This window comes from Hyla sarda, chromosome 2 (assembly GCF_029499605.1).
Source record: "Hyla sarda isolate aHylSar1 chromosome 2, aHylSar1.hap1, whole genome shotgun sequence".
In the NCBI taxonomy this organism is placed as follows: Eukaryota; Metazoa; Chordata; class Amphibia; order Anura; family Hylidae; genus Hyla; species Hyla sarda.
The window spans coordinates 44,088,282-44,160,370 of NC_079190.1; the positions used below are offsets into that span (position 1 = coordinate 44,088,282).

A 72,089-nucleotide genomic window follows, 5' to 3' on the forward strand; every position below is an offset into this window, starting at 1 on the left:
ACCGGGACACCACAAATTGATACTGAACAAGGAGCAAATATTACCTTACATTATTGTAACCTGACCAGATTGGGCATACTGAGACCAACAATACCAATAATACCAGTATACCAAGATAAATATTAACAATAATACACCTATATAAGGGACACATACCGCCACATGAGGACCATTACACCACAGAGCGACTAGTGACTGGATAATTCCCCTATACTGTTATTAAATAAAATCCACTATATACAAACCAAGATTCCCCAACTACCTCACTCCCCCCCCAATACAGTGACCATATAGTTGTATATACAGGATCTGTATACCATATAAGTTATTATATACAGGACCATATATTGGTATATAACAGCTGTACACAGGTTCTGTATACCATATAAGTGATTATACACAGGACCATATAGAGGTATATACCAGCTGTATACAGATCTGTATACAATATAAGTGATTACAATTACATTTAGGGACTCACAATTACATGTTTTCTGATCAGCGATGTACTCTTTCCTTTTCTTCTCCATCCGGCTCAAACCACCATGATGTCTTCTTACAGCCAAAACTTCATTTCTTCAGCATCTGCGGGACAAATATGTTAGACACTGCATTTTTCCAGTGCTCTCCATTGCTGATCCCCCTTTGCCGTTTCAATTCCCAATCCCCCCCCTTCTGTACCATTTCAATCCCCCCTCTGTGCCATTTCAATCCCCTCTTCTGAAAGGGGAGGTGATGAAATAGCATAGGGAATCGGAGGGGAGGGGGGACTGGGAATTGAAATGGAACAAGGGGATCAGAGGGGGGATTGGGAATTGTGGTGGCCCCTCTGATCCCCCTGTGCAATTTTAATTACCCCCCCCCATGATCCCCCTGTGCTGTGTAATTTTAATTACCCCCTCTCAATCCCCCTGTGCCATTTCATTAAACCCCCCCCTCAGCTATTTCATTAACCTCCCTTCCCCCTTTGCCATTTCATTAACCCCACCATCCCCTCCTTCCCCCTATGCCATTTCATTAACCCCCCTCTCCGCCCTGTGCCAATTAATTAACCACCCCCCTCCCCTCCTCGCCCCTGTGCCAATTAACCCCCCTCTGTGCCAATTCATTAACCCCCCCCGCTTACCCCCTTCTGTGCCAATTCTTTAGCCCCCTCTCCCCCCTTCTGTGCCAATTCATTAACCCCATACCTCCCCGTGCCAATTCATTAACCCCCCACCTCCCCCCGTGCCAATTTATTAAGCCACAATCTCCCCCCCCCCCGTGCCAATTCATTAACCATGGTCCCACCAGGTCCCATAGTAGGGGTATATATTAGACTGCAACATCACTCACACCACCAGTGACATAACCATCAGTGACATCCCTTAGTAGTACTATACAGTAAGTTCCAACAACTTTCCCATGACGCGCCACACATGCTTGAATGAGAACGTTTTTTTTTGTACATTTGTGGTGTCACACAGTGATGGCGGGACCACGGGGTGTAGCGGTGTAGGTGGAGGGGGCTCCTTGCTATACCCGGCTCTGTTGTCATGGAAGGGGCAGGTTGGGGCTGATAATTAATGAAGCAAATTGCGCTGGAGCGCTATAGCAAGGAGCTTCTAACAGGTAGAACTTCATACATACATTACACTTCTTTTTACAGCTATTCACCCGCACTTCAACCCAAATAGCAGTCAGATTCTCTTTTAAGCAGGCTTAAGCTAGTGGACTTGCACTTCATGATCATAATGTACACTAAAGACCAGTTAGTTTTATAAAGTTTGCTGAGAAGCCTTAGATCACTGTGCATGTTGTAGATGTGCGAACATGTCTGTTTTTTTCTCTATTTGACTTCACAGACTCAGGTCTTAGCTGAGAACTTCTACCTGTTCACTGTAATGATCAGTGGGGGTCTCAGCACCCGGAACCCCAGCGATCAAGGCTTTTGTCCTGTAACTATGACATATCAGAAGTTGTTTAAATTGAGTTCCCTTTAAGCATGAGCTATCTTCTTTGCAGTTATCCCCTTTAAATCACAGACAGGGCTGATTAGGTTCATTCTTGTATAATGAATTGATTGCCTTCCCCAGGTGGTAACAATCAAGTATGGGGAATTAAAGCACATAATACGGTATTATGGGGTATCGCTACACTTTATCCCATTATGTCTTATCTTTTACGGCCTCTCAGCTGTCTTCTTCTATCTCTAGCTCAGACAATAGCAATCTGTGAAAAGAAGAAAGGAAAGATAATAGCAATCTGAGGAAACCCAGCTGCCCTAGAGTTTAGAAATAATGAAGAATGTCTCAACCATTGATTGTGATAAACACTTCTAACCTAAAACTTGTATCTAGTGCAGGTATTGGGCCCATACAAAACTTTTTCTAGCTTTTTGGTACTTTAATCTTATGTGCCCCGATGCCCAGTTGTGTATGTTGTACATGTAGTACCTCTCAGGGGTGGATCATCCCTTTTTTTTGTATTTTAATGTCCCACCCGAATTAGCATTTATTTTTTGGCTACAAATTACTGTTTTTGTCTCAAGCGTTTCCCATCTTCCTATGCTGCTCAAGACAAGAGCTGATCACAGGGGACTTGATTTATTTTCGCCTTCCTTGACAAGTAAGCCCCTTATGACGTCTGTGGCTCATCTGTAGGTGCCACAGTACCTGTGTTGAATGCATGCCCGCTATCTTCAGACTTCGCGATCACATGACAGTGGGCGACCCATTCATTGCAGGCACGAAGGGTGAAGGCACGTACAGATTGGCCGCACACATGGCTGTGAAAATTGATGAGGTTTCACAGTCCCCCTCTTAGAACCAGGTCCCAAAAGACTGTTTCTTCCTTCTGCCATGAATGAGTGGAATAAATGTTGCACTTATCATTGTTTATGTAGGTGATGAAGTTCAGTATGGCCATCACATCGGATGTCCATACAATGATGTCCCCATAATCCATAAATGGATTGTCTGTAGAAAAAATCACCACTGATCGGGAGACCATTGAAACTCCTAGAATTTGCAAACAAATTGACATCAGGACAGTGTTCTAGCATGTATTCTTACATTCAATGTGTGCTCAGCCACCACATGATAACTATGAGGGGGTAAGTGAATAATACCAGCGTCATTTCTAAACAATATCAGGATATGAACCACATATCAAATTCTTGTACCTCTTCACCTCATCCTCCGACGTGCTTCACCCACCTTCCTCGTCTCTCTCCTTTAAAGTAAGCTTTAACCCTGGAACAACTGAAGCATAAATGTCCCTACAGAGGAAAGCACATAATCCCAGTGGAAACTCCACAACCCATCTGAGGTGAGGAAAAGAGGAACATAGAGAGATATTGGGTGAAGAATGAATAAGTGCCCTGTTGCTCCACTAGGAGACTTCATGGCTTCAGGATAGGCCTAGGACCCTGGTGGCTGCTGACACACCAGCTACATTCATAAAAGCTACGTGGATATTGCAGTTCCTTATCCCTATCTGTGAGTACAGCTATATCTAGGAAACTGCTTGGAGCAAACTAGTGCGTAATCTCTCAGTAAAGAGGTATTTTGGCTATGGAAATACCTCAAGAAACTAGCGTAGAGAATATGAGTTTTCTCAGGGTTCCCCATTGCTCCAGCTGATTATTGCCAATGGACTATGTTATTCCACCTGCATCCAGTGTATTTACTGCACCCTACTATGGTATCCTAGCACCAATAGCTGTTCTGTGGCTTTGGACTGTCTTGGGCAGCTTGGCAGCACAAGGTGTTAGGCCCACTAGATTTCTACAGTTAAATTAATTATGTGTGTATTATAATGTCAGATATATGATTTTCTTAAATTAATTCTATTATTGTTATAGGTATATGTGGTAGCCCTTGGGGGGTGTATGGTAGTTGGGGGTATTGTTTCGGTAGATGAGGGGTTAATGTTAACCCAATAGTTTGTGACACCAGGCTGGGGCTAGTATGCTGAGGTAATTCTCCGGCCTATCGCCGCCCTTCCCAGTAACGATAGGTGCATGTATAAAATAACTGAAGGTCCACAAGGTACTTGAACTTGAACATGGGTAACTTTACTGAATGGCTTGCGATACATCCAATGCACAATAACAGTGTCAAGAATACAGACTCTATATAGTGCAATGACTGACAGTTGCTGCGGACCCTGACTTTAGATACAGTCTCTGAATTTAGGGTAATTTTGCAGATCTGTCCGGATTTAGGGGATACTGGATAGATAAGGTCCGGTGATCTTGCAGAGTGCTTAGGGATTGATACACTCTTCAATTTAGAATCGATCAGCCGTTGCCGCAAGGCTCGGGCCTAACTCACTGCGGGAGATAGTTGTATAGGTCCTTCCTGCGCAGGAGCAAAGAGAGAGAGCAATGGCCGCCGCTCCCTTATATGGGCAGGGCCGTTTTCACTGGTCAAATTAACTGTCACTCACCGCTACAAGGAGTGATGGGAGATATACGTCATAGGGGCCCCCAAAGGTCCTGAAGCACAAAACCATAGAGTTCAACTGATCACGTGACCAGCAGGTCCTGCTACGCTATGGACAGGTAATTAACTATTTTTGTTTTTAAACTTATTTTATTGTGATGTAAGTGCATACAAGGAAACAAGACAATAAAGGACATTGAAAAGCCATGGTACATATGTCCCAATATGTTCAGCCACACATCAGGATATATCGAAACACATCAGCGGCAAAGTTTGCAGATACACCAGCAATGTAACAACCATTACAAACAGTAATACAAATAAAACCAACCACCAGAGGTGGGAACCTGACAACGGGAAAGATAACATTACAAGGGGAGACAAGACAAACGTAAACACTAGACGAACGAGCAACAACCACTTATCCACAGACGGAAAAGTTAAGGGGCAGAGAAAAATAAAAAGAGAGGAGGGGAGGAAAAAGGGAAGAAAGAGAAGGAAGAGAACATAGGAGGAAATAAATTGTGAAGAGTGAAGGGGAAAAGAGGAATAAGAAGGAGGTGGGAAAGGAGGAAAAGACAAGAGAGGAAAAGGAAGAAGAAAGAAAGAAGAAGAAGAGGCAAGGAACAAGAGAAGAAAAGGAAGGGAAGGAACGTCTAAGAGTGCGAGGTAAGTTGATCTCTGGTAGCCAAGAAGCGTGATATGGTGTATTGTGTATGTGGATGTTAGGATTCGGCTAGCTGGATGTGGATCCTCTGTGTCAGCGAGGGATTGGCGTGGACCGTGTCGGTGGACCGGTTCTAGGGATGCTACTGGTTTTCACCAGAGCCCGCCGCAAAGCGGGATGGTCTTGCTGTGGCGGTAGCTTCCAGGTCGTATCCACCGGCAAAAGCTCAACCTCGCTGACTGCTGAGAAGGCGTGGGACAGAAGGACTAGGCAGAGGCAAGGTCAGACGTAGCAGAAGGTTGGGGCAGGCGGCAAGGTTCGTAGTCAATGAGGATAGCAGGAGATCTGGAACACAGGCTTTGGACAACACTAAACGCTTTCACTGGCACAAGGCAACAAGATCCGGCAAGGAAGTGCAGGGGAAGTGAGGTAATATGGACAGGGAGCAGGTGGAAGCTAATTAGACTGATTGGGCCAGGCACCAATCACTGGTGCACTGGCCCTTTAAATCTTAGAGAGCTGGCGTGCGCGCGCCATAGAGAGCGGAGCCGCGCGTGCCAGAACATGACAGCCAGGGACCGGGACGGGTAAGTGATTTGGGATGCGATTCGCGAGCGGGCGCGTCCCGCTATGCGAATCGCATCTCCGCCGGCAATGTCAGTGCAGCGCTCCCGGTCAGCGGGTCTGACCGGGACGCTGCAGAGAGAGAGACGCCGCGAGCGCTCCGGGGAGGAGCAGGGACCCGGAGTGCTCGGCGTAACAGTGGAGAGGCACACCAGGTGGACCAAATTCTATGGAATTTGGCAGGATTCTGCTTTTTTTTGTATACTATATATTCATAGTTCACAGTAGTGTTTACAAGAGCCTTCCAGCTCGCCAAAGTAGGTACTCTAGGATCCATCCACCGCAAGGCTATAGCCTTACGGCCAAGAAATAGGACCTCCGTAAGGAAGATCATTTCGGCAGGGGCCCACTGTTCTTCATCGAAAAGTCCGAGAAGGCAGTATTTGGGAGCCAGGGAAATCGGACGTGACATCAATAAATTAATGAATTGAACAACCTCAGTCCAGAAGGAGTTAATGAATCTACAGGACCACATCATGTGCATAAAGTCACAGTAGTGTTTACAAGAGCCTTCCAGCTCACCAAAGTAGGTACTCTAGGATCCATCCACCGCAAGGCTATAGCCTTACGGCCAAGGAATAGGACCTCCCTAAGGAAGATCATTTCGGCAGGGGCCCACTGTTCTTCATCGAAAAGTCCGAGAAGGCAGTATTTGGGAGCCAGGGAAATCGGACGTGACATCAATAAATTAATGAATTGAACAACCTCAGTCCAGAAGGAGTTAATGAGTCTACAGGACCACATCATGTGCATAAAGTCACAGTAGTGTTTACAAGAGCCTTCCAGCTCGCCAAAGTAGGTACTCTAGGATCCATCCACTGCAAGGCTATAGCCTTACGGCCAAGGAATAGGACCTCCCTAAGGAAGATCATTTCGGCAGGGGCCCACTGTTCTTCATCGAAAAGTCAGAGAAGGCAGTATTTGGGAGCCAGGGAAATCGGACGGGACATTAATAAATTAATGAATTGAACAACCTCAGTCCAGAAGGAGTTAATGAGTCTACAGGACCACATCATGTGCATAAAGTCGGAGTCCGGTTCACCACACCTATGACAAGACGAATCGGGGCGTCTACCCATCCTAGCCAGTCGAATGGGCGTGAGATATGACTGGTGGAACATGTATAGTTGGATGAGGCGGTTATTTATAGAAGGAGAAACATATAAGTGAGAAGAGAGGACATCATCCCACTCTTCATCAGTCAGATCAGTGATGTATGTTTTCCACCTCACCTCAACAGGCAGTGGCTCCTTGTTCATTCTGGCATTAAGTAGTGTAGTGTAGAGCGCTGAGATAAGGCCCCTAGGGCCCTGTGTGGTAAACACCCCTATAATCGGGAAGCGAGAGAACAGCGGAGAGGGTCTCGGGAATTGTAGGGAGAAGGCATGTCTGAGCTGGAGATAACGATAAAAGGAGTGTCTGGGCACGAACTTCTCATCCAAGAAATACTGAAAATCCCTAAAGTCAGTGCCATCATGACCATCCCCAATACTAGAAACTCCATGCGTCGTCCAGAAGTGAGGGTCCAGTTGGGCAGAAAAATGCGGCAACAAAGGGTCATGCCACAATTGACTGTCAGTGTATAAGAATAGTCATTTGGCAACAGACCAGACCTGATGTGCTAGCTTATGCAAGGGGAGCCACCGACCACCCAGACCCGATCTGCCCTTCAGTATTGGCCATAAGTGTGTTAATTGTAGGCAATGTGCCAAGTGATGTTCACTATTAGGTAGAGAAGAGGCAGACACCCAACTTCCCAGGTACCTAAGTTGTCCCGTCAAGTAATACAACTGTATATCAGGTAACGACATTCCCCCCTGTCCCCTAGATCTCTGTAATGTGGACAATCTGAGTTTGGAACAGTTGGACCCCCAAATAAAGGGAGAGAACAGAGAGTGCAGTTGCTTAAAATAAGACAGGGGAACAGGTGAGGAGGCGTGTTCCAGTAAATAAAGGCACATGGGGAGGACCACCATCTTAATAAGGTTAATACGTCCTGCCACAGAAAGTGGCAACGACTCCCACACTCTGAACTTATCCCTAATATAAGGGAGCAGAGGAGAGATGTTCAAGTGGAAATCATCCCCAAAGCGTCTGTTTACTATGATCCCTAAGTACTTAAATGAGGAAACAACTTTAAGGCCAAGAATAGTGGATCCCCCGATACATTGCGAAGGGGCATGTAAACAGATTTACCCCAATTGATCTTAAGACCAGAATATATCCCAAATTGGTCTATAAGGGCTATGCTCAATTCCAGGGTCGTCTCAGGAGATGACATGAAGAGGATCATATCATCCGCGTACAGGCCCACCCTATCCTTCCTAGAGCCAACATTGATACCAGCATAGTCCAGGTGTTGCCGGATCTGCAGAGCCAGTGGCTCGATGGCGATGGCAAATAATAGGGGAGAGATATGGCAGCCCTGCTGTGTGCCCCTACCAAGGGAGAAATAAGGGGACAACACTCCATTTATAGACATACGAGCCCTAGGGGATTTATAAAGGAGGGAGATCCATCTAATAAAGTTGGGCTTAAACCCAAATCTCCTGAGAACCTCCAAAAGATACGGCCATTCAACGGAGTTGAAGGCTTTAGCTGTATCCAAAGAGACCAATGCCCAATCCCTATTTTCCGTGACTCCGATCTGGGTGAGCACTTGGACCCTGCGGATATTGTCTGAGGTAAAACGACCCGGCATGAATCCGGATTGATCCACATGAATGATGTCTAGGATAACACGGTTGAGTCGTATAGCGAGCATTTTAGTTAGAAGCTTATAATCTAAGTTTAGTAAGGATATGGGACGGTATGAGGTACACTCGAGGGGGTCTTTATCCGGTTTTAATATAACTACAATGGAGGCATCATAGAAGGAATCAGGCAATTCATGTGCCTCAAAGGCTGCATTATACATAGACAGCAGTGCCGGAGCCAGCTGTTCCTTGTACTGTTGGTACACTTCCAGTGGAATGCCATCGGGGCCCGGCGACTTGCCTCTCGCTAGGGCGCCCAAAGCTTCTTCTAGTTCCTCCATTGTAAAACCGTGTTCCAGAGAGTCAGCGCTTTCAGGGGTGAGTCGGGGAAAGACAATCGTATTCAGGTAGTCGGAGAGATGTTGGGGGGAGTAAGTGGCCTGTGAAGTGTACAAATCAGAATAGAAGGAGAAAAATCTGTCGGAGATCTGGGAAGTGGTAGAGAGAACAGAACCCGTCACCGAACGGATCTGTAAGACCGTCGGCGATTTGGAGTTCTGATGTATAAGATGGGCTAGAAGTTTACTAGACTGATTACCCAGTTCAAAGGCCACTTGTTGAATAAAGAATAACTTACGGGCAGCCTTCTCCTGTAAACAGTGTAGATACTGCCTACCAGCGTGTAGCCACATCTCTTTGTTGAAGTCAGAAGGGTCTCGTATATAATTAGACTCCAGCTCAGCACAGAAGCTCCCGCAACCAGCGCTCCACAAACGGCCCAGGATCCTGACCCTCCGAGCGCTCTGGTAAGCCCACAATGCGGAGGTTGTTTCTCCTCAGACGGTTCTCTAGATCGTCAGCTTTTTCTCTTCATTGAGTCGCAGATCTCTCGAGGTCCGCAATAGCTGCAGGCAAGGGCGTCACAGAGTCCTCCACAGTGGAGACACGATCCTCCACGTGCCTCACCCGGTCTCAGTGATTCTGCATGTCATATCTTAGGAGACCGATATCAATCTTCACCTCTTCAAGCATGTTGGTGAGCGAGGTTTTACAAGCTGTGATTGCCATTAGAAGTTACGTGAAGACTTCGCCCAGGGATAACTTCCCTAGCTTCTTTAGACGGCGGAGTGGAAGCAGAACGGCGGAGCCAGCAAAAGGCCGCAGATACAGATCCAGCGCCATCTTGGGCCTGTGTGCACGCGAAGTTCTGTAACTTTGCAGCTGCCGCTGCCGCTCTCTTGTTGGCCGGCATAAGTGAACCCAGAGATTTATTTCGGTTCCGGAGCCTCTGAGGTAGAATCAGGGAGTCCAGGATGATGGCAGGATAAAGATAATCACGGATTCAGTGCGGAGCTACAGCAGCATGCGTCCGCTTCGCTCAGCGTCCAGGCCACGCCCCCGGTAATTAACTATTTATTTACATTTATACAATCCTATAGATATAAATCCCAAATGGTTACTGTATAATTACTATCTGGATGAGAGGTGACTAGGGGTGAACCAAACAATAAGGACGCCGACGTCCTAGGGACTCTGGCTAAGGGGACCTATATACACAGGTATCGGATAGGATACGGTAACGGGACACCACAAACCCCCTTACTTAAGATAACTCGACCTCAACGCCTGTCCCCTAAGACAGAGGGACTAGGACTAGAACAGGATGATCTATAAATTTGACATACATCCTAAGTAAACATGGAACACATTTACATTCTCTGATACTCTTACTAGTATCTGAACTAGACAATTAGAAATCTATGTAGACATTGGTACTATCTAGACATAAATGCTATCTAGACATAAATGCTATCTAGACATTAGTGCTATCTAGACATTAACAAAGCTATCTATCCTTTAGTTTCTAGCGTCTTCTTCTAGACATTCTATGTTTCAAGTTTCAAGCTGATTAGACATTTTTTTTATTATCTCACACATTTTATTCGTTTTGTCAACAATCAGTTACCTGTTAGTACACGAAAGGTATACTGGCTAGCCGGAAGCTAGGTCACAGTAAGGTTGGCTGCTAGGGTCTATCGGCTACTACTTACCCCTAGAGCACTTTCAAAACAACCTAACTAGGTTATTCTAGGAATTACGGGTTTAATTCTATATTCGCAAGAGCATCTACTGGCCAGGCAGAGCATCTCACACACGCAATGAAGGAGAAGAAGAAGTGTACCTAACAGTGGCAGGAATTGGGTATCGATATGCTACAATTCCTAAGCGTTACTTGAATGTGAGAAATACTTTGTTTTTGTGTATGTACTAGAGAAACTTGAGGTAGTACATTTAAGTAATCTAGAGTACTGAAAAGTGATTGGCAGAGCATTGAAGTGGGTTATCAAAGGTACTATGTGTGCAGGGACTAAATGTGAGTCCTGGTACCTTATGGGTAATTTGCCCTGTGTTTGAGACCGCCGCAACACCACACCTCCGAGTCATCAGGAGTTCCTTCACTTAGGGATTCTTCAAGAACTTCAGTCCCCGAGGGACCAGCTGGAGGGCTGGAAACAAGCAATATCTTCGGTTGGACTGGGGGGTTCTCTGAAGACAGGTGGAGTAGTGCCATCAATATCTGGAGCAGTCACTGGAGCAGGACTGATGTTGGGTGTAGCAACCAATGGTGGTTGACAGGGAGGAACAGCTACTGGCAACTGACTAGGCAGAACGGCTACCGGTAACTGTTTGGGTAGAGCAACCAGTGGCAGCTGGCTGGATGGAGATGGGAACGGTATACCCCAATACATGGTAGGCTGCTGAGATGGGAACAAATGAACGTCCATAGTGGGATGAATTCCTTCTCCCGGCACATATTCTCTCACTGGCCTTGTTGGAGGTGGAGTAGAAGTAGCAGGAGGAGCGGAAGGAGGAGGAGGAGATGGGCCAAGCACATCTTCTTTCAGGCACACTTTTATCCTATTCCTGTGGACCACCTGTGACTCGAACCCATCTTTCTGTATCTCGTACACGGCCGTCTCAGGATAAGGGACTGCAGTAATGGTATATGGCTCCGTTTCCCACAAGGAGTCCAATTTATGGGTTCAAGGAAATTTTCTGAGCCCCACTTTATCTCCAAGCTGTAAGGGCTGAGCCGAAGCATGTCGATTGTAATCTTTCTGCTGGCGTTCGTGAACTTCACCCATTTTCTTCTCAACAATGTCTTTGGCTTCCTCAATTCTTCGTTGATGCTCTGACACCCAACCTTGGGAAACCTGAGGAGATTTGTTGAAGGGTGCCTGTAGCCTGAAGGTTCAGTCCTTTGGCAGTTGGCCGTGCCGACCCATCATCAGGACAAAAGGCGTGTACCCTGTAGAGCAGTGGACAGTGTTGTTGTAAATCTCTAGGAGTTCAGGCAACAACTGGGGCCACTCTTCGTGCTTTGAAACAGAGGCAGCGCTAAGCATTTGGATGAGCACTTGATTGATCCTCTCGCAGAGCCCATTCCCTTGGGGATGGTAGGCCGTAGAGCTTCTTACAATCATGCTACCGGCAAAGTTCCTAAAACAACTGGGCTTCAAAGGCGGTTCCCCAATCCGTGAGGACCGATTCGGGACACCTCAGAGGTTGGATCCAGTGTCGATAGAAGAGCTGAGCAGCAGTCTTGGCGGTAAGATCCTTGACAGCGACCACGACCACCCACTTAGAATAATGATCCACCATGGTTAGAGCATGACAATAGCCAGATCGAGTGGGGGCCAGCTTCACATGATCCAAGGCAACAATTTGATTCGGCCTTTCTGTACAGATGGGATGTAAAGGGGCCCTTGCGTCCCTCCGGGGGTTCTTTATCACGTTGCAGACGGAGCACTCAGCACACCATTTCTCGATGTCTCCCCGCATCCCAATCCAGTAGAATCGCCTTCTGATGGTGATCTCTGTCTTATGGATCCCAAAGTGTCCGGATTGATCATGATAGGCATTCAGGACCATGGCTGCATCTCTTCTGGGAACCACAATCTGGTGTATGCGGTGCGGTCGCCGGAGACTGGGTCCAGGGAATTTCGGTAGACCAGCCCCTTGGAATAGGCGATTCCTCTGCCTCCACAGCCGCTTCAAAGTCCCCATGGGCCTTGCACACCCGAGTGGGCACTTTCTTGTGGAGGCAATAGTCTAGGAGGTCCCCGATAACCTGGCTTTCATCCTGAAGTGTCTTCCAGGTGGACAGGTCTTCAGGGACTTTGGGAGATTCAGGTCCGTCACCCACCTGGGCAGTTAGAGCACTCTGGCTCACAAACCTTCAAGTAAATCCGCCTTAACATTGTTTTTTCCGCTACGATACTTGATGTTGAAATCATAGTGGACCAACCGAGAGGCCCAATGCTGTTCCAGAGCTCCCAACTTAGCAGTGTTCAAATGGGCCAAGGGGTTGTTGTCAGTGTAGACCGTGAAGGGGGTAGCAGCCAAGTAGTCCTTAAACTTCTCAGTAATGGCCCAGATCAGGGCCAGGAGTTCCAGCTTGAAGGAGCTATAGTTGGCATCATTCTTCTCAGCACCTCGGAGATGCCGGCTGGCATAGGCAATCCCCCTCTCTCTCTGCCATCTTGCACTTGAGATAAGACCGCCCCCAGACCTTCAAAGCTAGCGTCTGTGTACAAACGGAACGGCAGGCTGTAATCAGGATACGCCAAAATGGGGGGTTCTGTGAGGAGGTACTTCAGGGCTCGAAAGGCATCTTCTTCTTCCTCAGCCCACTGTATGGGGAGCCTCCCATTATAATTATCCCAGGCAGTCCCTCTCAGTAATTCGGTTAAGGGTCCAGCAATTTGAGCAAAATGAGGGATGAAGCGTCGGTAATATCCAGCAAATCCCAGGAAACTTCGGACGTCTCGCACCGTCCTGGGTTTAGGCCACTCTTTCACAGCACTCACTTTGTCTGGGTCAGGCTGGACTCCTTGAGCACTAACGACATGTCCCAGATAGTGTACTTGTGGCTTTATCAAGTGACATTTGGAAGGTTTAACCTTGAGTCTATGTTGGATAAGGACTTGGAAAACTTCTTTCAGGTGACCCAGGTGTTCCTGATATGTCCGAGAATAGACGATGACGTCATCTAAATACAACAGAACACTCTGGAAGTTAAGGTGCCCCAAGCATCGCTCCATTAAGCGTTGGAAAGTAGCCGATGCATTGCACAGTCCAAAGGGCATACTTTTGAACTCGAAGAGACCAATAGGGGTCACAACTGCGGTCTTCTCTCTATCTTTTTCTGCCATTGGCACCTGCCAGTAGCCGCTCGTCAGATCCAGTGTTGAAAAGTAGGCGGCCGACCCCAACGCAGTCAAGGATTCTTCGATGCGAGGGAGAGGATAGGCATCCTTATGCGTTATGCTGTTCAACTTCCGGTAATCCGCGCAAAAGCGGATAGTCCCATCTTTTTTTCTTCACCAGGACCAAGGGTGCAGCCCAAGGACTCTGGCTTTCCTGGATGACATCGGCCTCCTTCATCTCCACGAGCATTTTCTTCATGGTCTGATACATCCCAGGAGCCACAGGGCGATGTCTCTCTTTAATGGGTGGATTGTCCCCAGTGAGAATCCTATGTTTGATCATGGTGGTCCTGCCAAAGTCTGTGGGGAACTTGCTGATAGCTTCTTGATATTTCTTAGCCACCTGGATGACTCCTTCCACCTGTTTCTTCGGGGTATCTTCGCCTCCTATCTGTAGTTGTCTCAACCAAGGTTCCGCAGGATTCTGGTCAGTTCCTCGTTGAACCACTTGGTGACTTCGAGACCTAAATGGTGTAGAGTAGCCACTGGGGTATACTTGAGTAGTTGGACCGCAACTTGAGAGAGGTTAATAAGTCTCACTGGAACCTTCCCATTGCGAACGGTTACCAGGCTTCTAGCGGCTGGCACCAAGGGACAATCTTCTAGTACAGCGGTCTTCAAACTGTGGCCCTCCAGATGTTGCAAAACTACAACTCCCAGCATGCCCGGACAGCCAACGGCTGTCTGGGCATGCTGGGAATTGTAGTTTTGCAACATCTGGAGGGCCACAGTTTGAAGACCACTGTTCTAGTAGAAGGGGTTCCAAGAGCGCTTGGTAATCTTGATTTTTCACCCCGGGTCGGGCACAACACCAAATAACTGTCTCCGTCTTTGGCTGTAGACTAACGGCTCGGATATCTTGAATCCTTACTCAACAGATTTCTCCTTGATGATTCACGAACTTCTGTTCTGCTTGGAGGATTTTGAGGTGGTGTTGGGCAGCTCGCCGGCCTGGGGGTGACAGGTGAGGGAGAGATGCATGCAGTGCACAGACAATATCATCAAAACAGTGCCTCATAATATTCATGCCTAAAATGAAATCAGCTGCCCCCTCATCCCTAACATTTGTGACAATCACACCCTGCCTTCCCAACACGTTTTCCCACCTGCACCGTGGGCTCCCAGTAACCATGCCTGGGTACTGATTTCCCGTTCCCTGCAATTACTCTAAACTCCGCTTCCTGAGGGTCACACAACCTTTCTGGGCCCCAATACTTATAGAAAACCCCCTGCGGAATAATGGATACCTGAGACCCTGTATCTATCAGAGCTTGTAACCGGATACCTTTAATCATCACCTGTACATAAGGACAAGAAGCTACATACATAGACAGTCCTTTCTTGTCACTGGTTGACTCTGGACCTTCAGTCTCTACTCCTGGGGTGCGGTCCTCGATCCCAGGGGATGCCCGTTTAAAGCCCAGCATTGGCTCTTCCAGTGTCCATTCTTGTTACAATAACTACAGACGGGTCTCTGACCCCCAGGTGGTCTCACAGGAGGGGTGCTAGGTGGACCAACAGGGCGAGGGTCAGCCTTCTTAGGTGGTGGTGTTGCAGATCTAGGAGGAATTGGCCGTACAGCCATCTCTTTAAAGGCCTTGGCTAACTGTTCAATGTCCTGTTTGATGTCTTGTAAGTCAGCTGTCCAAGGGCTAGAAGAAGGTGTTGCCGGGGCAGATTGAGAAGGGACAGGCGGCTGGGGCGAAGGCCCCAGAGATTCAGTAGCGGGAACACTAGTCTCTTCTGTCTGAGGTCCCGACTCTATTACCTTAACCGCTAATCTCTTAAAAGCTGGGAAGGCCATGTCGGGATTTTGCACGGCCAGCATCTTACGTTGAGCCTTGTCCCATTTGTTCATTGCCCCTTCTATAAAACGGTCCATAAGTACTCGATTGCCCTGATCCTGCGTGATGCCATCCAACTTCTGTACCGCCTCTAATGCGCTTTGTAAAGCTACTGCATATGCTCTGAGGGTCTCACCCGGCTTTTGACGTCGTTCATATAGTCTGAGGCGTACCTCTGAGGGAGAATGAGATTCAAACACTTGCGAGAGTCCTTCAAAAATCTGTCCCACTGTTGCTTTATCAGCCGATGGCCAGGTACGCAATTCTTCCAAGGCGGGTCCCTGGAGCTGTCCCAGAAGCAGCTGTATCTGTTGGTGAGGGGGTAATGCATAAAATCCGAAGAAGCTGTAAAACTTTTCTTTAAAGTCTCTCAATGTAAAAGGGTCACCATTGTAGGTGGGAAGCACAGGATTCCCCAAGAAGACAGTTGCAGCAACAGGGGCTCTCAACACATAGGGCGAGACTAGAGGTGGACTTGCTGGGTCCTGCTCCGCCGGTGATGGAGGTCTTGCTGGAATCACAGGTAGAGTACGTCTTTGTGAAGTAGAAGGTGTTGATGAAGGGGGCAACACCCTTCTGACTTGGGGCATCGCCCCCTTGTTGCTCAGATGGGGGCTGTGGGGCTGCAGGTTCTGACATTTCTGTATTTGGTATGCTGGCCCTTTAAATAGATCTCGAATTCCCAGGTCTCCAGAAGATACGCAGTTGTTCTCTGATCTGGAACTTGAGAGCGTAGATTTCAAGTTTGAGAGCGGTGACTTGAAACTCAACAGCTTTTAATTGAAATTTGAGTGCGTTGATAGGCAGCTGAAGTGATTCTATATAGGACTTCAATTCAGCAATCTGGTGTCTCAAAGTCCTGTACTGTTCCGGCTCTTTGCAGCTTCCAACCCTTTGTCGCACTCTGCGCCTTTTCCCGCGCTGAACTTCCTCTCTTTGTTGGTCTCCGGCACTGGACTCCAACAAAATGGCCGCCACGGCACTGAGGGCTTAGGTGGGTGGGGTTTCTGGATCACGTGCGCAGGGAGGCCACGCGCTAACTCCAGTACTTCCTTTCACAGCTTCTAGCTCCGCTGTACTGTTCGCCTCCCCCTTACTTTACATGCACACTTCCTTCACACAGCACCGTGTGCGCAGCCCCTTACTCCAGAGTATAAGTCACAGTACATGAATAAAGTTTGTTTTCTGGGGGGGAGTACACTTTCACTAGTGGCGACTGTAGTAGGCACACACCCGAATCCTGTTCGTGCAATGCCAAAAAGGCTTTGTGGTAGCCCTTGGGGGGTGTATGGTAGTTGGGGTATTGTTTCGGTAGATGAGGGGTTAATGTTAACCCTATAGTTCTTTGACGCCAGGCTGAGGGCTAGTATGCTGAGGTAATTCTCCGGCCTATCGCCGCCCTTCCCAGTAACGATAGGTGTATGTATAAAATGACTGAAGGTCCACAAGGTACTTGAACTTGAACTTGGGTAACTGTACTGAACGGCTTGCGATACATCCAATGCACAATAACAGTCTCAAGAATACAGTCTCTATATAGTGCAATGACTGACAGTTGCTGCGGACCCTGACTTTAGATACAGTCTCTGAATTTAGGGTAATTTTGCAGATCCGTCCGGATTTAGGGGATAGATAAGGTCCGGTGATCTTGCAGAGTGCTTAGGGATTGATACACTCTCAATTTAGAATCGATCAGCCGTTGCCGCAAGGCTCGGGCCTAACTCACTGCGGGAGATAGCTGTATAGGTCCTTCCTCGTCAGGAGCGCAGGAGCAAAGAGAGAGAGGCTGCCGCTCCCTTATATGGGCAGGGGCAGGGCCGCTTTCACTGGTCCAATTAATTGTCACTCACCGCTACAAGGAGTGATGGGAGATATACGTCATAGGGACCTCCAAAGGTCCTGAAGCACAAAACCATAGAGTTCACCTGATCACGTGACCTGCAGGTCCTGCTATGCTATGGACAGGTAATTAACTATTTATTTACATTTATACAATCCTATAGATATAAATCCCAAATGGTTACTGGATAATTACTATCTGGATGAGAGGTGACTAGGGGTGAACCAAACAATAAGGAGCCCGACGTCCTAGGGGCTCTGGCTAAGGGGACCTATATACACAGGTACTGGATAGGATACGGTACCGGGACACCACATATATATGTTTATATGTGACTGTACCTTTAATTGAGAGCAGTAAACCCCATGTGACCCTGCCTGCCAATGGGAACCCCTAAATTCTCACTCTGATAGTGTAGTGGGGGGAGGAGTTGTTCAGTCTAGTGGCTCCTGAGCAACAGCTTAGCTCAGGTGGGCTCTGACGAGAGGCCTAGCTCAAAACGAATCTCTCAACTGGTCATTCTACAAGGATTACTCGCACGGTGGAAGTTCATGCCCCTACGGAGAAGGCTTCAGTAGCTTGACAGGACCCTAGCAACCAAGATTCAATCTTCCATCGCACAAATCAGTATAAATCCCAGAAAGGCAACAGGGCTCCAAAGGGGTTACGCTGCATCCTCTCATCCAAAGCCAGCTGTTTGTGTAATTCCATCTGCACCAAGCTCAGTAAAGACCGTTATCCATAACCTGACATTGGTGTGTTCATTTACTCCCCGTGTCTGACCCAGGAGAAGCTGTCTCCAACCTCGGACCGTGTATAGGATAACGGTGCCCTGGGGTCACGAAGTGATCAGGGATTTCCACTAACAACATCCCGTGTCACCACACTACCATGAAGGCATTCCACTCTAGGGTGTGCCCAAAGAGAAAATACCATCTACACTTCTACTGTGGGGTCCCTTCAGCCTTGTACCAGCCCAAAGAGCATAGGGTCAACTGGTAGAAGCCCTTAAGCCCACCAGACTGTGATGGGCAGTGGCAGCACACGGCCCACTCAGCCTGTAGGCTCTGTACCTTCACTGCTTTTCTTTGTGAGATGGGCACTACAAAAGAATTTATATTCTTTTTGTTTAAAGACCCCCTATATTATAGAAGACACACGTGGTGGGGTGACTCACCTTTTCATACATATATATATCAATAAGAAAATGACTTGTATACTTTATATATTACATTTTCTATAAAATCCCATTTCAGTGGCCGTTGGTTGACGTCAAAATACAGCACAGTCGCTATGATACAATAGGGGGCTGTAAAAGTTGCGTAAAGCGATACTAATATAATGATTTAGTTGCCTCGGGAAAGTGCTTCGGTGCATAATAATAATGCAATCCAAACAGAGGAAAAGCAGAGATACCGATGTAGTGAGCGTCGTAATAAACACCATTTAATTCAATCAGCCTATAATACAACTGCTTATGGAAAGGTTATGCTCATATTTCACAGTGACTCACATGTTTATCTGTGTATTGGGTTGTCTCTGCTTATTCTTTAAAACTGTGATAAATTTCAAGATATTCATATAAAAAGTCACAGTTATAGTGTATAATACTGGGTGGATAAGTGTGTGAGCACATGTACTTTAGGTTTTTTTTACATTTTGTTTCTATGTGTTTAGATATTGATCAGAGGAATAACTATAGGCTGCAGAGGGGATGCGGTTGCACCTGGGCCCTGTAATTTTAGGGCCACATGTGCACAAAAAAAAGATCAGAGAGAGGCGCTATTTAGTGCCAATAATCCGTTAATTATGGGCGTGTTCAGAGGAATATAGTGTGCTCACCAATATGTATATATATTTATGGATACACCAAGCCCTGCATTTTCCAAGACCGGACTCCTATGGTGAAGTGGTACTAAAACTAAAAGCCAATAGGAGGGATTCCAAAGAATCTAAGAAGTGGCAGGTGCTGTGGGGTGTGAAACCCTCTTTTTTATCAGTTCCTACTGGAGGATCTGGTGAAGAGAGGGTTTTACCTCTCAAAACTCGTAGTCTATTAAAAAAAAAAAAAAGCCTTTATTTTTTTCCAATTTGGTCCAAAAAACGGTTAATTGCTTATTCCGATTAGTGCTGTACACCACCCGCTTATTCTTAGATTCTTCATCAGCCCTGTTCCTGGCCTGCAGCTTCAGGGCCCTAATAGGTCCCTCTACCACATAAGAAGACACCAATACTATAAATGACACATGATAGTTAAGGGGTTCTGTTTTGCACTGGGGCTGAGGAGCAATTCACTTACCATTGGGATTTATTACTGTGTTTTGGGTTGTCCCATAAATAACATATTATAAGGTTTGCAATTATGAATGCATTTACAATACAGCTAAAAGAGGATCTCCTACATATCCGTATTATAGACCATCTTCTATTACCAAATTTGCAGTGGGTTGGTTTGTATTTCCTACCATTGCCTATGTATAGAGAAAGGACTTACTACATCTCCTGGTGTTTCTTGTGGAGTGCTGAGGTCCAAAGAAGAAGAAAACATGAACATGAACATGAACGAGAATGTGTTGTGGTGGTACCCGTACCATGTAGGAAGAGCCTGCTGAGTCAATCACTGGCCGATGTGGTGACCCACCTGTATGGCACTTGTTTTGACTTCGTGTGGACTTACTTCGTGAGAAATATGGTCCTTGGGCGCATGCGGCCCAGCCTCACCCAGCTGCTACCTCCAGTGGCCCCCAGATAATTTAAGTTTGAGACCCCAGATCTAGAGCCTTCAGTTCTTCATACTATACGTTGAATGACTCCAGTGTCTAGCAGGAAAATGGGAATAACGTCACGACTAACCTCAGTGACTTTATACACTACTGTATTTGCCTTTCATATCTCATTTTTTTAAGCTCCGAAGCCTTTCCCTGTAAAATAAAACCTTGTCTCTGAATGAAGCCTAGAACCAAACCCCGTAATAAACAAGGTAACTGGGGACATTAGTATTCATAAGATCTTGACATTAGCAAATCTAAAGAACGCGGACGGCAATGAGAGACGGTATGCAAATGGAAACCCAGCCTCATGTGCATAAGTCCGCAATTAAGTTGTTATTATGTTATAGTGTGGGGTTACAGCTCATACATATTTTAATATCACACATTAAATTCCTTTTTACATTTTTTGGCTCTTCTTCTTCTTGCACAGAGAGGCGTGATAATAGAACATCTTTCATAATCCGAATATCCTAAATGGCTCCTATAAAATTTTGTAGCTATTTTTCAACAATACCCTATTTTTAGACATGATGATATGCCCATTATAATCCTTATAGCTTTCAAACTGCCAAGACTTTAAACTAGGGATTCTTAAAGAACTGTTCTACCTGGAATTACTTTCTATGCTGCAGGATCTGCAAAATGTAAATGGTTGTCCACTGTACTGTTTCCTAACTGCAGGCCTGGCCCCCATTAGGGCATGGTCCTACTGGCTAAGGCCAGGGCTGCTCTGCGACTTTTTGTAGCCCGCAAGATTGATTTTCCCTATTACATAGTAACATAGTTCATAAGGTTGAAAAAAGACCAATGTCCATCAAGTCAAAAGTTTGGGCACCCCAGGTAAAAATTTGTATTAATGTGCATAAAGAAGCCAAGATAAAATGGAAAAATCTCCTAAAGGCATCAAATTACAGATTAGACATTCTTATAATATGTCAACAAATGTTAGATTTTATTTCCATCATTTACACTTTCAAAATAACAGAAACAAAAAAAATGGCATCTGCAAAAGTTTGGGCACCCTGCAGAGTTAATATCTTGTACTGCCCCCTTTGGCAAGTACCACAGCTTGTAAACGCTTTTTGTAGCCAGCCAAGAGTCTTTCAATTCTTGTTTGAGGTATCTTTTCCCATTCCTCCTTACAAAAGTCTTCCAGTTCTTTGAGATTTCTAGACTGTCTGTCACGCACTGCTCTTTTAAGGTCTGTCCATAGATTTTCAATTATGTTGAGGTCAGGAGATTGTGAAGGCCATGGCAAAACCTTCAATTTACACCTCTTGATGTAATCCGGCATGGATTTCGAGGTGTGTTTAGGATCATTATCCATTTGTAGAAGCCATCCTCTCTTTAACTTCAGCTTTTTCACAGATGGCATCAAATTAGCATCCAAAATTTGCTAAAATTTTATTGAATCAATTTTTCCTTCTACTCGTGAGATGTTCCCTGTGCCACTGGCTGCAATACAACCCCAAAGCATGATTGATCCACCCCCATGCTTAACAGTTGGACAGAGGTTCTTTAATTAAATTCTGTTCCCCTTTTTCTCCAAACGTACCTTTGCTCATTTCGGCCAAAAAGTTCAATTTTAACCTCATCGGCCCACAGAACTTGTTTCCAAAATGCATCAGGCTTGTCTATATGTTCATTTTCAAAGTTAAAACGCTGATTTTTGTAGTGAGGACGTAGAAGAGGTTTTCTTCTGATGACTCTTCCATGAAGACCATATTTGTACAAGTATCTCTTTATAGTGGAATAGTGTACCACAACTCCAGTGTCTGCCAGATCTTTCTGGAGGGATTGTGCAGTCAAACATGGGTTTTGAATTGTTTTTCTTATAATCCTGCGAGCTGTTCTGTCTGATATTTTTCTTGGTCTTCCAGATCTTGCTTTAACTTCCACTGTTCCTGATGCCATTTCTTAATTATATTCCGAACAGAGGATATTGACATCTGAAAATGTTTTGCTATCTTCTTATAGCCTTCTCCAGCTTTGTGAGCGTCAACTATTTTCAGTTTCAGATTTCTAGACAACTGCTTAGAAGAACCCATGGTGCTGATTGTTGGGGCAAGGTCAGATGAGTCTGGGCATTTAAAACTTTGAGATTGACATCACCTGGTCTTCCCAGATGATGATTGAGAACAATCAATGACACTGGCAGGTCTCAGCTTTGCAAAGGAGGAAGTGCATGCTATAAATTCTGCAGGGTGCCCAAACTTTTGCAGATGCCATTTTTCTGTTTTCTGTTATTTTGAAAGTGTAAATAATGGAAATAAAATCTAACTTTTGTTGACATATTATAAGAATGTCTAATCTGTAATTTGATGCCTTTTGGAGATTTTTACATCTTTCCTTGGCTTCTTTATGCACATTAATAAAAAATTTTACCTGGGGTGCCCAAACTTTTGATCCCCACTGTCCCTCTCCCTATACATCCAAGCATACTGCTATTGTTTCCTGCTGCTCTATTACATTGTCTTCCTACCTTTAAGTCTTCTGAAATAATTACTCCTAAATCCCTGAGGTCTGGACTGTGTCAAATATTCAATATTCTGCCCAAGGGTTTTTATGCCCCAGATGCATTATCTTGCACTTCTCCACATTAAATTTCAGTTGCCAGAGTTCTGACCATTCTTCTAATTTTCCTAAATCCTTTTTCATTTGGCGTATCCCTCAAGGAACATCAACCCTGTTACATATCTTTGTGTCATCAGAAAAAAGACGTACCTTACAATCGAGACCTTTTGCAATATCAATAATGAAGATATTAAACAAAATTGATCCGAGGACAGATCTGGGGTCCCCACTGGTAACAAGACCTTGCTCTGTATATTCTCCATTGACTACAACCCTCTGTTGTCTGTCACTCAGCCACTGCCTAATCCACTCAACAATATGGGAGTCCAAGCTCAATGACTACAGTTTAAGTCTTCTATGTGGGACAGTGTCAAAAGCCTTAGTAAAATATAGATATGCGATGTCTACTGCCCCTCCGCCATCTATTATTTTAGTCACCCAATCAAAAAAATCTAAAAGATTTATTTGACATAATCTCCCTGAATTAAACCCATGTTGTTTTTCATCTTGCAATTTGATTTTAGATGTTCCACAATCCTATCCTTTAGTAGGGTTTCTCCATTAATTTCCCCACTATTGATGTCAGACTTACTGGCCTATAGTTGCTTGATTCCTCCCTACTACCTTTCTTGTGAATGGGCACGACATTTGCTAATTTTCAATCTTCCGTGACGACTCCTGTTACCAGTGATTGGTTAAATAAATCTGTTAACGGTTTTGCTAGTTCACCACTAAGCTCTTTTAGTAATTTTGGGTGTATTCCATCAGGCCACTGTGACTTATTTGTCTTCACTTTAGACAGCAAACGTAGAACCTCTTCCTCTGTAAAGACACATGCATCAAAATATTCATTAGTCTTCCTCCCTAATTTAGGTCCTTTTCCTTCTTTTTCTTCTATAAAAACTGAACAGAAGTATTCATTAAGGCAGTCCGCTAACCCTTTATTCTCTTCTACATACCTTCCTTCCTTTGTTTTTAGATTTAGATTTTCCTTGTTTTAATTTCCTTTTTTCATTTACATATCTGAAGAATGTCTTATCCCCTTTTTTCACAGAGTTAGCTAGTTTTTCTTCTGCCTGCGCTTTAGAAGTTCTTATAACTTGCTTGGTCTCTTTCTGCCTAATCTTGTAGATTCCCTATCTTCATTGCTCTGTTTTTTTTAATTTTATAATTACTAAATGCTAACTTTGTTTCATGATTTTTGCCACTGCTGAGTACCACAGTGGTTTCTTCCTTTTTCTGCTTTTACTGACAAGTTTAATGCAATTTTCTGTTGCCTTAAATAATGCATCTTTTAAGTAGTCCCATTTCTCCTGGAGTCCATGTAATCCGTTCCAGTCAGATAGGGACTCATTTATGACAATTTTTTTTTCATAAATCTAAAACTTTTGTTTTTGTGTGGTGACTCCTTCACTGTTCTTATATTAAAACACACTGACTGGTGATCACTAGATCCCAAGCTGTTCTGAGTTTTCCAGAGCTCAAATCCATCTTTCATTCTTTTTTTCTCTAATTAAAGTGGTGAGTTAGTTTTTTTTTTTTTTGTCACAAATTCTGGCTCATGAAACATGCAACACAAAAAACTCTACCAAACCTATTCATAAAAGCCTTTGTAAATGAGGTCCAGTATTTTTATTCTGTAGGTCTATATGATTACAACGATGCTTTCTCTTTAAGCAAAATATATGTGCTTAACCCCTTAAGGACCGGGGTTTTTTCCGTTTTTGCACTTTCGTTTTTTGCTCCTTGCCTTTAAAAAATCATAACTCTTTCAATTTTGCACCAAAAAATCCATATGATTGCTTATTTTTTGCGCCACCAATTCTACTTTGTAATGATTTCAGTAATTTTTCCCAAAAATCTACGGTGAAACGGAAAAAAAAATCATTGTGAGACAAAATTGAAAAAAAAAAACGCCGTTTTGTAACTTTTGGGGACTTCCGTTTCTATGTAGTAAATTTTTCGGTAAAAATGATACCTTATCTTTATTCTGTAGGTTCATATGATTAAAATGGTACCCTACTTATATTGGTTTGATTTTGTCGTAAAATCATAACTTCATGCAGGAAAATTTATACGTTTAAAATTGTCATATTCTGACCCCTATAACTTTTTTATTTTTCCGCGTATGGGGCGGTATGAGGGCTAATTTTTTGCGCCGTGATCTGAAGTTTTTAACAATACCATTTTTGAATTGATAGGACTTATTGATCGCTTTTTATTAATTTTTTCATGATATAAAAAGTGACCAAAAATGCACAATTTTGGACTTTGGAATTTTTTTGCGCGTACGCCATTGACCGTGCAGTTTAATTAACGATATATTTTTATAATTCGGACATTTCCGCACGCGGCAATATCATATATGTTTATTTTTATTTACACTGTGTTTTTTTTTTATGGGAAAAGGGGGGTGATTCAAACTTTTAATAGGGGAGGGGTTAAATGATCTTTATTCATTTTTTTTTCACTTTTTATTTTGCAGTGTGATAGCTCCCATAGGGACCTATAACACTGCACACACTGATCTATTACATTGATCACTGGTTTCTCATAGGAAACCAGTGATTGATGATTCTGCCGCTTGACTGCTCATGCCTGGATCTCAGGCACAGAGCAGTCAATCGGCGATCGGACAGCGAGGAGGCAGGTAGGGACCCTCCGGCTGTCCTGTAAGCTGTTCGTGATGCCGCGATTTCTCAGCGGCTATCCCGAACAGCCCACTGAGCTAACTGGCACTTTTTACTTTCACTTTTAGCGGCGTGGCTCAGCTTTGAGCGCGCGGCTAAAGGGTTAATAGCACGCGGGACCGCGATCAGTTATTAGCGGCGGGTCCCGGCTTCACTATGATGCCGGACCCGCCGTGATATGATGCGGGGTCACCATGGGACCCCGCGTTATATCACTGGAGCGGGACCAAGAACGTACTCATACATCCTTGTTCCTTAAGAGGTTAAATAGGGACAGTCATTACAATTATTTTTGCATATGAGGCAGCAGGTAAAATAAATAAGATTTCTAATTTACTCCCTGTAAAATAGTATTTTTGTCACTTTCATGGCTTTATAAATCTGGCCACTAGGGATCTCCCTTCCGGTCCAGACTGCATTCTGTCTGCTCAAAAGCACAGACTTTGGTCTCCTGCTGGACTGGCTGGAGACCAAACTCCGGAAGTGCTGTCTGACCATAGGCAGTGAATAACACTCGCTGTTTGTTTTATACACAAGCAGAGTGCCGTTCACTTCCTATGGTCAGAAAGAACTTCCTGAGTTTGGTCTCCTGCCAGTCCAGCAGGAGACCAAAGTCTGTGCTTTTGACGCAATACAATCTGGACTGAAAGGGAGATCCCTAGTGGTCAGATTTATGAGGCCAAGAAAGTGACATTAAAAGACATTTTGTTTTTACAGGGAGTAAATTACAAATCTTATTTATTTTACCTGCTGTATCATATGCAAAAAAAATATTTTAATGACAGTACCCATTTAAAATTGCTTATTTTCCCATAAACAGGGCTACATGGGGCTCATATTTGGTGCCCTGATCTGTAGTTTTTATCGGTACAATTTTCGTTTTGACGAGACTTTTTAAACAATTTATATAATTTTGATGTGAACAAAAATCAGCAATTCTGGCATTTTGCATTTTTTTTTGTTTACATCGTTCACTGGGCAGGTTCATAAACATCATATTTTAATATTTGGAACAATACCTCACGTAGTGATACCAATTTTTTTAATTTTTTTTATTCACATTTTTAAAATTTGAAAAGGGGAAGGGTATGTATATATATATATATATATATATATATATATATATATATATATTGAAGAGACAGCACTGGTCTTCACAGCTGTGCAAGTAGTCATCCAGGAATGCCAGCCCGGAGAAGAATACAAACGTGTAGTGGATACAGCACCAAAAAGCCGGAGACTCAAATCTTGATGGAGTGTGACTTTATTCGCTCCCCAAAATGCAATGTTTCGGCAACAAACTGCCTTTTCAAGCATAACAAACAAAGTGGCAATGTGCACATATATAGGAACCACAACATTCAGTGATTGGTTAAACAACAGGTGTCTCACATGTGTCATTATAATCCTCTTCATCATCCATTGGCTAAAATATGTTACCATATTGATCCATGTATACAAAAATACAAATACATTAAAATATCAAAGTGACAACTATCGATTGTACATATAAGCATCTGATGAGCTCACTGGGACTTCACTTACATCCATCCATGTCTCTGATTGCAGCCTCCACTTGCAGATGATACAATTTTCACATGTCCTCATGTATGATGGCTTGTAAACAAACTATGGCTGCGTAGTTACTCAGTATGCAAGATGTAGTTCCGATCAGCTAATCAGTCATCATCTGCATGCCCGTGTCCTTACAATTCAATATGGGCATGCGCTGACTATCCGCACATGCGAATGTGAACATGAAAATCAGCACACGTGTGCGCATACGCCCGATCATCGCAATAGCATACTGCATATACGAGTCTGACTAGACTTCTTTATACATGCAGCATACATATCGCTAATATACAATAATTTTTTTTAAAGAACTGAACGAGGTGCTATATTGAGACAGGGATAAATATATCACAAAGTGCATAATGACAATCATTTCATATTTTACATATCTTTCCGTGAAGTCCTCAGTAAATTCATCGTTAGATGCATTCTTCATTTATCCTCCATTCTACACAGTGATAAAGTGGTAAAATGATAAGGCCTAAAAGAATGAAAAAAATGTTTTTTTAAAACAATATAACAGATTAAAAATCAAGAACCTTATATTGCAACCTATATATAATCTTACTCACACTAGGACCAGGTAAAGGGATAAAAAGGAATAGAAAAAAGGGAGAAAAGAAAAGTAAAAAAAAAGGGGAAAAGAAAAGAAGAGTAGAAAGGGAGTTGGGGGGAAGAGGGGGGGAGAAGGGGAAAGAAAAAAAGAAATTAGAGGGAAGGAAAGAAAAAGAAGAAAAAAAGGTGAAGAGAAAGAAAAAAGAAACAAGGGAAAAAAGGGGGTAGAAAAGGTGAAAAAAGGAAAAACGAATGATAAGAAGAAAATGGGAAAAGAGACAAGAGAAAAAGAAGAAGAAATAGAAGTCTGCACATAAGTCTACATAAATGGTTTCAAGCCAAAATCCATATTCAGCCCCTTCGGGGCTAGAAGATTCTTTAGTGGTAAATATATCTTCAGTATCTCTGTCTTTTGCAGAACTTAATATATTACAAAAAGGGGTTATCTTTTTGTCCGACAACAGGCACAGACTGGTTCGAACTCACGATTGATTTGGAGGGATTTTTCAGGTGCTTGCGCCTGAAAGGTTTCTTCCAAGAAACTTCTTTAAGTAATGCTGATGTTGAAGTTGATATACCTTGTTCTACAGAATTGACATTGAGGGATGTGAACTTGCTTAACAAAAGTCAGTTTATGTCACCTAGAACTAGCAATGGGATTGAAGCATTTGTGGAAGTGGTAACCAAACAAATTGCAACATTAAAGGAGAACAATACAAGTTCTGTTTGACATAATTTGACTCGTGAGGAACATGAAGTGTTAATTAAATTACAAAAGAATTCAGAGATTACTATAAAAGCAGCGGATAAAGGGGGTGCCCTAGTCGTTATGGACACCCCCCAATATCTGTCCGAGATCACCAGACAACTCTCTGATGCAACAGTGTATAGTAAATTGAAAAAAGATCCATTAAGTGAAATTCAGGCAGGCATCGCACCTTGATTAAAGAAGGCGGTTAAGAACAACATCATAGATGAGGAACTGGAAACATATCTGGTACAAAATCATCCCATAACTCCAGTTATATATTGTCTCCCAAAGATACATAAGAATCTCCAAAACCCTCCCGGAAGACCTATTGTCTCCGGGAGTGGTTCGGTGTTCTCACCCATTGCAATATATCTAGATAAGATCCTCAGATGCCATGCTACCTCTGCCAAATCTTTTATCCGAGATACTGGTGATTTTATTTATAAAATTCAGTACATATTTTGCCCCCCTGGATCCCTTCTGGTGTTGTTCGACATGGTTAATTTATACACGTCGATCGAACACTCCAGAGGTATCCAGGCGGTAGCCAATTGTCTCACAGACACTAATCTTTCCTCGGGTACCCGTTGCCTTGTTCGGGAGACCTTGGGGGCCATTTAACTGGATATACGAAATTGCTACATGATGATGTGTTTCCCTCTTTATGCACTGAAGCTGGCACGTTCCCTGAGTTTTTCCAGCAAGATGGTGACCACCACATTATGGGTGTCAGGTCCGAGCATTCCTAGATGAACAGTTTCCTGGAAAGTGGATTGGTCGTCGTGAGCCAGTTGAATGGCCCCCAAGGTCAAAATTGCCGACTTCAAAATGGCCGCCATGGTCACCACCGCTCTTGAAAAGTTTTCCCCCTCACATATACTAATGTGCCATTAACAGGAAGTTAACATCACCAACCATTCCCATTTTATTAAGGTGTATACATTAAATGGCCCACCCTGTACATGATATTGCGTTAACAAATTCCTGCCAATGACATAAAAATATGTCATAGGGCAGGAAGGGGTTAAAATCAACCTGCTACCACTACAAAAAGTTGCAGTAGTTTTGCAGTAGCTTGAGGCACACTGATTGGGAAACACTGGGTTACACGGCCGATTCTGGTGGAAGATGGCTGAATTAAACTTGTACATGTTTATTTCAGATCTTTTTATTTTAATATGGTCTTTTATACTGTATTAAATGGTTCTGTATTTATTTTAAATCTTTACTAATACAAGACAATGTTACCTTTATATCCTTTTTTTATCCTTCTTCATAATTCCTTTATGGAACTATCTGTATTGTCATTTCTACTATACTAATTCTCTTCTATCCAATTGTGGAACATTTTCAAGGTCAGGGACCTTTTGAATTTCTTTCCAGATTTAAGAATTAGATGTTCGATACACGTTACTTTAGGACAGACCTTGGGAACAAAAAAATAGACAAATTCCTATTGACTAACAATATTAAATAATTATGCTGGACTGCATAGAGATACCCAGTTGAGAAATAGGAGCAGATGCGGGGCTAAATTCTTGCATCTAAAACTCTACATAGATCATTGCGGGTGCTACTGAAGTTTGATAAGGCTCTAATTCCATATATTTAATAGCACTCCAGTCCGTTTCAGTTAAAGTGTACCTGTGGTTTGCAATAACTTATTATACACTCTAGATAAAGTCATTGGCCGACATTTATCATTGTCTTTAGACAAAAAGACGCAAGCAGGGTTTATTTGCGCCATTTTTGCGCCTTTTTGTTTACACGTTTCTGCTGATTTTGAGTTGCAATCCACTGATTTTGAGTTGCAATCCACTGATTTTGGCAATACACATGATATAGAAGGGATTTATGACCTGCGCCTTTTTGTAAAAAGGCGCAAAGCGACTGAAAAATCTCTAAAACTACACCATCCCAGACCTGGCATAGCTTTTTAGTGTATGTGAAGAGAGAAATTTGAGAAAATGTTTACCTGCACAAAATTTATCAAATGCTCTGTAAACATTTAATAAATTTGGTTCTCCTACACATTACCAGCACACAAAAAAAAGGTGTAAAAAAATGCTTCACTTACACCTACAATGATAAATGTGGGCCATTATATGTATATTTGTAATATACATTGGTTAAAAAATGTGTATATTTTTGGGTGAAAAAATGCTGCAGCTATTGCCTGTGTGTCTTGGTGCGGAGACAAAACACAGGAAGTGAGGACAGGACAAGCAGGGCTCTGTGCAGACTTGTCAATCAGTCTGCAGTGGAAGCCGGAGTTGTGACATAGAGCCTCAGTGCACAGAGCCCTGCTTGTCCTCATTGTACAGAACCCTGCTTGTCCTCAGTGTACAGAGCCCTGCTTGTCCTGAGTGCACAGAGCCCTGCTTGTCCTCAGTGCGCAGAGCCCTGCTTGTCCTCAGTGTACAGAGCCCTGCTTGTCCTCAGTGTACAGAGCCCTGCTTGTCCTCAGTGTACAGAGCCCTGCTTGTCCTCATTGTACAGAACCCTGCTTGTCCTCAGTGTACAAAGCCCTGCTTGTCCTCAGTGTACAGAGCCCTGCTTGTCCTCAGTGTACAGAGCCCTGCTTGTACTCAGTGTACAGAGCCCTGCTTGTCCTCAGTGTGCAGAGCCCTGCTTGTCCTCAGTGCGCAGAGCCCTGCTTGTCCTCAGTGCGCAGAGCCCTGCTTGTCCTCAGTGCGCAGAGCCCTGCTTGTCCTCAGTCTACAGAGCCCTGCATGTCCTCAGTGTACAGAGCCCTGCTTGTCCTCACTGCACAGAGCCCTGCTTGTCCTCAGTACACAGAGCCCTGCTTGTCCTCAGTGTACAGAGCCATGCTTGTCCTCAGTGTACAGAGCCCTGCTTGTCCTCAGTGTACAGAGCCCTGCTTGTCCTTAGTGTACAGAGCCCTGCTTGTCCTCAGTGTACAGAGCCCTGCTTGCCTGCCCACCCTTCCTATATTTTGTCTCTGCACAGGTACACACAGGCAAAAGTTGCAGGGACAAAATAATACACCTTTTTAACCAATATATATTATAAATATAATGTTATTATCTACATTATATAAAAAGTTTTAGCAAATTACAGTGCGGTGGCGCAGTACGGGAGGTGTTACCCCGTGCTCCTGCTGTCTTGCTAGGCAGCATCCTTCAGTGTCCCCAAGGCCCCCTGCACTTCTCCATTGTAAATATGTTTTACCATTTAGAGTGTTATAAAATTAAATGTTGCTTTAAGAGTTATACCATGTGATATGTCATTTGATTGTTACCCAGAAGGTACTATTGACCAGGTGATCCGAAGAGTGACAGATGGGCTCCCTGCTATTCTCCCCATATAAGCCCTGGGTTGAGCTTCTCTCTTAGCTCTTGCTTCCTGCTGAGGTCCAGTGCAGTTGTGCCTAGTGTGTGTGTCCAGAGTGTTGGAGACCTCAAAGTCAAGTCCTGCAGCCACCATCAAGTCAAGTAAGCTAAAGTCACAGCTCTATGAGTCAAGTCAGTCCCTGTCATCCGTCAAGTCAGCGTGGTCTGCATTCAATTGTCCAGTCCTACTACAAGTCCCAGCAAGCCCTTGAGGCCTCTGAGTCACTGGTCACCTCCTTAGACCCTGGCTGAACTGTATAGACTTTACCAACTGTCTACCCTCAGTAAAGCTACCGTTGTCCGTAACTTGGCATCGGAGTCCTTATTCCACCCCCCCCCCCCGTGCCTAGCCCAGGATCCAGTGGCATACCTTCAGTGGTTGTAGGCGAAACCACGCCCTGGCATCACAAATACAAGGGTTAACCCATCTGCCCCTAGGGTAACAACATCTGTCCCGCACCACACACCCCGCCACCACAACTTTTGGTGTGCCGAACAGGATGCGAGTGTGCGCCTTATGCCACAGGTCCTCCCCTCCTAGTCTGAACTGTGTCCAATATTGTCTGCAAAAACTGCATGCCGATGCGGTGTAAGTCTACACCAAAAAGTGTATGGGACTTTGCAAGTGAAAAGTGCTTTACTCGTGGCGCTTGTGAAAAAGAGGGGGAGATGAAGAAAAGACTGTTATTTGCCATCGTGGATTGTAGAGTCAGTACCTGAAAGGGTTAATTGGGTCCTGCCCCTATGTAAAAATGAATGTAGAAGGTGTACTGTTGTAGGTGTTGATAGATACTGGGTCACAAGTGTCTACTATACCTAAAAAAAAATTCTATCAGCATTGGGATGCTAGTTCATTGTGTGAACTGGAGGATGTTAACTTCTGAGTAGTTGCGGGTAATGGGCAACCAGTCCCCAGATATGGATACTGGGAGCCAACCATTCAGTTGAGAGAGGATGTACTTAGCGGGCAGGGAGTGATTGTAACTAATGTGACAGAAATGGGGTCTGCTGAATTTATACTGGGGATGAACATTATGAAAAACTGTTTTGTTGAAATAGTAGATGCCTTGCATGCCTCTTTCCCCATATGTCCCCTTCAGGCCAGCGGGCTGCACAGCACCACTCAAAAGTTCTACAAGCGGAGTGGAAGTTTGCCAACAAGCAAGGTGATATCTTCAGAGTTCGAATACAAGACATCTGGAGGGTGACCTTGCAAACCAACACAGAGACTATTATCTGGTATCGTGCACAACCCGGAGTCATGAATAGAGACTATGAAGCCTTGCTGGGGCCTCTGCAACTAGAAGACCACCCTCTTGTCCGAGCTGCGAGAAGCCTTGTCACCATTACCAACAGGAGAGTTCCAGTCCGGTTAGTCAACCTGTCTGATGCTGCTACTGTGATACCTTAATACACCCCAGTAGCCCAGTTGTATCTCATAGAGTCAAAGAACATCCTAACAGAACGTATGGTGGCCCAACAGCATGCAGCCCAAGTGGCTGAAGGATCCAGTACGAGTCCTCCCTTAGCCCTGGAGGGTACAACTCCAAGTTGGAGACGACACTACCCCAAGGGACCAAGTCATTAACCCCTTCATGACCCAGCCCATTTTCACCTTCATGACCTGGGCATTTTTTGAAAATCTGACCACTGTCACTTTAAACATTAATAACTCTGGAATGCTTTTACTTATCATTCTGATTCAGAGATTGTTTTTTCGTGACATATTCTACTTTATGTTATTGGTAAAATTTCACTGATATTTGCATCCTTTCTTGGTAAAAAATCAAAAAATTTCATGAAAATTTTGAAAATTTAGCATTTTTCTAACTTTGAAAGTCTCTGCTTGAAAGGAAAATGGATATTCCAAATAAATTACATATTGATTCACATATACAATATGTCTACTTTGTGTTTGCATAAAAAATTGACAAGTTTTTACTTTTGAAAGAGACCAGAGGGCTTCAAAGTTCCGCAGCAATTTTCCAATTTTTCTCAAGATTTTCAAAATCGTAATTTTTCAGGGCCCAGTTCAGGTTGGAAGTGGATTTTTAGGGTCTTCATATTAGAAATACCCCATAAATGACCCCATTATAAAAACTGCACCCCCCAAAGTATTCAAAATGACATTCAGTAAGTGTTTTAACCCTTTAGGTGTTTCACAGGAATAGCAGCAAAGTGAAGGAGAAAATTCTAAATCTTCATTTTTAACACTCACATTTTCTTGTAGACCCAATTTTTGAATTTTTACAAGGGGTAAAAGGAGAGAAATCACCCTAAAATTTGTAACCCAATTTCTCTCGAGTAAGGAAATACCTCATATGCGTATGTAAAGTGTTCGGTGGGCGCAGTAGAGGGCTCAGAAGGGAAGGAGCGACAATGGTATTTTGGAGAGTGAGTTTTTCTGAAAGGGTTTTTGGGGGGCATGTCCCATTTAGGAAGCCCCTATGGTGCCAGAACAGTGGACCCCCCCACATGTGACCCCATTTTGGAAACTATAAGGGGTGCAGTGAGCATTTACACCCCACTGGCATTTGACAGATATTTGAAACAGTGGACTGTGCAAATCAAAAATTTTATTTTTCATTTTCACAGACCACTGTTCCAAAAATCTGTCATACACCAGTGGGGTGTAAATGCTCACTGCACCCCTTATTACATTCTGTGAGGGGTGTAGTTTCCAAAATGGGGTCACATATGGATATTTATTGTTTTGTGTTTGTCAGAACTGCTGTAACAATCAGCCACCCCTGTGCAAATCGCCTCAAATGTACATGGTGCACTCTCCCTTCTGGGCCTTGTTGTGCGCCCCCAGAGCACTTTGCGCCCACATATGGGGTATCTCCGTAGTCGGGAGAAATTGCATTACAAATTTAGAGGGTCTTTTTTCCCTTTTACCTCTTGTGAAAATGAAAAGTATAGGGCAACACCAGCATGTCAGTGTAAAAAATTAATTTTTTTACACTAACATGCTGGTGTAGACCCCAACTTCACCTTTTCATAAGGGGTTAAAGAAGAAAAAGCCCCCCAAAATTTGTACGGCAATTTCTCCCAAGTACGGCGATACCCCATATGTGTCCCTAAACTGTTGCCCTGAAATACGACAGGGCTCCAAAGTGAGAGAGCGCCATGCGCATTTGAGGCCTGAATTAGGGATTTGCATAGGGGTGGACATAGGGGTATTCTATGCCAATGATTCCCAAACAGGGTGCCTCCAGCTGTTGCAAAACTCCCAGCATGCCTGGACAGTCAATGGCTGTCCGGCAATACTGGGAGTTATTATTTTGCAACAGCTGGAGGCTCCATTTTGGAAACAGTAGCGTACCAGACGTTTTTCATTTTTTTGGGGAGGGGGGGCTGTGTAGGGATATGTGTATATGTAGTGTTTTTTACTTTTTATTTTAGGTTAGTGTAGTGTAATGTTTTTAGGGTACAGTCACATGGGCAGAGGTTCACAGCAAGTTTGCCGCTGGAAGTTTGAGCTGCAGCGCAAAATTTGCGCCATCTCAAACTTGCAGCACTCACTGTAAACCTCCGCCCATGTGAGTGTACCCTGTACATTCACATTGGGGGGAGGGGGCAAACATCCAGCTGTTGCAAACTCCGAGCATGCCCTTTGGCTGTCCGTGCATGCTGGGAGTTGTAGTTTTGCAACAGCTGGAGGAACACTGGTTTGGAAACACTAAGTTAAGTAATAAACTTTCAAGTGTTTTGCAACCAAACTTAGCGTTTCCAAACCAGTGGGCCTCCAGCTGTTGCAAAACTACAACTCCCAGCATGCATGGTCTGTCAGTGCATGCTGGGAGTTATAGTTTTGCAACAATTGCAACAGCTGGAGGCACTGAGGTAGGAAACGGACAATGTTTCCCAACTAGTGTGCCTCCAGTTGTTGCAAAACTCCAACTCCCAGCATGCCCAGACTGCCCAGGCATGCTGGAAGTTGTAGTTCGGCAATATCTGAAGGATCATATGTTGCCGAACTACAACTTCCAGCATGCTTGGGCAGTCTGGGCATGCTGGGAGTTGTAGTTTTGCAACATCTGGAGGTCCACAGTTTGGAGACCACTGTATAATGGTCTCCAATCTGTGCTCTTCCAGATGTTAGAGAACTACAACTCCCAGCATGCCTGGACAGACTGAGCATGCTGAGATTTGTAGTTTTGCAACATCTGGAAGAGCACAGATTGGAGACCATTATACAGTGGTCTCCAAACTGAGGACCTCCAGATGTTGCAAAACTACAACTCCCAGCATGCCCAGAAAGCCAAAGGCTGTCTGGGCATGCTGGGAGTTGCAGTTTTGAAACTCTCAGAGGCAGCGGTGAGATCGCTTTACGGCGATCTCACTGCTGCCAATGAAGATGCCGCCCTGCTGCCGGAAACTCACCTCCGGGACGCAGCGCCGCCGGGACCGCCTGGAGAACGCCGCTCGCCGCCGGGACCGCTCGGGACACCGCTCGGATGGGTAAGTGACGCCGGGGTACGGGTTAGGGACACTTAGCAGAGCGGTGTGTGTCCCGATCCCCGTGATCGGGACTCACACACCGCGCTGCTATCAGCTAGTCAGATTTGACCAGCTGATAGCAGCGATCGCTGGGGGGGTGGGGGTGGGGGATGAAATCCCCCGTGGTCGCATGGTAAGATGGCTGGCTATCAGTGATAGCCACCATCTTTCCGGGCGCTGCGGAGTGCCGCGAGTAGCGGCAAAAATTTTCATGACGTACCTGTATGTCATGGGTCGGGAACACCTTGCTACCCATGACGTACAGGTAAGTCATAGGTCGGGAAGGGGTTAATGTCGCCAAAAGGTACCATGAAGCTTTTAGCAAACACTCCACAGATTTCTGGCATATTTCCCTGATCCAACACCGAATCCCCACCTATCAAGGAAAGACAACGCCCAGTTGCGCCAGGCATGTATCAGACTGTCAAGAAGATGCTGGCCGACATGAAAGAGGCAGACGTCATCCAAGAAAGTTAGAGTCCCTGGGCGGCACCACTTGTCCTGGTCAAAAAAAAAGATGGAACCATCTGCTTCTGTGTCGACTACAGGAAACTGAATAATGTCACACATAAGGATGCTTATCCTCTACCAAGGGTCGAGGAGTCACTCACAGCCCTCGGGTCTGCTGCTTACTTCTCCACCCTGGACTTAACCAACGGATATTGGCAAGTGCCCATGGCCGTGGACAGGGCCGGACTGGGGATTAAAACCAGCCCTGGAAATAATTGCAGACCAGCCCCACAGCATCGCATCAGCCATCGGTAGCCACACCTAGATTTATCCCTTTACAGTACACTAATATATGTATATATATATATTTTTTTTTTATTTATTTCCTCGATATATATGTCTATATTATACTGAGACCAATATTACCAATAATACCAGTATACAAGGAAGAATATTATCACCATTTATATTACCATCATACTGTTACTGAACAAATCCTGTATACCAGTGTTTCCCAACCTTTTTCGGCTCGGGGCACCCCTCCGAAAAGAAAAAAAAAGTTGACGAGCAAAAAATAAATAAATAAATAAATAATTTAAAAAAAGCCTCAATGCACACAAATTCCAATATCTATTTATCAGTGGGTATGTAGTTTAAAGTGCTGCTTTATACAGCAACTCACATGTGATGTCTTCTCTGATCAGCGTCGTTCGTCTGGTCTGGACCGTCCTGACCATTTCTTCCAGCCACAACTCTTCACCGTTAAACCTCCAAAACAAATCTATTAGGCTCCACACTTTACCAGCATCTTTAAGTGAAGAGGAATACAGGGGCGTATAGGTGTAAAGAGGTAACAGACGGGGTGTACATGGGAGACAGGTGTGTAGAGGAGTGTACGGGGGAGACAGAGGGCTGTACATGGGTGACAAACGCATGTACATGGGAGACAGGTGTGTAGAGGAGTATATGGGGGTGACAGAGGGGTGTAGGGGGTGATAGAGGGGTTTACAGTGGTGGCAGAGGGGTGTAGAGGAGTGTACATGGGTGACAGATATGTGTAGAGGAGTGTACATGGGTGACAGAGGAGTGTACATGGGTGACAGAGGGGTGTAGAGCAGTGTACATGGGTGGCAGAGGGGTGTAGAGGAGTGTACATGGGTGACAGGGGAGTGTAGAGGAGTGGCAGAGGGGTTTAGAGGAGATTACATGGATGGCAGAGGGGTGTAAAGGGGTGTAGATGGGTTGCAGAGGGGTGTAGGGGAGTGTACATGGGTGGCAGAGGGGTGTAGAGCAGTGTACATGGGTGGCAGAGGGGTGAACATGGGTGACAGAGGGGTGTAGAGGAGTGTACATGGGTGACAGAGGGGTGTAGAGGAGTGTACATGGGTGACAAAGGAGTGTAGAGGAGTGGCAGAGGGGTTTAGAGGAGATTACATGGGTGACAAAGGAGTGTAGAGGAGTGGCAGAGGGGTTTAGAGGAGATTACATGGGTGGCAGAGGGGTGTAAAGGGGTGTAAATGGGTTGCAGAGGGGTGTAAAGGGGTGTACATGGGTGACAGAAGAGTGTACATGGGTGACAGAGGAGTGTAGAGGAGTGGCAGAGGGGTTTAGAGGAGATTACATGGGTGGCAGAAGGTGTAAAGGGGTGTACATGGGTGGCAGAGGGGTATAAAGGGGTGTACATGGGTTGCAGAGGGGTTTAGAGGAGTGTACATGGGTAGCAGAGGGGTGTAGAGGGGTGTACATGGGTGACAGAGGGGTGTAGAGGAGTGTACATGGGTGGCAGAGGGGTGTAGAGCAGTTCACATGGGTGGCAGAGGGGTTTAGAGGAGTGTACATGGGTAGCAGAAGGGTGTAGAGGGGTGTACATGGGTGACAGAGGGGTGTAGAGCAGTGTACATGGGTGGCAGAGGGGTTTAGAGCAGTGTACATGGGTGGCAGAGGGGTGTAAAGGGGTGTACATGGGTGGCAGAGGGGTGTAGAAGACTGTACATGGGTGACAGGGGGGCGTCAGGGGTGACAGGGGTGGACAGGAGTGAGTGACAAGGTGGTAACGGGGGGGCAGAGGGGTGTACTTGGGTGGCAGAGGGGTGTATAGGAGTGTACATGGGTGGCAGTGGGGTGTAGAGGAGTGGACAGGGGTGACAGAGGGGTGTAGAGGAGTGTACATGGGTGACAGAGGGGTGTAGCGGGGTGGAAGAGGGGTGTAAAGGGGTGTACATGGGTGACAGAGGGGTGTAAAGGGGTGTACATGGGTGACAGAGGGGTGTAGAAGACTGTACATGGGTGACAGGGGTGGACAGGAGTGACAAGGTGGTAACAGGGGTGAAAAAGGGACAGAGGGGTGTACATGGGTGACAAGTATGTGGTCAGAGGGGTGGACAATGGGGGGTGAACATGGGTGACACGAGGATGGACAGGGATTACAGAGGGGTGGACAAGGGTGACAAGCGGTTAAAAGAGGGGTGGACAGGAGTGACTAAGAAGGGTGGACTGGGTTGACAGAGGGGTGAATCGGGGTGTGGACATAGGTGACAGGTGTAAACTGGGGGGTGGTCAGAGGGATGGACAGGGGTGGGTGAACATGGGTGACAGGGGGATGGACAGGGGTGACAGAGGGGTGGCCAAGGTGGACATGGATGACAAGGGGGATAAAAGAGGGGGGACAGAGGGGTGAATAAGGGGGTGGACATGGGTGACAGGGATGGACAGGGGGTGGACAAGGTGGACATGAATGACAGGAGGATGGACATGGGTGAGGGAGGGGGGATGGACATGGGGGAAGGGGGGGATGGACATGGGTGAGGGAGGGGGGGTGGACATTGGTGAGGGAGGGGGGATGGACATGGGGGAAGGGGGGATGGACATGGGTGAGGGAGGGGGGGTGGACATGGGACAGGGGGGAATGGACATGGGACAGGGGGGGATGGACATGTGTGAGGGAGGGGGGATGGACATGGGTGAGGGAGGGGGGATGGACATGGGACAGGGGGGATGGACATGGGACAGGGGGGGATGGACATGTGTGAGGGAGGGGGGATGGACATGGGTGAGGGAGGGAGGGATGGACATGGGTGAGGGGGGGGATGGACATGGGTGAGGGGGTGGTGTACATGGGTGAGGGGGTTGTACGTGGGTGAGGGAGGGGGGGTGGACATGGAAAAGGGAGGGGGGGTGGACATGGTACAGTACCTTAAGCAAGCCATTTTTCTTCCCCGTTCTTCCCTCTCCGGCAGGGCACCGACTCAGGGCTCCGGCAAGGCAATCATTCACTGCGCCGCAGGGGGGGAGGGGGACGCTGGGGCACTGGTCACTACACCGGCCCAGCGCAGCTTCCGCATACTTCCCCTCTCTGGGCCGCAGGGGGGAGGGGGAGCTAAGGGAGTTAGGGGGACGTAGGGGTACGCTGAGGCCTAGAACAGCAGCCCCTGATGATGTGACTCCTCCTCCTCCATCGCAGGTCCTGTTACAGCGCACACAAACTTCCCTTCTCCTGCAGCACCGGGGAGGGAAATAAAAAAAATAAAAATAAAATCACGGTTGGTAATCACTGCGCTCTGGGTGTGCAAGTATTGGAGTGGCGGGGCTGGGAGCCTACAGCTCATAGCTCCGCCTCTCTGTGGCCACTTCAAACAAGGTCCTGACTTAGCATCAGCACCTTGTGTGAGTGAGCAGCCACTGTGTGGCCGCACACGGGCCGGCCCCTGCCGGCCCACTGTGCGGTCGGCCTACCGGGAATTTTCCCGGTATCCCGCTTGGCCAGTCTGGCCCTGGCCGTGGAAGACCTGGAGAAGACCGCCTTAGCAACACCCATGGGACTGTTCGAGTGTAAAAGTATGCCGTTTGGGCTATGTAATGCCCCTGCTACATTTCAGCGTTTGATGGAAAGGTGCCTGGGCCATCTAAATTTTCAAAGTGTCCTATTGTACCTGGACGATGTCATTGTGTATTCCAAGTCCTATCAGGAACACCTCAGTCATCTGTCAGACGTCTTCCAAGTCCTCATCAAGCATGGGCTGAAGATCAAGCCGTCAAAGTGTCACTTGCTCAAACCTCAGGTACACTACCTGGGTCATATTGCCAGCGTCGAGGGAGTCCAGCCCAATTCTGAAAAGGTGGAAGTTGTCAAGAACTGGTCTACCCCACGCACGGTGAAAGATGTCAGGAGCTTCCTGGGATTTGCCAGCTACTGCCGCCGCTTCATTCCCCACTTCGCCCAGATTGCAGAACCCCTCACAGCTTTCTTACGGGGTACGGCGCAGGAGAACCACAATGGGAAACTACCTGTTGAATGGGCCAAAAAGCAAGAGACAGCGTTCCGCGCTGTTAAACGTCTGATGACGTCCTGCTGTACCCAGACTACAGTCAGCAGTTCCGGTTATTTACCATGCCAGTTTAGAAGGTCTGGGAGCCGTCCTGTCCCAAGTCCAAGAATCCAAGTGGCCAAAGAAATTGTCAGAAAGAAGAAGACAACAGGAGGATTATAACCATCATGCTTCTGCCAAACCACTTCAGTTGGGCGATAAAGTCTGGCTGCTGAAGTTTCCAAGGACCCACAAGTTAGACTCTATCTGGGAGACAGAACCGTACATGGTGACGGCCATATCATATCTGGACTCTGATGTATACTAAGTCCAAAAGTCTGGTTATGAGCCACAAGTTGTTCACCGAAACCGAATCAAATTGTGTCTGAAAGAAGATCTACCAGTGCTACCAGCATTACCTCCTCCAGCTGTCAGACCTGTGAAAGAATATGTTCCAGGTGAGGGAATCCACCCAACCATGGATTTCCCCATGTTTTCTCCAACTCAGCCTGTGATCTTCTGTGTCACACCAACCCCGTGGCCGGTTCAACCAGCACTAGTCTCCACACCAGTCCCAGTCTTGTCACCATTAGTGATGAGCAGCAGGGGCCATATTCGAATTCGCGATATTTCGCAAATATATTGATGATTATTCGTCCTATGTTTGTGAAATTCGTATATTCGCCATGTTCATTCACTTTTTTTTCCATGCAAAAATTTGCTTGAAAAATGCACATAAAAATTTGCATGTAAAAAAAACAAAGAAAAATGAAAATTTGCATGGAAAATTCGCATACAAATTTGCATGTGAAAAAAACAACAAAAAACGAAGTCATCATTATGAATATATAGCACTATATTCTAAATATTTGCGAAATCGCGAATTGACGATATTCGCGCTAAAAATTTGTATTACGAATATTCGTGCTCAACACTAGTCACCATTGACTCTGGCCTATACGCCAGTCTCTAGAGTACCAACTCAGTCTCCAGCCTCTCCAGTGCAGATGCCAGCAACTCTGGGTCCCGACAGCCCTGGACCAATACGCACTTGAATTCATCGAGGAAGAGTTAGCTGCAGCATCGGAGGCTCTAAGGGTAGACACAAGGACAAATTCCCACCAGGTACAAAGATTAACTCATTATGTACCACACATAGTCAGTTCACATATGGTGAAAGTAGTCCACATATATGCAAATAATTAACTATGAAATACAGCGAGATGAGGTAAACTCCCCAGTACAGGTCACCTGTGTAACCCAGGAAGAAGTACAAAAAATCTAAATAGACAAATCGCCAGGTCCAGATGGCATTCAGCCCTGTGTTCTAAAGGAATTAAGTAATGTAATAAACAGACCCCTATTTTTAATATTCGGGAACTCTATAGTAACAGGGACTGTTCCCCAGGACTGGCGCATGGCAAATGTGGTGCCCATGTTTTAAAAGGGGTCAAAAGGTGACCCCAGGAATTATAGACCTGTTAGTTTAACCACCATTGTATGTAAACTGTTTGAGGGTTTTCTCAGAGATGCTGAGAGATTTTGATAAAAATAAATGTTTGACTCCATATCAGCATGGCTTTATGAGGGATCAGTCCTGTCAAACTAACCTGATGAGCTTTTATGAGGAGGTGAGCTCCAGACTGGACCGGTGGGAATCTCTGGATGTCGTATATCTGGATTTTTCCAAAGCATTTGATGTGGTGCCACATAAAAGATTGGTTCATAAAATGAGAGGGATTGGGCTGGGGGAGAATGTGTGTAAGTGGGTAAGTAACTGGCTAAGTGATAGGAAACAGAGGGTGGTTATTAATGGTACTTATTCTGATTGGGTGACTGTTACTTGTGAGGACCACAGGGGTCAGACTTGGGTCCTATTCTATTTAATATTTTCATTAATGACGTTGTAGAGGGGTTGAATAGTAAAGTAGCAATCTTTGCAGATGATACTAAACTCTATAAAGCGGTAAACACTGTAGAGGACAGTGCACTGTTAAAAATGGATCTGGATAGGTTGGAGGTTTGGGCTGGGAAGTGGCAGATGAGATTCAACACTGATAAATGTAAAGTAATGCACATGGGGAGGAAAAATCCAGGCTGGGATTATGTATTAAAGGACATCTGCAGGGCTGGTACTTAAAAAAAAAGTTTACCTTATCTGATAGCTCATTAAAAGACCTTTCCAAAGATACCTCATTTATCCAAAACGGTCCAGCCGTTCTCTGGTAATTGCCACCCAAAGCAGTAAGCAGCCATGTCATAAAGACTACATTTCCCATGACCCCCTGCACCTGCTTCCTGTGAGCTGCTGCTCTCCCCCCTCCTCTCCCCCCAAGGAAATTATAATAAATTATAATAAAGTGACGCCCACAGCTCCTTCCCTTGTGGTTATCCCCTCCCATCCTCACCACATGTTCACCCCTGTCCAATAGGAGAGTCGGCTGTGGCTGCCTGGAAAATAGCTTACATAGCTATAATGTACAGTGTGGAGTTGCAGGGGTGCCTCCAGCTGTTGCAAAACTACAATTTCCAGCATGTCTGGAAAGCCAACGGCTGTCAGGGCATGCTGGGAGTTGCAGTTTTGCAACAGCTGGAGGTGCTCTGGTTAGGAAACACTGATAGATTATGGTGCAACATTTAGGGACTGAGGACAGGGGGACAATGTGGACTTATGGACCTCTCAGCAGCAGTGACCCACAGGAATGCTATGCTTTCTCTCAGCACCACACTGCTGTAAACTTTATTCCAAGAGGCCAGTGAGAAAAGGGACACACAGTACAATAGCTAACATGGTTGTGAGAGGCAGGCACATAAAGGGTTACTGCCTTCACTGACAGCAGCACACTTTAGCAGCCGGACAGATGTCACCCCGGAGACCGAGGGGGGGAGGAGGGGGCGCAGGCCGTGCTGAAGCTGATTGCAGGCACAGGCTCTGTTTCTGCTCACATCCAAACGGCTCAGCTCACAGCCCTGAAACTCCCCTACTGTGCGCTCAGCCAATTATAGCAGAGCACATAACAGCCTAATGAATATGTATAAGGTTGGAGGAGCTGCAGGGGGAGTGAAGGATCCTGGGAGTTTGTGACGTAGCGTCGACCTAGCTGACAGCCCCATAGGGAATAACATGTAGACGCTACTCACATTAGAGCCCCAGGCAGCAACTTCCTGTGACAGCAAAGCAGCTAAACTGTGCAGAAAAGGTAATGGAGCACAATTAGTAAGTTGCATAACTTCTTATTTAATGACATTAGAGCACTACTCCATTAGCACTGCAGTTGTCATTTAAATGGGAGAACACTTGGGACGACCGATGTGGAAAAGGAGACTTGGGAGTCAGTAATTTAGCTGTAGTGACCAGTGTCGGGAAGCTGCTGCCAAGGCAAATAAAATCATGGGGGGCATCAATAGGGGCATAGATGCCCACGACAAGGAAATAATTCTACCGCTGTACAAATCACTAGTCAGACCACACATAGAATACTGTGTACAGTACTGGGCACCAGTGTACAAGAAAGATATAGTGGAGCTAGAGAGGGTTCAAAGACGGACAACCAGGGTAATACGGGGAATGGGAGGACTACAGTACCCAGAAAGATTATCAGAATTAGGGTTATTTAGTTTAGAAAAAAGAAGGCTTAGGGGAGACCTAATAACTATGTATAAATATATCAGGGGACAGTACAGAGATCTCTCCTGTGATCTATTTATACCCAGGACTGTATCTATAACAAGGGGGCATCCTCTACGTCTAGAGGAAAGAAGGTTTCTACACCAGCACAGATGGGGGTTCTTTACTGTAAGAGCAGTGAGACTGTGGAATTCTCTGCCAGAGGTGGTGGCCATGGTGAACTCTGTAAAAGAGTTCAAAAGGGGTCTGGATATATTTTTGGAGAATAATAACATTACAGGTTATGGATTCTAGTTCTATAGGGACAGAATGCTGAGCCAGTAATTTATTCTGATGCCATATTTGGAGTCGGGAAGGAATTTTTACCTCTACTAAGAGTTTTTTTTTGCCTTCCTCTGGATCAACTCAGTAGGGACTCATTAGGGTTATAGGTTGAATTTGATGGACTCTGGTCTTTTTTCAACCTTATGAACTATGTAAGATAGGATTGTAACATTATTTGTCGTCCCAGTCTACAAGTTCTAAATATATACAGTTATATGTCTAATGTTTTCTCTCCTGTCCACGTATACAGGGCTCTCTATTGGCCAGAGGGTTCACCTGATATCTAGATAATGCACGTAGAGCGACAGAATTGATAAAGGTAAAGGTAACACTGTTGTATAGTGTAACAACATATATTGAGTTCTGGGGAGATGTCTTGAGTGTCTTCAGAAAGCAGTTACAAAGTGCGTAGACAAGCATTTCTTCCTGCCACTTGTAGCAATTGGTAGGGGTCTCAGCATTGAGACCCCGACTGATCAAAACTTTTTTTTTAAAGTGCCAGTATCCATTTATCTTTCTCAGTAAAACAGTGTGGGGGAGATCCATCAAAACTTGTGCAGAGTTAAAGACAACCAGTTGTCCATAGCAACCAATCAGATCACTTCTTTCATTTTTGGAAAGGCCTCTAAGAAATACAAAAAGCAATCTGATTGGACGCTATTGCAACTGGTCAACTTTTCCTCAGCACAGGTCTTGATGAATCTCCCCCTGTGACTTCAGCTGATGCAAAACTACAACTCCCAGCATGCCCGGACAGCCTTCAGAACAGTGTTTCTCAATCAGGGTGCCACCAGTTGTTGCAAAACTACAACTCCCAGCATGCCCGGACACTCGGACAGCCTTCAGAACAGTGTTTCTCAACCAGGGTGCCACCAGTTGTTGCAAAACTACAACTCCCAGCATGCCCGGACAGCCTTCAGAATAGTGTTTCTCAATCAGGGTGCCACCAGTTGTTGCAAAACTACAACTCCCAGCATGCCCGGACAGCCTTCAGAACAGTGTTTCTCAATCAGGGTGCCACCAGTTGTTGCAAAACTACAACTCCCAGCATGCCCGGACACTCGGACAGCCTTCAGAACAGTGTTTCTCAACCAGGGTGCCACCAGTTGTTGCAAAACTACAACTCCCAGCATGCCCGGACAGCCTTCAGAATAGTGTTTCTCAATCAGGGTGCCACCAGTTGTTGCAAAACTACAACTCCCAGCATGCCCGGACAGCCTTCAGAACAGTGTTTCTCAATCAGGGTGCCACCAGTTGTTGCAAAACTACAACTCCCAGCATGCCCGGACAGCCTTCGGCTGTCCGGGCATGCTGGGAGTTGTAGTTTTGCAACAGCTGGAGACACACTTGTCAGTAGAATGGGTTCTATATAGGAAAAATGGTGCTGCATGAAGCCCTATTTTTTATCCAATATAACAGAATGGAGTCTCCATCGCAGATATCAACATGACCTAAATAACACGGACATATTTTTGTATCCCCCCGTAGGAACTCGCACAATACCCCAGTCACATTATTCATGTGGCATAGATAACTATGGCTCACCCACCACGAAAGTAAATATAAATGTAACACTTACGTGTATGGCAAAATGGCATCTAAAAGCGACGCCGTGATCCCCACCCATCGTGCACTAAACATAATATTCCATTTATTAGTCAGATTACCGCGTCTTGTCTTTTTATAGCCGTTGCAGCCCTCTCGGAGATGGCACTTAAAGAATCAATGCAGCCTATCTGAAACGTACCAAGTAATTGATCAAAGCTCTCTGCCGAATCACATCTTAATCCTTACGAAAAAAAAAAAAAAAGGCTTCTATTTTTAAGCACATCCAGGAAGTCATACCGAATCCGGCAAAGTGAATAGAACACCATTACCCGGTGCTTCATCTTAATCTGATTGATCCTGGGTCTGATAAATTGTTGTTTTTTTCCCCCCATAAACTAAGTACTATATTGCTAATGGCTTGTCGTATCATTTACCGAGCCTTCCCTTCAATGCGTTTGTGCTTTCTCGCTTTTTAATTGTGCGATCTGTGAAATAAATGGGAAATATAAAGCATTTATAATGGAAGAAGTGATTGCTATGAACCGGGGCTGGAGAAGTGTAATTATAGAAAAACATTTCCCTAACTTCTTCGGTACTTTAGAAGTGTCATATGCCTATGTTATTTACTCCGGTAGTGCCGAATGTAGATAGAGATGAGCTACCGGGATAAGGACCTCATTGATCAGAACTGAATGAAAGACACCCCTTATGTGCAGGACTATAGTGAGACTGAGGGGTAAATAAAGGGATGGATGCGGTCACCTATTAGTAATATTCTCGTATATTCTCGTAAGGGTAAGCTTATGTTTACATCTGCACCTATTCTGCTCTGTTAAGCGTATGTTCACATGGCGGAATGTCCGTGTGCAATTCCACAGGGATATTCCGCACGGACATTCTGCTGCAGCAGACTCCTATTGATTTTTAAAGGGATACTCCAGTGGAAAACATTTTTTTCTAAATCCACTGGTGCTAGAAAGTAAAACAGATTTGTAAATTACTTTTATATACAAATCTTAATCCTTCCAGTACTTATCAGTTTCTGTATACTACAGAGGAAGTTGAGTTGTCCTTTTCATTCTGACCTCAGTGCTCTCTGCTGACACCTCTGTCCGTGTCAGGAACTGTCCAGAGAAGGAGAGGTTTGCTATGGGGATTTGCTCCTACTCTAGACAGTTCCTGACATGGACAGAGGTGTCATCAGAGCGCATTGTGGTCAGGCAGAAAATAAATTCAAAAAGAGAAGAACTTCCTGTGGAGCATACAGCAGCTGATAAGTACTGGAAGGATTAAGATTTTTAAATAAAAGTAATTTACAAATCTGTTTAACCCCTTAACGACACAGGACGTATATTTACGTCCTGCACCGGCTCCCGCTATATGAAGCGGGATCGCGCTCATCAACGGCCGGGACCCGCGGCTAATACCACACATCGCCGATCGCGACGATGTGCGGTATTAACCCTTTAGAAGCGGCGGTCAAAGCTGACCGCCGCTTCTAAAGTGAAACTGAAAGTGACCCGGCTGCTCAGTCGGTCTGTTCGGGACCGCCGCGGTGAAATCGCGGCATCCCGAACAGCTGACCGGACACAGGGAGAGCCCTTACCTGCCTCCTCGGTGTCCGATGACAAATGACTGCTCCGTGCCTGAGATCCAGGCAGGAGCAGTCAAGCGCCGATAACACTCATCACAGGCGTGTTAATACACGCCTGTGATCTGTGTAAAAGATCAGTGAGTGCAGTGTTATAGGTCCCTATGGGAGCTATAACACTGCAAAAAAATGTTTAAAAAAAGTGTTAATAAAGGTCATTTAACCCCTTCCCTAATAAAAGTTTGAATAACCCCCTGTTACGCCGAGCGCTCCGGGTCCCCGCTCCTCCCCGGAGCGCTCGCTTCACTCTCCCCGCGGCAGCGCTCCGGTCACGTCCTCTGACCCGGGGCGCTGCGATTCCGCTGCCAGCCGGGATGCGATTCGCGATGCGGGTAGCGCCCGCTCGCGATGCGCACCCCGGCTCCCCTACCTGACTCGCTCTCCGTCTGTTCTGTCCCGGCGCGCGCGGCCCCGCTCCCTAGGGCGCGCGCGCGCCGGGTCTCTGCGATTTAAAGGGCCACTGCGCCGCTGATTGGCGCAGTGGTTCCAATTAGTGTGTTCACCTGTGCACTTCCCTATATCACCTCACTTCCCCTGCACTCCCTTGCCGGATCTTGTTGCCTTAGTGCCAGTGAAAGCGTTCCTTGTGTGTTCCTTGCCTGTGTTTCCAGACCTTCTGCCGTTGCCCCTGACTACGATCCTTGCTGCCTGCCCCGACCTTCTGCTACGTCCGACCTTGCTTCTGTCTACTCCCTTGTACCGCGCCTATCTTCAGCAGCCAGAGAGGTGAGCCGTTGCTAGTGGATACGACCTGGTCACTACCGCCGCAGCAAGACCATCCCGCTTTGCGGCGGGCTCTGGTGAAAACCAGTAGTGGCTTAGAACCGGTCCACTAGCACGGTCCACGCCAATCCCTCTCTGGCACAGAGGATCCACTACCTGCCAGCCGGCATCGTGACAGTAGATCCGGCCATGGATCCCGCTGAAGTTCCTCTGCCAGTTGTCGCTGACCTCACCACGGTGGTCGCCCAGCAGTCACAACAGATAGCGCAACAAGGCCAACAGCTGTCTCAACTGACCGTTATGCTACAACAGTTACTACCACAGCTTCAGCAGTCATCTCCTCCGCCAGCTCCTGCACCTCCTCCGCAGCGAGTGGCCGCTCCTGGGATACGCTTATCCTTGCCGGATAAATTTGATGGGGACTCTAAGTTTTGCCGTGGCTTTCTTTCCCAATGTTCCCTGCATCTGGAGATGATGTCGGACCTGTTTCCCACTGAAAGGTCTAAGGTGGCTTTCGTAGTCAGCCTTCTGTCCGGAAAAGCCCTGTCATGGGCCACACCGCTCTGGGACCGCAATGACCCCGTCACTGCCTCTGTACACTCCTTCTTCTCGGAAATCCGAAGTGTCTTTGAGGAACCTGCCCGAGCCTCTTCTGCTGAGACTGCCCTGTTGAACCTGGTCCAGGGTAATTCTTCCGTTGGCGAGTATGCCGTACAATTCCGTACTCTTGCTTCAGAATTGTCCTGGAATAATGAGGCCCTCTGCGCGACCTTCAAAAAAGGCCTATCCAGCAACATTAAAGATGTTCTGGCCGCACGAGAAATTCCTGCTAATCTACATGAACTTATTCACCTAGCCACTCGCATTGACATGCGTTTTTCCGAAAGGCGTCAGGAACTCCGCCAAGATATGGACTCTGTTCGCACGAGGCGTTTCTTCTCCTCGGCTCCTCTCTCCTCTGGTCCCCTGCAATCTGTTCCTGTGCCTCCCGCCGTGGAGGCTATGCAGGTCGACCGGTCTCGCCTGACACCTCAAGAGAGGACACGACGCCGTATGGAGAACCTCTGCCTGTACTGTGCTAGTACCGAACACTTCCTGAGAGATTGTCCTATCCGTCCTCCCCGCCTGGAAAGACGTACGCTGACTCCGCACAAAGGTGAGACAGTCCTTGATGTCTACTCTGCTTCTCCACGTCTTACTGTGCCTGTGCGGATGTCTGCCTCTGCCTTCTCCTTCTCTACAGTGGCCTTCTTGGACTCTGGATCTGCAGGAAATTTTATTTTGGCCTCTCTCGTCAACAAGTTCAACATCCCGGTGACCAGTCTCGCCAGACCCCTCTACATCAATTGTGTAAATAATGAAAGATTGGACTGTACCATACGTTTCCGCACGGAGCCCCTTCTTATGAGCATCGGATCTCATCATGAGAGGATTGAACTTTTGGTCCTCCCCAATTGCACCTCGGAAATTCTCCTTGGACTTCCCTGGCTTCAACTTCATTCCCCTACCCTGGATTGGTCCACTGGGGAGATCAAGTGTTGGGGGTCCTCTTGTTCCAAGAACTGTCTAAAACCGGTTCCCAGTAACCCTTGCCGTAACTCTGTGGTTCCTCCAGTAACCGGTCTCCCTAAGGCCTATATGGACTTCGCGGATGTTTTCTGCAAAAAACAAGCTGAGACTCTACCTCCTCACAGGCCTTATGATTGCCCTATCGACCTCCTCCCGGGCACTACTCCACCCCGGGGCAGAATTTATCCTCTCTCTGCCCCAGAGACTCTTGCCATGTCCGAATACGTCCAGGAGAATCTAAAAAAGGGCTTTATCCGTAAATCCTCCTCTCCTGCCGGAGCCGGATTTTTCTTTGTGTCCAAAAAAGATGGCTCCCTACGTCCGTGCATTGACTACCGCGGTCTTAATAAAATCACGGTTAAGAACCGCTACCCCTTACCCCTCATCTCTGAACTCTTTGATCGCCTCCAAGGTGCCCACATCTTCACTAAATTGGACTTAAGAGGCGCCTATAACCTCATCCGCATCAGAGAGGGGGACGAGTGGAAAACGGCATTTAACACCAGAGATGGACACTTTGAGTATCTGGTCATGCCCTTTGGACTGTGCAACGCCCCTGCCGTCTTCCAAGACTTTGTCAATGAAATTTTTCGTGATCTGTTATACTCCTGTGTTGTTGTATATCTGGACGATATCCTAATTTTTTCTGCCAATCTAGAAGAACACCGCCAGCATGTCCGTATGGTTCTTCAGAGACTTCGTGACAACCAACTCTATGCCAAAATTGAGAAATGTCTGTTTGAATGCCAATCTCTTCCTTTTCTAGGATATTTGGTCTCTGGCCAGGGACTACAGATGGATCCAGACAAACTCTCTGCCGTCTTAGATTGGCCACGCCCCTCCGGACTCCGTGCTATCCAACGCTTTTTGGGGTTTGCCAATTATTACAGGCAATTTATTCCACATTTTTCTACCATTGTGGCTCCTATCGTGGCTTTAACCAAAAAAAATGCTGATCCCAAGTCCTGGCCTCCTCAAGCAGAAGACGCCTTTAAACGACTCAAGTCTGCCTTTTCTTCGGCTCCCGTCCTCTCCAGACCTGACCCTTCCAAACCCTTCCTATTGGAGGTTGATGCCTCCTCAGTGGGAGCTGGAGCTGTTCTTCTACAAAAAAATTCTTCCGGGCATGCTGTCACTTGTGGTTTTTTCTCTAGGACCTTCTCTCCAGCGGAGAGGAACTACTCCATCGGGGATCGAGAGCTTCTAGCCATTAAATTAGCACTTGAGGAATGGAGGCATCTGCTGGAGGGATCAAGTTCTCCTGTTATTATCTACACCGACCACAAGAACCTCTCCTACCTCCAGTCTGCCCAACGGCTGAATCCTCGCCAGGCCCGGTGGTCTCTGTTCTTTGCCCGATTTAATTTTGAGATTCACTTTCGTCCTGCCGATAAGAACGTTAGGGCCGATGCTCTCTCTCGTTCCTCGGATGCCTCAGAAGTTGAACTCTCTCCGCAACACATCATTCCTCCTGACTGCCTGATCTCCACTTCTCCTGCCTCCATCAGGCAGACTCCTCCAGGAAAGACCTTTGTTTCTCCTCGCCAACGCCTCGGAATCCTCAAATGGGGTCACTCCTCCCATCTCGCAGGTCATGCGGGTATCAAGAAATCTGTGCAACTCATCTCCCGCTTCTATTGGTGGCCGACTCTGGAGACGGATGTTGTGGACTTTGTGCGAGCCTGCACTATCTGTGCCCGGGATAAGACTCCTCGCCAGAAGCCCGCTGGTTTTCTTCATCCTCTGCCTGTCCCCGAACAGCCTTGGTCTCTGATTGGTATGGATTTTATTACTGATTTACCCCCTTCCCGTGGCAACACTGTTATTTGGGTGGTCGTTGATCGATTCTCCAAAATGGCACATTTCATCCCTCTTCCTGGTCTTCCTTCTGCGCCTCAGTTGGCTAAACAATTTTTTGTACACATTTTTCGTCTTCACGGGTTGCCTACGCAGATTGTCTCGGATAGAGGCGTCCAATTCGTGTCTAAATTCTGGAGGGCTCTCTGTAAACAACTCAAGATTAAATTAAATTTTTCTTCTGCATATCATCCCCAGTCCAATGGACAAGTAGAAAGGATTAACCAGATCTTGGGTGATTATTTGCGACATTTTGTTTCCTCCCGCCAGGATGACTGGGCAGATCTCCTCCCATGGGCCGAATTCTCGTATAACTTCAGGGTCTCTGAGTCTTCCTCCAAATCCCCATTTTTCGTGGTGTACGGCCGTCACCCTCTTCCCCCCCTCCCTACTCCCTTGCCCTCTGGTCTGCCCGCTGTGGATGAAATTTCTCGTGACCTTTCCATCATATGGAGAGAGACCCAAAATTCTCTCTTACAGGCTTCATCACGCATGAAGAAGTTCGCGGATAAGAAAAGAAGAGCTCCCCCCGTTTTTTCCCCTGGAGACAAGGTATGGCTCTCCGCTAAATATGTCCGCTTCCGTGTCCCTAGCTACAAGTTGGGACCACGCTATCTTGGTCCTTTCAAAATTTTGTGTCAAATTAATCCTGTCTCTTATAAACTTCTTCTTCCTCCCTCTCTTCGTATCCCTAATGCCTTTCACGTCTCTCTTCTCAAACCACTCATCCTCAACCGTTTTTCTCCCAAATCTGTTCCTCCCACTCCTGTTTCCGGCTCCTCGGACATCTTCTCGGGCAAAGAAATTTTAGCTGCCAAAAAGGTCAGAGGGAAAAATTTTTTTTTAGTGGACTGGGAGGGTTGTGGTCCTGAAGAGAGATCCTGGGAACCTGAGGACAACATCCTAGACAAAAGTCTGCTCCTCAGGTTCTCAGGCTCTAAGAAGAGGGGGAGACCCAAGGGGGGGGGTACTGTTACGCCGAGCGCTCCGGGTCCCCGCTCCTCCCCGGAGCGCTCGCTTCACTCTCCCCGCGGCAGCGCTCCGGTCACGTCCTCTGACCCGGGGCGCTGCGATTCCGCTGCCAGCCGGGATGCGATTCGCGATGCGGGTAGCGCCCGCTCGCGATGCGCACCCCGGCTCCCCTACCTGACTCGCTCTCCGTCTGTTCTGTCCCGGCGCGCGCGGCCCCGCTCCCTAGGGCGCGCGCGCGCCGGGTCTCTGCGATTTAAAGGGCCACTGCGCCGCTGATTGGCGCAGTGGTTCCAATTAGTGTGTTCACCTGTGCACTTCCCTATATCACCTCACTTCCCCTGCACTCCCTTGCCGGATCTTGTTGCCTTAGTGCCAGTGAAAGCGTTCCTTGTGTGTTCCTTGCCTGTGTTTCCAGACCTTCTGCCGTTGCCCCTGACTACGATCCTTGCTGCCTGCCCCGACCTTCTGCTACGTCCGACCTTGCTTCTGTCTACTCCCTTGTACCGCGCCTATCTTCAGCAGCCAGAGAGGTGAGCCGTTGCTAGTGGATACGACCTGGTCACTACCGCCGCAGCAAGACCATCCCGCTTTGCGGCGGGCTCTGGTGAAAACCAGTAGTGGCTTAGAACCGGTCCACTAGCACGGTCCACGCCAATCCCTCTCTGGCACAGAGGATCCACTACCTGCCAGCCGGCATCGTGACACCCCCCTTTTCCATAAAAAAAATAAAACAGTGTAAAAAAAAAAAAAAAACGTATGTGGTATCGCCGCGTGCGTAAATGTCCGAACTATAAAAATATATCATTAATTAAACCGCAAGGTCAATGGCGTACGCGCAAAAAAAATTCAAAGTCCAAAAAAGCGTATTTTGGTCACTTTTTATACCATTAAAAAATGAATAAAAAGTGATCAAAAAGTCCGATCAAAACAAAAATCATACCGATAAAAACTTCAGATCACGGCGCAAAAAATGAGTCCTCGTACCACCCTGTACGTGGAAAAATAAAAAGTTATAGGGGTCAGAAGATGACATTTTTAAACGTATACATTTTCCTGCATGTAGTTATGATTTTTTCCAGAAGTGCAATTGAAAAAAGAAGAAAAAGACTGGCAACCACAAAAAATGCACACCACCATATGTACAAATAAATATAAATATTACTTTATTAGAAAAACCACAAAGGGAGAGACCATCTTAAAAACACTTAAAAACATGAAATATTGATATACAGAGAGAAGGGATGTAACCCTATCTCAACCCCCTAGCTGACGCTAAATAGCGTATCGGTGGAAAACTGTCCACAAAATCAATGCAGATAAACCCTACCAAGTCCACAAAGAATAAATGCAGCAATATGCATAGAAAATAAATATAATGTAAGCAATGCCCTCACACAGAAAAATACCAAAGATGTGACACAAGGGAAATATATGTATAAATAATATATAGATGATAATCCTAGACAATAATTAATACAGTGCCACTATATACTTAACAATACAACACCAAAGTGCAGAAGGCACCAAAATATATATGTGTGTAACAAGCCTATACTCCTAACCAAAAAAAGGAATATGTGGTATTAAATGAGAAAAATAACTAAGGAAATATATACTCAGAGGCTTGGACCCATAGGAAAAATATAAGGGTGCACAGACATAGGACAGTTTCCACCACGAGATAGGAGGACAGCTTGCTCCACGCGTTCCGCCAACCCACTACGGTGGCTTCCCCAGAAGTGCGACAAAATTAAACCTATATAAGTAGGATATCATTTTAACCGTATGGACCTACAGAATAATGATAAGGTGTCATTTTTACCGAAATATGCACTGCGTAGAAACGGAAGCCCCCAAAATTTACAAAATGGCGTTTTTTCTTCGATTTTGTCGCACAATGATTTTTTTTTCCATTTCGCCGTGCATTTTTGGGTAAAATGACTAATGTCACTGCAAAGTAGAATTGGTGATGCAAAAAATAAGCAATATGGATTTTTATGTGGAAAATTGAAAGGGTTATGATTTTTAAAAGGTACGGAGGAAAAAACGAAAGTGCAAAAACAGAAAAACCCTGAGTCCTTAAGGGGTTAACTTTCTGACACCAGTTGATTAAAAAAAAAAAAAAAAAAAAAAGGTTTTCCACTGGACTACCCCTTTAATTGGATTCTGCTGCACTGTGCATACGATGGAATTTCCGTTTCAGATGTCAGATGTCCGGGGGGGGATTCGGTTGTTGGATAGGTGGTGGGACCTACGCGATCAGACATCTTATCCCCTATGTCTAGGGGCGGAATACCCCTTTTAATAGGATATTTGATACATGTTGCTACTTAATATAGGGTAAAACTACTTCCATTATTTAGGTTAAAGGGGTACTCCCGTGGAAAACTTTTTTTTTAATCAACTGGTGCCAGAAAGTTAAACAGATTTGTAAAATTACTTCTATTAAAAAATCTTAATCCTTTCAGTACTTTTTATGGACTGTATACTACAAAGGAAATGTTTTTCTTTTTGGATTTCTCGACCACAGGATGTCCTGACCACAGTGCTCTCTGCTGACCTCTGCTGTCCATTTTAGGAACTGTCCAGAGCAGCATATGTTTGCTATGGGGATTTTCTCCTCACCTGGACAGTTCCTAAAATGGACAGCAGAGGTCAGCCGAGAGCACCGCGGTCATGACATCAGAGAAGTCCAAAAAGGCAAACATTTCCTCTGTAGTATACAGCACCTAAAAAGTATAGGAAAGATTAAGATTTTCAAATAGAAGTGATTTACAAATCTGTTTAACTTTCTGGCACCAGTTGATCTAAAAAAAAAAGTTTTCCACGGGAGTACCCGTTTAAAGCTTGGTGGCAGGTTCCCGTTAATATGTGGGACCTGAGCAAACAAAAAAATGCTGCAAGCACATGACTAACGGATAGTCTTGCTGCTTGGCCAATTACACTCTCCCCCTTCCTTAAATAATACACTGATACTTGTTGGTGTAAAAAACGGCCACATCAGACCAAATTTATTAAACGTTAACAATTAAACATATCAAATGAACCGTGTGAACATCATACATAAACCATATATATAACATTTCTGAGAAACAACCATTATCCAGTGGGGGGAAAAACCTGAAGGCACCTCTCCATTCTCCGTGCCTATTTATTGCTCCACCTGTAGCGGGTCCTCCTACTTATTACCCCTAGCCGTAGGTCACCAGATCCCGGGGCACCCTTTTCGGAGTCCCCTACCCATACCTGGGGGCCCCCATGCCCGCCAGGTCCTCACCAAGCTGGGTACCCTCACCCAGCCACCTCCTCATTTTCAGCATCTCTGTCTCCAAACGTGCCTCCAAGTCTTCCCCCCCACCCACGCCAAGACGGTGGGAGTGACCTCCTTACTATCTGCCGCTCTGCCACAACAACACAGCTTTCTCCACCACCTCTTTAATAGCTAAAATCCAAAGGTCCATCCCCATGGCGTTCAAGTGTATCCCATCAGGATCCATGAACTCTGGCGTCCCCTCCTCAAGTTCATGGTGGCGCACCACCAGACCTCTGTTCCTCTGCACAAACTTACTGATGACCTTGTTAGCCTAGGCCCGCGCCCGGTTCACCGAGGCCACAGACCTAGCCTGACGCCACTTCCGACGGGCTACAATGTCAGACCAAACTAAAATGATACCTGGGAAGGTGGCCCACAAATGCAACATGTCCAATTTAATGTCCCTAGTGACATCCCTCGACCTCCAAACACTAAGGTCGTTACCCCCCGCATGGATAACCAATACATCAGGGGCCCGATCCACATCCACGAAATACTGAATGTGAGACAATAACCCCGCCCACATCAGCCCTCCTTTCCCCAACCACCGCACCTGCACATCCTCCCGACGGAAACCCAACTTGCGACCCGCTGGACACACCGCAGCTCTGGCCATCCCACGAGCCACATAAGAATGCCCACAAATCCATACCAGGCATACTCCAGCACTTGCAAAAAAGAAAACAACAAATAGCATAACAAGGCATTAAAACATCTGAGGGCGAACATACAATTTGAAATGGTCAGACTCCCATCTCCCAATACGCCTGATAACCTCCGGCGCCAAACCCCACCTGGCCACCTCCGTAGCGGCACGTATCCTAAAAGAATGAGAACTATATTCCGACTCCAAGCAGCCCACATCCCGCAAACACCTACGGAACACAGCCACAAACTGAAAACGGGAAAGAAAACTGCCATCCGCGTGCACTGACAACGGCCCATCCCCAACCGTGCGCACCAACAAAAACCTACTCAAACACGCCACCGGACACATCTCAGACACCCCATGCGCTGCCAAGCAGACCAACACACCCCTACCCATCTGGTCAGTTTTAGACCTGCGAAACCAGCATTCAACCACCCCGTCATCCAACCTAACATCCGCTCTCAACAAACCCCCAACTACCACATGGCTAGGCGCCACCAGTTCTGAAACCCTAAACGCCCCAAAAAATGCCAAGGGAAATGCCAAGCGAAATAACAGTCTCATACTCCGACACACACAACAACCCCAACCGAACACCCAAATGTTCTAACAACTGGGACGACACTGGCCGGCGCTTATCACGACTAGTTGCCCCTCGGCAAAACCCCTTCAACGCTTGCTTAACCAAAAAGGACTTAGTAAAATCCTCCAAACCTCTAAATGTAAACCAAAAAGCTAGTGCCGACACGCGCCGGCCCATACCAGAAGGCGACTTCCCAGCCCCAAAAGCCGACCCCACATAATACAGCAAAGCCGCCACCCAGTCCTTACCTTCCCGAACATCCGCCAAACCACCCAACAAAGCCTCCCAATCCGCCCACCAACGGCTGTAGGCCGCCCATGTAGCCTCACTCACGGACCGCTGAACCAATCCCATAGCCATGTTCACACCAGCTTCCACATCTCGTCTGGACAATGAAGGCTCCACTTCTGGCCCCAATTCCCGAAACATGTCTCACTGGAAATGAGAAAGAGCGTCAGCAATGGAGTTCTGGACGCCCAGCACATGCCGAGCCACAAAATGCGCATTCAACTCTAAACCTTTCAAGACCAACCTACGCAGCAACCTAACCACAGGAGGAGAGCTGGCCAACTGCGCATTTATCGCCTGGACCACCCCCAAGTTGTCACAGTGAAAGCACACCCGCCTGTTACTCAACTCCGCCCCCCAAACTTCCACCGCCACCAAAATGGGGAACAGTTCGAGTAAAGCCAGATTCCGGACCAACCCCACCACCTCCCACTCAGACGGCCAAGCTTCCGCACACCACTGCCCCCGAAAATAACAACCAAACCCAAAACTACCCGCCACATCCGTGTACAAATCCAACTCCTGGCTAGACATTGGTCGCTCCATAACCAACGACCTCCCATTGTACCGGCCCAAAAAATCCCTCCATACCTTCAAATCTTCCCTCAACTCCCCCCTCAGTCTCACAAAATGATGCGGCCTCCGCACCCCACTCGTAGCAGCTGCCAGCCGGCGACAAAACACCCTCCCCATAGGCAAAATGCGGCAAGCAAAATTTAGACGGCCCAACAACGACTGGACCTCCCGTAACTTAAGTTTGTGCACCCTGCACGCCCGCTCCAATTCACTTTGAAGCACCCCCAACTTGTCCTCTGGCAACCAACATTACATAGCAACGGAATGTATAACAATCCCCAAAAACTGTACCGTCGTTCCCTGCCCCTCCGTTTTATCCGATGCCAACGGAACCCCAAACCAACCCGCGACCCGTTCCATCACCTGCAACAGTATAGCACAAACCCTAGTCCCGGCCGGGCCCAGGAACAAAAAATCGTCCAGGTAGTGCAACACCGAATCAACCCCTGCCTCCTGCTGCACCACCCATTCAATGAATGTGCTAAACTGTTCAAAATAGGCACAAGAAATGGAACAGCCCATCGGCAGGCACAAGTCCACAAAAACCTGTCCCTCACAGCAACACCCCAACAACGGAAAACACCCCAACGGAAAACTAGCCAGATGAACCGGCAACAACCGGAATGCAGCCTCAACGTCCGTTTTTGCCAGCAACGTCCCACACCCATACCTCCTCACCAAACTAACGCTCTATCAAAAGACGTATAAGACACAGCACATAGCGCTGGGTCTATTCCGTCATTCACCGACTCCCCCTCCGGATGAGAAAGGTGGTGAATGAGACGGAACTTCTTTGGCTCCTTTTTTGGCACAAGGGGAAATGCGCAAATTCGACAATGGAGGAGAACTAAAAGGGCCAGCCATCCTACCCAGCGCCACTTCCTTCAGCAACTTCTCCAGCACCAGCCCGGCTGAGCCAAAGCCGACGCCAAATTGAGCACCCCCCTTCCTCCAGCCCCGCCGTAACACCAGGAATCCGAAACCCTTCCCGAAATCCTTCCCTCAAGAGGGCAGCCGCCCTCCTATTTGGGTACCTGCCTAGGAAAGGTGCCATCCTTTCCACTAGCACCGGCGTCGCCCCCCTTCTGGTCAGACTCCCCGCCTTTTCCCCAACCACGCTTGAAACAGGGGGCAAAACTTTGAGCCCCCCCACAACCCGAGCACTCGTGCTTGAAACGGCAATCCGCCCCAAACTTACAGGTGCCCTCGTTGAACTGCCAACAAACACAGTCCCTTAGCCCCTGACCCCGACTTCCCTGCTCCAGAGCCGGACCCGGCGGCGCCCTCCCGAAAGGACTACTGCCCCCCCGTGGCGCCGCCATGAGCCTCATCCAAAGACTAATGTCCTTGTGATCCCACCACAATGACGGCCTAACCGCCATACGCTGCCGAAACTGCTCATCGTATCGCAGCCAAGCAGTACCCCCATATACCCTATACGCCTCCCCAACTGAATCTAAATAACAGAAAAGCCCGGAGCAGTGCTCCGGCGACTTCTCCCCAATCACGCTGGCTAGGATAGCAAACGCCTGCAGCCAATTAGCGAACGTCTGCGGTATCAAGCGATACCGCCGATGCTCCTCTTTCTCCTCTTTATGTCTTGTATCCTCCGGCTTAACCCTATCCAAATTAAATTTCTCAAGGGGCAAGAGAGTAAAAATCCTCATACTCCCCTTTCCAAATTTTTTCGCGCACCTCAGGCTTCAAGTGAGCCCTCAACGGCTCCTCAAAACAGACATAAACCTCACCTTTCGCGGCATCCGCCGACCTCACCTCCCCACCAACACTGGCCCCACTAGCGGCCGCTCCCACTCCTGCCGCCTTAACCCCACTACCAGCAACCTGCCCCACCTCAGAACCAGACACCACCTCTACAACCGGCGTCGCCACCGGCGTCGCCCCACCCTGCGCAACCTCACCACCCCCCCAGCGCAGCACCCGATACAGGCCCAGACGCCACTCCCTGACCGCCCCACACATTAACAGGAGACCCGCTAGCCCCAAAGCTGCCCCCCAACAATAACGCTTGCATACCCTGCAAAAACATCTGCAACCCTGGCAAATGAGGTACAATCCCCCCCCCCAAAGCAGAAGACAAGGTGGTCAACTCATCCAACCTCTCTGGTCCTGTGGTGAAGACCAACCTCTCTGGTCCTGCTGCTGGAATCCGGATTATATCCGGAATCCCTCCCAGGAAGTGACTGCAGACGCCAAACTTCCAGGTGGGAGGTGGGTGTTCTCCTGAAACACATGTGAAGATATGGAATATAAAAAGGACAGTTTATAGTCTTCTCTGTGCCATGACTAAGGACCCAATGGTCCGAAATGCGTCATCATTGTGATTTTATTTCACTGGGTGTTTTTTCCTTCATGGTTTTTTTTAAATGGATTAATTAAAATTTTGGACTTTTAAAATTATTTTTCCTGGGAGCTGGATACTCCCCCCTTTTTTGGATCCTTTAGCACTGTTGCCTTGCACGACTGGGGTCCTAGGTTAAAATCCCACCAACATCTGCAATGAGTTTGTATGTTCTCCCTGTGTTTCCTGTTACGACCTAAAAATATACTTCGATTTAAATTTATATTGTAGGCCCCAATGGGGACAGGGACCAGTTTGTGTGTACAGTGCTGTTGAATCTCTGTGTACTATATAAATGAAAAAATATTATAAGAATCAATGTAGCATATGTGAAATGTACTAAGTGATTGATCAAAGTTATGTGTTATTACTTTTATTAATTGCACAAAAGAAAAAAAGCTATGGGTTTTGAGCTCAAATTAAGCTTTTTGTGAGGTCAGTGCAATCTACAATCTGTCCATGGTCAATTGAAATTGTTTCCCTGTGTGTGGTTATCTGCATACACCACAACATCAAGGCCATCCCAACCCACATCACCAGTACATTGTATACAGAGACGTGCACCGAGAGTCCCGCTATTGTACTAACACGTGCAGCCTCTCCAGTGACAAAATATTGTGTGCATCCGGACACCCTCATGCTGCTGTTGGACTCATCAGTGTCCCAGGAGTTATATGGACCCCTAGGGGTAGGATTTTTGGAGGCAGTTTTCTTTAATAAAATGTGAAAACATCTTTAAGAAGTATATTAGAAAAAGTATTGTTTTGCCAAGATGTACAACATATAAAAAGTTTTTATTAGGGATGTCCTGATACCGATACCCGGCATTTGCATGATATCGGGGACTCGTTTAATGTCCCCGATACCGTGTCCGATACCTGCTGCTGTGTGGCTGCTGTCTCGTTCTCCGCTGTCCCATTCTCCCGATCGCATCATGGCGTTCCATACACGTCACTCCTCCTCCCCTGTGCCCAGGGTAACGCTCTAGAGGAAGCAGAGTGACGTGTATGTCACATGCTCCTCTATAGGACGCAATGATAGGCCTGCTGTCTATAAGGGGGTGGGTCTGCTTTTTATAAGGGGGGGCTGTTGTCTATAAGGGGGGGGGCTGCTGTCTATAAGGGGGGCTGCTGTCTATAAGGGGGGGCTGCTGTCTATAAGAGGGGCCTTCTGTCTATAAGGGCTGGCTGCTGTCTATAAGGGGGGCCTTCTGTCTATAAGGGGGGGGGGGCTGCTGTCTATAGGGCGGGCTGCTGTCTATAAGGGGGGCCTGTTGTCTATTAAGGGGGCTGCTGGCTATAAAGGGGGGGGGCTGCTGTCTATTAGGGGGGGCCTGTTGTCTATAAGGGGCTGGCCTGCTCCCTGTCTACACGGAGGGGGCCCACTCTCTACAAAGGGGAGGGGCTACTGTCTTTAAGGGGGACACAGGGGCGCTGTCTACAAGGGGACAAGAGGGGGCGCTGTCTACAAGGGGGACAAGAGGGGGTTCTGTCTACAAGGGGGGGGCCCTGTCTACAAGGGGAGGCTGCGGTTCACAGGGGTGGGGTTGCGGTCTACAGGGGGGCTGCAACTAATGTCTGCAGCTATCTATACTACCTACAAGGGGATACTACCAAATATTAAAGGCAATCTTACAGGAGAGTCACCTGCACTAACTTCAATTTATAGATAGTGCAGGTGACCCGGTTTCTACCGCTACTCACCATGTGAACGTCGCAATCGCTCCGGAGACATCGTTCTCACCACCAATGCAAATTCCCTGTTCTGTCCAATGGAGAAGAGAGAAATCTTGGCTCATACTACAGCAGCCGCCTCCATTGTACACAACAAGGAACCCACATATCATACGGTAAACAGCGCCAGAAACCGGGTCACCCTGCTGTCAGATTCCCTTTAAAATAAAAGTACTTGTACTCGGCGAGCACTAGAATTAAAGTATCGGTACTCTTACTCGGTCTTAAAAAATGGTATCGGGACATCCCTAGTTTTATATCTGATAGTGCCCATTTAAAAGGAAAAGAAAATAAAGCACAGCCTGCAGTCTCGCCTGTCGTCTTTTGCGGATAATGTTTGACTTAGTTAAATGACTGAAATGAATCAAAGGTTTATTGGCTCGCTCTCGGGCTCCAGAGTAGTAACATTTGCCGACCAGCTTCTACCTTCTCCCATTCTGTATATACTATGATAGCACATTGTCAATGAGTAATAGATGTTGCTCTATTAACAGGCAATCTGGTGTCAAATAAAAACAGCATATGGTCAGGAATCATGGCCGAAAGAATTTAATATCCTCTCCGGCAGATTAATATTATTTGCTGCATGCAGAAAATGTGTTCAGAAGAACGTACGTATTAGTGTGGAAAACATGGGTCTTGGGGACAATATAAATGACAGGATTTGGAGATGGAAGTTATTAGAAATAAAAATGAGCTATAATCTTCATCCTTAAACGTCTTCTCGCCGTGAGCCCTGTGGGTATACTTTTTAGAAAAAGATGTGAATGAGAGAACTGCTAAATGTGAATTATGATCATGTGAGATATAATAATACTACATTTACTTATATATTCGAAACATTTAAAAGTATTTGCTATACACGACATTGTGATGATACATTTTCTCTTGGACAACTCCATTTGCACTTGGTTTTGCCTGGATGAATAAGGACGACTCTAGGAACTTTAGAAGGTTATTTAAAGGAGTTTTCGGATTTAGTGAAAAATTTCTCTATGGGAATGGGAGAAAATGACAAACCAAGTTGCAATCATCGGCTTCATCCTCAACGCATCCAGAGCTGCCATTCCTCCTCCCTGTCGGCTTTGTTTTCATGGCTGTAATGATAATGCGTCTATATACAGTGACCCCCCCGACCTACGATGGCCCCGACATACGATTATTTCAACATACGATGGTCTCTCAGAGGCCATCGCATGTTGAAGGCAGCATCAACATACGATGCTTTTGTATGTCGGGGCCATCGCATAAACGCCTATCCGGCAGCGCAGACTGCTTCAGCTGCCACCGGATAGCCGTTTACGGTGCCCCGTGTGGTCCGCTGACGATCACTTACCTGTCCTCGGTGCTCCGGACCGTCCTCTTCGGGATCCCCTGCATCGTCGGCGCTGCAGACGCCGTCCGGTCATCCAAAAGGAGCGTCGTGCGTAAGGACATGATGGCGGCGACGGAGAGCACGAATGCCGGGGAAGCAGAGGCCTTGCCGAAGCGTCCGGGACACCCCGGGGACGCGGCGACAGCGGTGAAGGGCGACATCCCGGTCAGCGGTGATGAGCGGTGACGTTCCGGAGCACCGGGGACACTTGAGTACAACTTCCTCTACCAGTGGTCTTCAACCTGCAGACCTCCAGATGTTGCAAAACTACAACTCCCAGCATGTCCGGGCATGCTGGGAGTTGTAGTTTTGCAACATCTGGAGGTCCGCAGGTTGTAGACCACTGTCCTATACTTTAGATTGCACGGAACCCTCAACATACGATGGTTTCAACAAACGATGGTCCATTTGGAACGGATTACCATCGTATGTTGAGGGACCACTGTACCAATGTTACCGCTGGGGCCATTCACTGACCTTGGGGGTCTCCTACTGTATATCACTTTCTCTTGTTGCAAAGGTGATGAGGTTATATGGACATGTCACCACCACATCCCTGTACACACAGCCCAGCAGGTATTGCTGGAACCTTTCTTATTCTGTCACAATCTCATCAGTGGGGACATTTTTAAATAAGTCAAATAACCACTTTAAAAGGGTACTCCACTGTATGCTCCACAGGAAGTTCTTTTCTTTTAGAATTTCTTTTCTATCTGATCACAGTGCTCTCTGCTGACACCACTGTCCATTTTAGTAACTGTCCAGGATAGGAGCAAATTCCTATAGCAAACCTCTCCTGCTCTGGACAGTTCCTGACATGGACAGAGGTGTCAGCAGAGAGCACTGTGGTCTTCCGTGGAGCATACAGCAGCTGATAAGTACTAGAAGGGTTAAGATTTTTAAATAGAAGCAATTTACAAATATTTTTAACTTTCTGGCACCAGTTGATTTAAAAAATATATATTTTCCAGCGGAGTACCCCTTTAACCCCTTAAGGACATAGGGCGTATCCATACGCCCCCGTTTCCAAGTCCTTAAGGACCGAGGGCGTATGGATACGCCCTGAGCATTTCCGGCCCCCACCGCTAGCCGGAGGGGAGCCGGAGCCGGATGCCTGCTGAAATCGTTCAGCAGGCATCCCGGCATATCGCCCAGGGGGGTCATTATGTCCCCCCATGTCGGCGATTGCCGCAGATCGCTGGACAATTCAGTCCAGCGATCTGCGGCGGATTCCGGGTCAATCGGGTCTCCAGTGACCCGATGACCCGGAATTACTGGCTGATCGGGGCCGTCAGAGACGGCCCGAACAGCCAGAGCCAGCAGGAGTGAGGTGGCACTGGTGCCACCTCACGATCGCCCTGATTCGTCGGCCGGATTACCGGCCGACGAATCAGGGCGCCTGCTGCGGGTGTCACTCCCGCAACCCGCTCCGCCCCTCTTCCGGAGGACGTGAGCGGGTGCGGGAAGACGACCCCGGGTGCTGGGGACCCGATCCCCGGCGTCCCTGTTGGGATCGGGGCCCCAGGAGCGACGGCGGCGGCGGCGAGGGACAGTCCTGTGTGGATCGTTGGAGGTGAGTGACAGCCTCCTGCTGTTGCTTAGCAACAGCTCCCAGCATGCAACAAGGGCATGCTGGGAGCTGTAGTTATGCAACAGCAGGAGGCAGACCACCACAACTCCCAGCATGCCCTTATGGGCATGCTGGGACTTGTAGTTTTGCAACAGCTGGAGGCACATTCTTTCTATGGAAAAGTGTACCTTCAGCTGTTGTGTAACTACAACTCCCAGCTTGCACAAACAGCTCAAGTGCATGCTGGGAGTTGTAGTGGTGCATCTGGTGGTTGCATAACTACAACTCCCAGCATGCCCGTTGGCTGTCGGTGACTGCTGAGAGTTGTAGTTTTGCAACAGCTGAAGGCCCACTGAGTTAAGTAGTAAACCAGTGTGTCTCCAGCTGTTGTATAACTACAATCCCCAGCATCCCCAGCCAATGTAGTATGCCTCCGGCTGTTGCATAACTACAAGACCCAGCATGCCCTTCCGCTGTCCGTACATGCTGGGGGTTGTAGCTTTTGCAACAGCTGAAGGCACACTGGTTGCAAAACACTGAGTTTGTTACCAAACTCGGTGTTTCACAACCTGTGTGTCTCCAGCTGTTGCAAAACTACAACTCCCAGCATGCACTGATAGACCGTCCATGCTGGGAGTTGTAGTTTTGCAACAGCTGGATGTTCCCCCCCCAATGTGAATGTACAGGGTACACTCACATGGGCGGAGGATTACAGTAAGTATCCGGCTGCAAGTTTGAGCTGCAGCAAATTTTCTGCTGCTGCTCAAACTGCCAGCGAGAAACTACTGTGAACCCCCCGCCCGTGTGACTGTACCCTAAAAACACTACACTACACTACTACAAAATAAAATAAAAAGTAAAAAACACTACATATACACATACCCCTACACAGCCCCCCTCCCCTCCCCAATAAAAATGAAAAACGTCTGGTACGCCACTGTTTACAGAACGGAGCCTCCAGCTGTTGCAAAACAACTACTCCCAGTATTGCCAGATAGCCACTGACTGTCCAGGCATGCTGGGAGTTTTACAACAGCTGGAGGCACCCTGTTTGGGAATCACTGGCGTAGAATACCCCTATGTCCACCCCTATGCAAGTCCCTAATTTAGGCCTCAAATGCGCATGGCGCTCTCACTTTGGAGCCCTGTCGTATTTCAAGGCAACAGTTTAGGGTCACATATGGGGTATCGCCGTACTCGGGAGAAATTGGGCTTCAAATTTTGGCGGATATTTTCTGCTATTACCCTTTTTAAAAATGTAAAATTTTTGGGAAAACAGGCATTTTAGGTAAAAAAAAAATTTTTTTTTTTACATACACAAAAGTCATGAAACACCTGTGGGGTATAAAGGTTCACTTAACCCCTTGTTACGTTCCCCGAGGGGTCTAGTTTCCAAAATGGTATGCCATGTGTTTTTTTTTTTTGCTGTCCTGGCACCATAGGGGCTTCCTAAATGCGGCATGCCCCCATAGAAAAATTTGCTTTCAAAAAGCCAAATGTGACTCCTTCTCTTCTGAGACCTGTAGTGCGCCAGCAGAGCACTTTTCACCCCCATATGGGGTGTTTTCTGAATCGGGAGAAATTGGTCTTCAAATTTTCGGGGGTATTTTCTGCTACTACCCTTTTTAAAAATGTAAAATTTTTGAGAAACCAAGCATTTTAGGTAAAAAAATAATAATTTTTTTTACATATGCAAAAGTCGTGAAACACCTGTGGGGTATTAAGGTTCACTTTACCCCTTGTTACGTTCCCTGAGGGGTCTAGTTTCCAAAATGGTATGCCATGTGTGTATTTTTGCTGTCCTGGCACCATAGGGGCTTCCTAAATGCGGCATGCCCCCAGAGCAAAATTTGCTTTCAAAAAGCCAAATGTGACTCCTTCTCTTCTGAGACCTGTAGTGCGCCAGCAGAGCAATTTTCACCCCCATATGGGGTGTTTTCTGAATCGGGAGAAATTGTACTTCAAATTTTGGGGGGTATTTTCTGCTATTACACTTTTTAAAAATGTTAAATTTTTGGGAAATCAAGCATTTTAGGTTAAAAAAAAATATTTTTTTTACACATGCAAAAGTCGTGAAACACCTGTGGGGTATTAAGGTTCACTTTACCCCTTGTTACGTTCCCTGAGGGGTCTAGTTTCCAAAATGGTATGCCATGTGTTTTTTTGCTGTCCTGGCACCATAGGGGCTTCCTAAAGGTGACATGCCCCCCAAAAACCATTTGTCGCTCCTTCCATTCTGAGCCCTCTACTGCGCCCGCCGAACAATTAACATAGACATATGAGGTATGTGCTTACTCGAGAGAAATTGGGTTTCAAATACAAGTTAAAATTTTCTCCTTTTTACCCCTTGCAAAAATTCAAAAATTGGATCTACAAGAACATGCGAGTGTAAAAAATGAAGATTTTGAATTTTCTCCTTCACTTTGCTGCTATTCCTGTGACACACCTAAAGGGTTAATACACTTACTGAATGTCATTTTGAATACTTTGGGGGGTGTAGTTTTTATAATGGGGTCTTTTATGGGGTATTTCTAATATGAAGACCCTTCAAATCCACTTCAAACCTGAACTGGTCCATGAAAAATAGCGGGTTTGAAAATTTTGTGAAAAATTTCAAAATTGCTGCTGAACTTTGAAGCCCTCTGGTGTCTTCCAAAAGTAAAAACTCATAAATTTTATGATGCAAACATAAAGTAGACATATTGTATATGTGAACCCAAAAAAAAATTATTTTGAATATCCATTTTCCTTACAAGCAGAGAGCTTCAAAGTTAGAAAAATGCAAAATTTTCATTTTTTTCATCAAATTTTGGGATTTTTCACCAAGAAAGGATGCAAGTTACCATAAAATTTTACCACTTAGTTAAAGTAGAATATGTCACGAAAAAACAATCTCGGAATCAGAATGATAACTAAAAGCATTCCAGAGTTATTAATGTTTAAAGTGACAGTGGTCAGAATTGCAAAAAACGCTCCGGTCCTTAAGGTGAAAAAGGGCTCGGTCCTTAAGGGGTTAAAGCCTCCATATAAAATAAATTCATTTTTTTAGGCTTGTGAAAAAACACCGTGATTTTCCTACAATTTTCCTAGTATATATAAATATATATATATATATATATATATATATATATATATATTGTTTTTGTTTTTTTTAAACCAGGCTATTTTTAAATGTGATTCTTTGTTTCTTCACCTATATAGAAGCCTATATAAAAACATCAGTGCTATACCTAAAAAAAAGGTAATTGTCCAAGAGAACATATCAAGAGTGAAGAAAAAGGCCACAAACAAAAAAACTTAGGGCGAAGGGGAGTTATCAAACCTCCCCCAGCACACAGGTACGCCTACACCTCTACATAAATCCAGCGAGCCCGTGTGCCCATGCTGAAATCTCTGCTATAAATATGGCGAGCAGGGCCAGTCATGTAACCCCCCCTCCTTCATATAGGCCACACCCTTTTAGTGAGCATAATTTATGGAATTATTTGTGGTTTTTGCAAGTTTACAATATAATTACAGTCGATAACTACCTTTACCCTAAGTTTGTACTGGCTTTTATCTTTCACTGTTTGCTTTCAGTAAATTATCTGGCTTACTACCCTTAAAGGGGAACTCTGGTGGAAACAAGTAGAAAACAAATATTTTCAAATCAACTGGTGCCTGAAAGTTAAACAGATTTGTAAATTTCTTTTATCCAAAAATCTTAACCCTTCCAATACTTATCAGCTGCTGTATAAAACAGAGAAATTAGTGAATTTCTTTTCTGTCAGACAACAGTGCTCTCTGCTGACACCTCTGTCCGTGTCAGGAACTGTTCAGATTAAAATCATATCCCCATAGAAAACCTCTCCTGCTCTGGACAGTTCCTGACATGGACAGAGGTGTCAGCAGAGAGCACTGGGGTCAGACAGAAAAGAAATTCACAAATGTCTCTGCTTTATACAGCAGCTGATAAGTACTGGGAGGATTAAGATTTTTTTAATAGAAGTAATTTACAAATCTTAAATACAAGTTAACCGCACCTCAAGGACACTGCCCTACTGGGCACACAATGAAAGTGGGTAGAAACAGTTTGTTTGAAAAAATATGGAATATTTATTAAAATTAAAAGTTACCTAAAATGAGCATGAAATATAACATAATATTAGAGCGAATGGATTAAATTACAATTCTTATGCCATTGGGCCCTAATAGCAAAAGAATATAAGATAATAGGTGTAGTACTGCCGATAATATAAAAGTCTGCAATTATGTTTGGTGCAAAAAGCCAATAATCCGGAGGAAACTGATAATCCGGCAATTGGATGTTATTTGTTTTTAAGTCTCTGCGGAGGTTAAAACATGCTGCCCATAGTCCTTGCACAAATTAATGATTTTGTTACCGTATCCAGAGCCACTGGTCCCGTACTGCGACGGGCCAGTGTTGGCAGATCCTGTGGTTGCTGGAAGGTCACTGGCGGTTGTTATATAAGGAGATCTGCACGAGCCTGCGGAGCTCTGGCATGAGACTCCTCTGTGCGGGGTCCGTACTGGCAGTGTGCCCGTGTTGACGTGTCGGACCCTCGCTGTAGATCTTGTAGCAGGATACTCATGGAGAAGCTGGTCTGTGTGTACATCAATGCATTGGTATTTCTGGCCATGATATCACTTCTACATGGTGTTTTTTTTGTGTGTTTTTTTTTTCACCAGTTTTCCTCTTTGTAGGTTTCATCTCTTATTTTCAGTTGTCCCTGAGCTAGTGGGTGGACTTGCTACCATGATGTCTCCTATACACTGCATACACACAGAAGAGGAGATCCAGTTATCCTAAATCTCTATAGCACAACCTCAGAAGGAGCATAAAGGACATTATAGAGTAGTACTGAGTAGTGTTATCTGTGAATCTAGCACTTGTGTGAGATAGAACATTTACTAGACACAGACACTTTAGCAGGGTCTTGATATGTTTCTACTTCTGTCTCACATTACAGCTAACTCCTCCTTTCTCTCCTGTTTCTATAGACGTCTATGGGGATCAGTCTGGAGATGGATTCTAAGTTGATTTTAAGAGTGAATTGCGCATTTTTCTCAAATAAGATATTTCTCAAATATTTCTAAACATCTTACTATTGCTTGCACTATTGATTTATCCACAGGATAGGGGATAAGTGTCAGATGGTGCACCCCAGGCGCTCCCCCTGTAGATAGAGGAAAAGATACTTTTCGCTACAATACCCCTTTAATTCATGAGCCTGTTATATGGTAAGTTCTGCTTCCAAAATCCTGTTAAATTTCTGCATTTGTATTACATGATATATGGTAGAATGTTTTGGTTTTGTACTTAAAAGTATTCACAGAAGGTATAAAAAGAATCTTTCGGATCTGCCTTAAAGGGGTACTCCGCTCCTAGACATCTTATCCCCTACCCAAAGGATAGGGGATAAGATGTCAGATCGCCGGGGTCCCGCTGCTGGGGACCCCCGGGATCGCCGCTGCGGCACCCCGCTATCATTACTGCACAGAGCGAGTTCGCTATGTGCATAATGACGGGCAATACAGGGGCCGGAGCATTGTGATGTCACAACTCCGCCCCTCATGCCGTCACAGCCCGCCCCCTCAATATAAGTCTATGGGAGGGGGCGTGGTGGTCATCACGCCCCCTGCCATAAACTTGCATTAAGGGGGCGGGCCGTGATGTCACGAAGGGCGGAGCCATGATGTCACACTGCTCCATCCCCTGTATCGCCCATCACTCGCTCTGTGCTATAATGATGGCGGGGTGCCGCAGCGGCGATCCCGGGGGTCCCTTGCAGCGGGACCCTGGCAATCTGACATCTTATCTGTTACGCCGAGCGCTCCGGGTCCCCGCTCCTCCTTGGAGTGCTCACAGCGTTCTCCTATTCGCAGCGCCCCGGTTAGACCTGCTGACCGGGTGCGCTGCGATACTGTTCCCAGCTGGGATGCGATTCGCGATGCGGGACGCGCCCGCTCGCGATGCGCATCCCGACTCGCTTACCAGACCCGTTCCCCGTTGGTGCTGTCCCGGCACACGCGGCCCCGCTCCTTAGGGCGCGCGCGCGCCGAGTCTTTGCGATTTAAAGGGCCAGTGCGCCACTGATTGGCGCATGAGGTTTTAATCAGTACCTTCACCTGTGCACTTCCCTATTTATACCTCACTTCCCCTGCACTCCCTTGCCGGATCTTGTTGCCATTGTGCCAGTGAAAGCGTTCCCTTGTGTGTTCCTAGCCTGTGTTCCAGACCTCCTGCCGTTGCCCCTGACTACGATCCTTGCTGCCTGCCCTGACCTTCTGCTACGTCCGACCTTGCTCTTGTCTACTCCCTTGTACCGCGCTTATCTCAGCAGTCACAGAGGTTGAGCCGTTGCCGGTGGATACGACCTGGTTGCTACCGCCGCTGCAAGACCATCCCGCTTTGCGGCGGGCTCTGGTGAATACCAGTAGCAACTTAGAACCGGTCCACCGACACGGTCCACGCCA

At 46.3% G+C, this 72,089-nt stretch overlaps 1 long non-coding RNA gene across 1 annotated transcript; it reads right to left on the bottom strand.

The window, feature by feature from the left end:
• Positions 1-26,649: 26,649 nt before the first annotated feature.
• LOC130357610 (uncharacterized) lies at positions 26,650-46,560 on the bottom strand. Its single transcript, XR_008889195.1, has 2 exons — positions 46,426-46,560; positions 26,650-27,459 (listed from the first exon to the last, which is right to left on the bottom strand). It is a non-coding gene; the product is annotated as an uncharacterized LOC130357610 (long non-coding RNA).
• Positions 46,561-72,089: the final 25,529 nt, after the last annotated feature.